The sequence below is a fragment of the Anolis carolinensis genome, unplaced genomic scaffold (genome assembly GCF_035594765.1).
Source record: "Anolis carolinensis isolate JA03-04 unplaced genomic scaffold, rAnoCar3.1.pri scaffold_49, whole genome shotgun sequence".
NCBI classification, from domain to species: domain Eukaryota; kingdom Metazoa; phylum Chordata; class Lepidosauria; order Squamata; family Dactyloidae; genus Anolis; species Anolis carolinensis.
The window spans coordinates 1-72,089 of NW_026943858.1; the positions used below are offsets into that span (position 1 = coordinate 1).

General features: G+C 40.7%; 2 protein-coding genes across 5 annotated transcripts in view; both read right to left on the reverse strand.

Moving 5' to 3' along the window:
- Positions 1 to 1,667: 1,667 nt before the first annotated feature.
- On the reverse strand, positions 1,668 to 20,175 carry LOC103280584 (butyrophilin subfamily 1 member A1). Of its 2 annotated transcripts, XM_016997185.2 has the most exons (5): positions 19,745 to 20,175; positions 13,664 to 13,893; positions 13,348 to 13,446; positions 12,806 to 12,943; positions 6,800 to 7,878 (listed from the first exon to the last, which is right to left on the reverse strand). In XM_016997185.2, the coding sequence occupies exons 2-5, from the start codon at positions 13,779 to 13,781 to the stop codon at positions 7,358 to 7,360; spliced, it is 876 nt and encodes a 291-aa protein (XP_016852674.1). In that variant the 5' UTR covers positions 13,782 to 13,893; positions 19,745 to 20,175; the 3' UTR covers positions 6,800 to 7,357. The 2 variants fall into 2 exon arrangements, with proteins under 2 accessions (XP_008118304.1, XP_016852674.1); XM_008120097.3 differs by lacking the exon at positions 13,664 to 13,893 and having other exon boundaries at positions 1,668 to 7,878; positions 19,745 to 20,173.
- Positions 20,176 to 47,587: 27,412 nt separating this feature from the next.
- The window catches only part of LOC107983458 (vomeronasal type-2 receptor 26-like), a 24,925-nt gene continuing 423 nt past the window's right edge, over positions 47,588 to 72,089 (reverse strand). Inside the window, exons 1-9 of one of the 3 annotated variants that reach the window (XM_062966941.1) lie at positions 71,514 to 72,089; positions 68,891 to 69,182; positions 66,918 to 67,748; positions 65,630 to 65,857; positions 65,329 to 65,455; positions 58,886 to 59,041; positions 54,390 to 54,488; positions 52,199 to 52,297; positions 47,588 to 48,248 (exon numbers count right to left, since the gene is read on the reverse strand). The exon at positions 71,514 to 72,089 is cut by the window's right edge and continues 423 nt beyond it. In XM_062966941.1, coding sequence (XP_062823011.1) covers positions 47,728 to 48,248; positions 52,199 to 52,297; positions 54,390 to 54,488; positions 58,886 to 59,041; positions 65,329 to 65,455; positions 65,630 to 65,857; positions 66,918 to 67,748; positions 68,891 to 69,182; positions 71,514 to 71,713 — 2,553 coding nt within the window. In that variant the 5' untranslated portion in view covers positions 71,714 to 72,089 and the 3' untranslated portion in view covers positions 47,588 to 47,727. Of the gene's footprint in view, positions 48,249 to 52,198; positions 52,298 to 54,389; positions 54,489 to 58,885; positions 59,042 to 63,107; positions 64,442 to 65,328; positions 65,456 to 65,629; positions 65,858 to 66,917; positions 67,749 to 68,890; positions 69,183 to 71,513 lie in introns of those variants that run through there. The other 2 variants (XM_062966942.1, XM_062966940.1) reach the window with 2 other exon arrangements.

Consider the following 72,089-nt stretch of genomic DNA (forward strand, 5'->3'; position numbering starts at 1 on the left):
AAAGAGAAACTCCACCTTCTGATCTCTGCTTAAGCAATTGTTTGAGAGGTATGGAACCATAGTCTCTAGCAGTCCCAGTTTTTCAGGGGAAGTTCCAGTTAGTCCTCTGCCAGCCCATTTTTAGCTGCATTAAAATGTCCCATTCCCCTCTTCCCCCTTTTTGTCTCAGTTAACTACTCATAGTTTGGGTGATCTTCTCCGTTAATAACATTTGCCATTTCCCCATGCTCTGTTGTTGCTTGGCCAGACTTGTCTTTGTTTTCATCTGTGAAAGGTTGAAGGCTCTTCGTTGCAGATTCTTGGGTAGCACTGGAATTACACAGCACCAAGATGGTGTCTGGCTCCTTACTTTTGTGTATGCTTTGCTTTTGGGCTCTACTGAGAATGCTACTATGGCTTATGACTCGTATAAAACTGGAAGAGTAATTGATAAAATGAAATCGTAAATTTAATTAAGGGCTCTGGATTGTGACTGGGCTACCTACTCCACTAATATTTTATTTATTATTTTTTTATTTATTTTATTACATCATTTCTACCCCGCCCTTCTCACCCATCAGGGGACTCAGGGCGGCTTACAATATACATCGGAAACACAGTTAAAAATCATCCAAGATTAAAAATTACAATAAAAATTAAAATATAAATTAAAAACCAGCATAATTATACATCTAAATATACATTTCAGGCGCATTTTTCATGTCCAGGTGGGGGTCTGTCAATGAGTCATATATTCATATTGCAATTCTGCTGTTACTCATGCTCAAATGCCTGCTCCCATAACCACGTTTTTGTTCTTTTTCGGAAGGACAGGAGGGAGGGAGCTTCCCTAATTTCGTTTGGGAGGGCTTCCATAGGCGGGGGGCCACCACTGAAATAGTGATGGTTAAGTAGCCCCAACATATGGGGCTGGGCTGTGGTGCAGGCTGTTGAGCAGCCTGCTGCAATAAATCACTCTGACCATGAGGTCATGAGTTCGAGGCCAGCCCGTGGCGGGGTGAGCACCCGTCAATAAAAAATAATAAATAAATAAATAATAGCCCCTGCTCGTTGCTGACCTAGCAACCCGAAAGATAATTGCATCTATAAAGTAGGAAATAAGGTACCACTTATAAAAGTGGGGAGACAAGTGTAACTAATTTACGACCTGGAATGAGGAAGTGCCGTCAGAGTGGATGATGAAGCAGCTGCTCCCCTCTGTGGCCAGAATCGAACATCCCCTCAGGAGAAGGTTAAATTGCCTCTGCGTCTGTTTGTCTCTGTCTTGGTTTGATGTGTTTATGGGCATTGAATGTTTGCCCTATGTGTGTATAATGTGATCCGCCCTGAGTCCCCTTCGGGGTGAGAAGGGCGGAATATAAATACTGTAAATAAATAAATAAATAATACTGTATTATACATATTACACAAGCCTTCATATTGCTTGGACACTTTAATTCTTTGACCCATTAGCCATACAGACATCATTGTCTCCATCCAATAGGATCGTAAGAATAATGTAACATGAACACTTCTGGATCAGGCCTCGAGTTTAATATTCTTTATCCCATTACTCTGGAAAGTCCTCAAAAAGGGTAATAAGTACATTCATCTAGGGATGGGTAATGTTTCTGGTCTGTAGAGTGAAGTTTAATAGGGCTATGAATTGAAAGCACACAACAACAACATCAATAAAATTATTTATTGATAGATTGAATGATCCAGTTTTTCCATTCTAAAAATGAGAATTTTACCAACACAGTTATCAGTAAGTTCTTTTTTCCCAAAAGCCACTACATGCAACAGCTCTGATGGCAACATAAAAAAACCACAATTCATCATTCCAATAACATCAATGCTCAAAAATATGCTTTATAGCTCTGATATGATCACAGTAAAAAGACAATGTTAAAAAGTAAGCTGGGGAGAAAGCTGAAAGCAGGATGGTAAAACTCTGGTGTTTTAAAAACTTCTGAAAAAGTGGGAACAGAGTATTTCAGTCTGAATTGTGAAACTGCAAACTGTTCAGCTCTGTTGTTCTCACAGATGCAACGTCTTTAGCCTTCTCTGTCAAAGAGTATTGGTGCTTTGTCAAACTGCAAATCCCAGGATTTCATAGCATTGAACCATACACATTAAAGTAGGGGTCAAATTACATTAATTCCACACAGTAGATACACTGTAGATATGGTGTTAATTTTCTTGTTTACTTGCAGCTTGTATTTGCTTGAACCGTAATTCCTTAGCATACATATTTCCCTGTCATAATTATGACTGCAGTCTAGGTAATGAGTATAATTAATCAATTTAAAGCCCCGAGCTGGAAATTCTACTTGTGGCAATCACTAACACTTATGGTGAAACTCAGGATAATTAATAGTGGTATGAAGAGCAAAGGAAAACCCCTTATCTATGCAAATCCACAAGTTAATGTCCCGAATTACTGGCAATTGGATTATCCATTGAGTAAGGTGTGGAGTGCAGGCAGGAAAAATGCCTTGGTTTATTCAAAATATGACATTACAGTATATCCTGTTTCCCGAAAATAAGACATCCCCAGAAAATAAGACCTAGTAGAGATTTTGCTGAATTGCTAAATATAAGACCTCCCCCGAAAGTAAGACCTAGCAAAGTTTTTGTTCGTCAGCATGCCTGCTGAACAGAACACCTGAGCATGCAGGATTGGTAAATGTATGTACCATAGATTGTTGTACATAGAAATAATGGTAGTAACAAGAAAGTCTTGATAGGATTCACAGTTTGTCTAGTTATGCTGGTTTATGATGACAACTACTGTACAGTATATAATAAATGTGAATTCTTCTTCATGGAAAAATAAGACATCCCCTAAAAATAAGACCTAGCACATCTTTGGGAGCAAAAATTAATATAAGACACTGTCTTATTTTCAGGGAAACACGGTAGTACCAGCGTTATAATATCTGTAGGACTGATTTAATTTACTTAGTAAAGGTAAAGGTGCAGATTCTGCAGCACCCTGAGAGTTAACCATTAGCAGAGTTTGTAGCCAGCTCAGCAAAGTCTTTGCTGCTGAAAGCTTGCAAAGTGCCCTTTTGTTCTGGAGACCGCCCCTTTTTCCTGGGGATGAAATCTCTATTTTGAGAAGCCTTTTGCCTTCTAGACAGAAGAGAAAAGAGCTCAGATGTGCTTGTGTGGTCAAGCCAGGCCAGCTCAGACAAGCCATTGTAAGCACTGACCTCTTGCCTATAAAACTGGTGCTGAGTTCAGATAGGGGAAGACCTGCTCTTTCCAAGATAGTAACTCAGCACTGGGGCAAAGAATATCCCAGGATTTCTTTGCCATTGGAAGAAGTTCTAATTACTTCGTCTCCAAGTTAGCTTTTAGCTTAGATAGTGAAAGACCTGCTCTTTTTATATAGCAGCTCAGGACTAGGGTAGAGAGGATCTCAGGATCTCTTCACCTTTGGAGGAAGTTAACCCAGCAACTAAGGGGAAAGACAAGAAAGGAACGTCTGCAAGGTTTTATAAGTTGACTATTTGTACAGTAGAGTCTCACTTATCCAACATAAACGGGCAGGCAGAACGTTGGATAAGCGAATATGTTGGATAACAAGGAGAGGTTAAGGAGAAGCCTATTAACACGAAATTAAGTTATGATTTTACAAATTAAGCACCAAAATCATGTTATACAACAAATTTGACAGAAAAAGTAGTTCAATATGCAGTAATGCTATGTAGTAATTACTGTATTTATGAATTTAGCACCAAAATATCATGATGTATTGAAAACATTGACTACAAAAATGCGTTGGATAATCCAGAATGTTGGATAAGCGAATGTTGGATAAGTGAGACTCTACTGTATTTGTAACCTCAACAATTTGTGCCAAGTCTGCCAAGGACTTTGAGAAAATAAAATCTTGTTTGATTGTTCAACTTGAAGTGACGCTGGTTACTGGGATTCCTGAGCTTCAAAGTAAGGCCCCCGCAGTTCACCCGGGCAAAGAAAGAAGCACATCTTAAAGCTCTAAAAGGGGCCTGGGTGTGACAGCATAGTGCTCATCTCCATTTCATAGACACCTCCAAGGTCATGTGGCCGGCATGACTGCATGGAGCGCCGTTACCTTCCTGCCGGAGCGGTACCTATTGATCTACTCACATTTGCATGTTTTCGAACTGCTAGGTTGGCAGGAGCTGGGACTAACAGCGGGCGTTCATTCCGTTCCCGGGATTTGAACCTGGGACCTTTTGGTCTGCAAGTTCAACAGCTCAGCGCTTTAACACACTGTGCCACCATCTGATAAAATACATCTGATAAAATATATCCCCTAGGAATCTCCTAGGTCCTTCAGGTAATTTTATGTATATTTCTGCTAAAACATATCATGGAGTTGTCTTTCGGGATCTAGAAAATTCCTAGGATATTTTTCTAGGAATTTTCTAGGTCCTTTCAATAGGGTTCACTGTTACCCATTATTTCCATACGTAATCTCTATCTCATTCGTGGATTTTAACTTGGATTTTAACTCTGTGTATCTTGTTGTATGTCTTTTAATAGTGTTATATCTCTTGTTTAAATGAAGTTGTATCCCTCCTCGAGCTGCAGGGAGAGGTGGGTATTATTATTATTATTATTATTATTATTATTATTATTATTGACACAAAGACAAAAAGACCAAACGAGATATATATGCTGGAATTTGCATCACAAAATCACAAGTCAAACACTTCCTAAGTGTTTAGGACTGTGTGATGTATATTATTATTATTATTATTAGTAGTAGTAGTAGTAGTAGTTCTGGGATGTATCCCCTGTAAACATGGGAGTCGTACAGTATTCGTAGGATGCAAATGTGTGTGAGAGAGTACATTCTGCACAGAGTGTGGTCAAAAAGGTGTGGAAGGGAACAAGTGGGTAACTGCAAGATTATGCAAAACTGTTATTTTAAGTAGAGGAACCCCTGAATTTATGTGTTGAGTTTAGAAACTCTAAAAGGTGATGGTGGCAGCTGGGGGAGGGGGGGGGGATGAAATGAGACTTCCTGGAAGGTCATCACCATTGGCTTCATTGACTGCCTGCAAGTTATTCATTTATTTACTTATTGACAGTATTTATATTCCGCCCTTCTCACCCTGAAGGGGACTCAGGGAGGATCACATTGCAGACTTATAAGGCAAACATTCAATGCCATAACATAGAAGAGAGACGCAGGCACAGGCTGGCCTCGAACTCATAACCTCTTGGTCAGAGTGATTTGTTGCAGCTGGCTGCTAACCAGCCTGCGCCACAGCCCGGCCTGTTACTTTTGCATTCTGAATACAGTATGCTGCAATTTAAGTAAAATAAAATTGAAGGTGGAAAGGACAAAAGAGAGAAGTTGAGACACTTTGAATGTGGGGTTGTTGTAGCTCTGTGCCTTCAGTTAAAAAGCTAGCAGTAGTGCAATTTCAAAAGTCAAGATTATGATGAAGGACAGGAAAAACAAAGTGGTGATATCTTCAGATTTTAGTATTTCTAATGATTAAATTAATTTTTACAAATTACCATGCCAAACTCATGAAGTAGGATTTTTGGAGGGAAATGTCAGTGCTTGCTAGGACACTCTCCATAGGAACTCCCATTACTTCATGTCACTGAAGCAATTCAACACAGGCAAAGTAACTGATCCCATCCCACATGTTTTTCCTTGCTTTCTTCCATTTCCACTCGAATAATGAATTTAGAAGATTATTGTTGTCTGCTTTAGTGTGATGAAGTCCATAGATATTCACATTCATCACTTTATAGGAAATGCTTATCTTATATGTCAATTCAAAATAACTCTTTTATGCAAATTTTATATTCATTGAAACATTGGTTTCAACTGTATATTAGATCTCATAAATGACAAAACAGAGGAAAAAGCAAAAATAAAAAACTAATACAGTAGAGTCTTACTTATCCAACATAAACGGGCTGGCAGAATGTTGGATAAGCGAATATGTTGGATAATAAGGAGGCATTAAGGAAAAGCCTATTAAACATCAAATTAGGTTATGATTTTACAAATGCAGCACCAAAACATCATGTTAGACAACAAATTTGGCAGAAAAAGTAGTTCTATACGCAGTAATGCTATGTAGTAATTACTGTATTTATGAATTTAGCACCAAAATATCACGATATATTGAAAACATTGACTCCAAAAATATGTTGGATAATCCAGAATGTTGGATAAGCGAGTGTTGGATAAGCGAGACCCTATTGTAACTTGTATAGAGCAATAAAGATAACACAAGGATCTTAATAAGCCTATGCATTGTGAAAGGACACAAATTGTTTGCGGTTCCTATTGTATTGCGCAACAGAATGACATCAACCTTTATGTCTAAACCATTAATGAGATATCCAAGTATGAATCTACTGAAGCAGGAGATAATATTCCACATCCTGGATAGCTCCTCTTAATTTCAGATTAAAACCCACCATGGATTCCTCTGGTATAGAAGGCACCAGTCCACACGGGGAAGGAGTTTGAAGTCTACAGCTCACATTGTCATTATGCAAGAAGACCATCAGATAGGTAATTCATATGTAACATCAGCAATGGTTATTATAAGAACTACATGAGAAAGAATAGCAGAATTTATCTCATTCTTAGATCAACAGTGGGCCTTTCTGAAGACCAAATATGCATTTCTTCATTTAAGTGGATTAGTACTCCAGATTAGAAGGAACATGTCAATTGAAGACATGTCTGGATAGTCATCTCCATTACAGCATCTTTAAGAATGGCAAGAATCACTCCAGTATAGTGTCATATTATGAAGAAGTGTGTGAGTTTTCCAAAGTCTTGGTATCAGTTTTCAGTCCTTTAATGTAAAACACAAGCAAATAAGAACTCAATTTATGTATGATTTTTTTCCCCAGCAATCCAAACATGAAATACATATCCTGCAAATTTTGAAGGAAGGAAGTTAGGACAACTCTTGGTCCTTGATAGACTTAGAAACATCTGGGGGGAATGAGTGGGGAGAATTTATGGGGAGATTTAGGAAAAGATGGCAGATGACTAATGAATATAGGCTATATTCAAAGGAAGGAGCTGACAAAACCATCCCAGAGTCTTCCTTGTCTAAGATAACCCAATGATCCACAAGATTGTCCTAAGTTAGGTTATTTGAAATCACATATATACAAATATTGGGTGTTTATTGAAGCCATGTTACACTTCCAACATTTCCTGCATATCCTTGCTCCATAAAGTCATCCTCTGACATTAACCAGTTGAAGCTGGGACTTGAAGGATATTCATACCGAAATGTTAACCTGTGTCTAGGACTCCTCATGAGTAGAGAACTGGATTTGGCCTCCTAGATAAACAGGCTGCTGAAAACAGTGGTGTGTATCTTTACTCTCATGGATGAATCATGAGCTCCCCATTCCATTTATGGATCAGGAACCAAGGAAAGATCTTTTCTCCAGAGAATGTTGTTTTTGGAAAAATGAAGAGCTCAGCATGTGTATCCCCATCAAAAAATGCTACCTGCCCCATCAAATAGTCCAGAGAAATTCTGATCCTCTTTGGTTGATGACATAAAGACAAATTTGTCCTTGGTTCCGTGTTTGCTTCATACTTCCCATCTATACGTTGTACCGCCCAATACCCCCCACTAGGATCAAATACAATGGGGCCATTTCTGTTTGCTGACTCCCTAACCACTCCCACACCCCACCATTGCCCTCCTTCCACAATCTCAACTTCCCAGCAAATTTTCCCTGAGGTAAAGCCCTGCTGGGTTAAGACACTGGCCATGACATCGTATCTCTTAAGACCAGGAGCAACATTTTGCTTCATATCTTTCCATTTCACACTTTTTTTGTCTTCAGATATGAAGAGCTTGGGGAAAGCTGTGTCAGGATCCAGAGTCAGGTTTGCTGTGCAGAGGAGAGAAAGAAAAAAAATCATTGTGCTATCAAGATGCATTAGGCTCTTAAGACAAATGCAAGAACTCATTATTGTTGTTGTAACTAGCTGCCAGCCTGCAACTCTCAGACCTCAGAAAAAAGAAGAGGTGAGTTGTGGTCCTTCACTTTTTCTGGAGTGCAATTCCTAGCATTCTTTACCATTTGCTTTTTGCAGCTGAGAGCAATGGAACATGCAGTTCATCAAAATCTAGAGCAGAGCTTTTCAGATGTTGGTGACACATTTTTAGATCTGCATCATTTTGCAACAAGGCAAAAGCAGCGTACAGGTAGCATGCAACTCCCCTGTTATGACAGCTCCACTGGCTACCAGTCGGCTAGTGAGCAGAATTCAAAGTGTTGGCTTAGCCTATAAATCCCTAAACAGTTCCAGCCCAGATTACCTGTCTGAATGTATCTCTCCCTATGAATCATCTCAGAGATTAAGATTGTCCGGGGAGGCCCTGCTCTCAGTCCCACCTTCTTCGCAAGCATGACTGGTGGGAATAAGAGACAAGGCCTTCTCAGTGGTGGCCCCTCGGCTATGGAACTCCCTCCATAGCAACATTAGGTCAGCTCCCTCCCTCCTAGCCTTTAGAAGGAAGGTAAAACCTTGGCTATGGGATAAGGCTTTTAGATGGTTTGGGCAGTGCAATAACAAATCTGGAAAATACTTCCCATTCCTTCCTGTTACTCTTTCAGAGAGAAAACCATAGGACTGATAAGAGAATGGCCTCTGAAAATGTAGTAATTGGGGGGTGGGGGTTCACCAACAGTGCAGTAGGCCTTCCACTTTCATAGCTTAAGGGTGGAGAACTCTCATGCAAGCTGAAAAAAATTGAAAAGTTGCTATTTTTTCCAGCAAGAAAAAAAATGTATCACTAGTCTTCCAGTGTGACTAAATGGCCAACCTCTGTTGGAAGACCTGCAGATGCCTAGAGAAATGCTCCCTCAAGATGTCTTTTGGTCCTTCAGAATGACTGGAAGTTGACCATAGATTCCTATAGAGAACACAATAATAAAATCTGGGTATAATGAAATCTACAAAAGTTAAATTCACAAATGTGGAGGTCCCAACTGTAATGTCTCAATATCCTTCTTGCCACAAAACCAACTAGTTGCAGGTAACCTCCAAGTTCTGGCTAGGGCAGCCCCCCCCCCCAATCCCTGAAATCTCTAAAATCAAATCATAAGTGGATATCAATTCACTTCAAATTTTGATTTCCTCCATATTTTCTCTGTTTCTCATTGCTGGCAATGAAAATATGTCTTCCCGACCTGGCAAACCCCCCCCCCCCCCCCGAAATATATCTGGCTGTAGTCGAGCATGCCTCCCCCCATTAAAAATAGTTTATAATTAGGGAACTCATAGTTTTGCCACCAGGCAGGAATGATATAAAAGGAGTTAAGTCTTAGCCAACTCGCAAAAGGACTAACAACAACAAGGACCACTTTCCATTTTAGATCTGTGTACATTTAATCAAGGTTTTATATATATTTATAGCAGAAATTGACAGGTAACAAATATGCTGGAATCCATGTTTACAAAAAGCAGTGATCTTTGCTTGGCCTAAGCCAACAGCTAAACAACCCTGCTATTGTGTCGTACCCCAATTAATGACTCACAAAGGGATCCCAATGCTTTTTGTCTATCTAGGGTGAGGGACATTTCCATTTCCATGTGTTAGCCTGGGAAAGCTAAAAGGTTAGCAAAGGAAAAGCCAAAAAAAATATTTTATAATTTTGCACTTATTTCTCAAATCTAAAATGTATCCTTTATGCCTATACTTGCTCTCTGTGTCATCTTTGACTCACTTTTGCTGTTTCCTTGCTGCTGTGACTGGATTCTACTAAAACATATATAACTATGTATATAAACCATCATCCACAGCTCTTTCTCTCCTTACTCCCTCCCTTCTTTCACCTCCAAATGTATCCTCCTTTCTCCCCAACTAACTCAGAGTCCCCAATCTCCCCACAGATGCCCAGACTTCCTTTCGTTGGGTCCCCCTCAGTATCCACGGACCCTCATGGCTCTGTATGTTTCATATGGTATATTTCATGTCTTAATATAAAACTTTGGAGGATGAAGCCACCCAGCAAGACCTTGGTGACTTTTCGCCACCGCCTCATGGCCCAGGAACTCTCCTCCAGCTATTTTCCCGGGCATCATCTCAATTATAAAGGATTCAATCACCCCATCACCTTTGGGCCAGTCCATCTCTACCTGCCCCATAAACTCCATCTGTGCCAAGGACAACAGAATCCAGAGTACAAGCCGCCTGTTCTTTGTGCAGCTACTTGGACACACAAAGACACTCATCACCTGGTATGACTACTAGTACTCCAGGAGGTCATGTTTTATTTTCCAACAATGACATTTCTCCTTTCCCAGAAACTGACCACCAATGGTTGGCCCTTCGTCAACCATTAGAGGGCGGGAATCTGCACTGGGAGCAGGGAATGCTCTCCCATTGGCTGGTGAATGCCGCAGTCCTTCCTCTGCAGGGAATCCTCCCTGATGTCAACTGAGCCTAGCCAATCACAGCAAAGCCTGGTCCAGCTGGGGTGGGAGTGGAAATTTCAAAGGACTGTACTGTATAAAAATGTCTGTTTTGCAATTTTATGGTATCTCAGCTTCCTTTGGTGGATGACTGCGAGATGGCTTAATAAAATACCTCGGCGGTTTCTTCTTCAACTTGGTGAGATTTTTTTGGGAACATTGGATTAGCTTCTTCACAGGCCTGTAGCGAGGGGGGGGGGGTTAGGGGTTCACCCCCCCCCCCGAAATGTTTCAAGTTATTAAAAAAAATCTCGTTTACTCATGAATTTTAACTGGTTAACCAAATCCCCATGCTAAGTCTATGAGATGCAAAACATTAAGAGTCCCTCCAGGCACTATCTCAAGCAGATATTGACAGGTTTGTAGCAGGGAGGGGTATGTGCTAGGGGTTCAACCCCCCCCCCCCCCGAAATTTTCAAAACCCCTCCCGAAATTTTTTTCTGGCTATGGCCCTGCTTCTTCATCTTGCCAGGTGCATGCGGATTCACAGGTGTCCCACTGCTGGTACAGTATCTGCTTAACGGGACTCGATATCCGTGCTTCAGGTTCTGCTATCCACAGCCTGGGTATCACTATCCATGGCTGGTTTAAATTGCTCTATTTCATGGCTACAAGGGTTGCCAGGTCAAAGGTCTGAAATCTCAGGGACAAAACCTGAGATCTTAGGGCAAGCTCTCATGTTATCATGGGGCTGACACTGGTGATGTTATTAATCATGATATTTCGAGCATTGGCTATAGTTGGAGGGGCGATTCGCAGCGCTCTCTGGACCATCCTCCAAAAAATCGGGTGCCCTGACAAATTTGTGAACATCCTGCGGCTCCTCCATGATGACATGATGGCAACAGTCTTGGACAGCAACGGCTCCCAAAGTGACCCATTTAAGGTGGAATCAGGTGTCAAGCAGGGATGTGTTATTGCCCCTGTCTTATTTTCCATCTTCATCGCTATGATACTTCACCTTGTTGATGGGAAGCTTCCGACCGGAGTGGAAATCATCTATCGGACAGATGGCAAACTATTTAATCTCAGCAGACTGAGAGCCAATACCAAGGTCACCACAACATCTGTTCTAGAACTCCAATATGCTGATGACAATGTAGTCTGTGCGCATTCAGAAGAAGACCTACAAGCCACTCTCAACACCTTCGCAGAAGCATACGAGAAGCTCGGCCTCTCACTGAACATCGAGAAAACCAAAGTGCTCTTCCAACAGGCACCAGCTAATCCCTCTGCAAAGCCAGGAATACAGCTTAACGGTGTAACATTAGAAAACGTTGACCATTTCCGCTACCTTGGCAGCCACCTCTCCACAAAAGTCAACATCGACACCGAAATACAACACCACCTGAGCTCTGCGAGTGCAGCATTTTTCCGTATGAAGCAGAGAGTGTTTGATGACCGGGACATCCGTAGAGATACCAAGGTCCTTGTTTATAAAGCCATTGTCCTCCCAACCCTGCTCTACGCCTGCGAAACGTGGACTGTGTATAGACGTCACACCAAACTCCTGGAGCATTTCCATCAGCATTGCCTCAGGAAAATCCTGCAAATCTCTTGGGAAGACAGGAGGACAAATGTCAGCGTGCTTGAGGAAGCAAAGACTACCAGCATTGAAGCGATGCTCCTACGCCATCAACTCCGCTGGACTGGCCACGTTGTCCGAATGCCCGATCACCGGCTCTCAAAGCAGTTACTCTACTCCAAACTCAAGAATGGGAAACAGAATGTTGGTGGGCAGGAAAAGAGATTTAAAGATGGGCTCAGAGCCAACCTTAAAAACTGTGGCATAGACACTGAGAACTGGGAAGCCCTGGCCCTTGAGCGCTCTAATTGGAGGTCAGCTGCAACCAGCAGTGCTGCGGAGTTCGAAGAGGCACGAATGGAGGGCTTAAGGGAGAAACGTGCCAAGAGGAAGGAGCGTCAAGCTAACCCCGACCGGGACCGCCTTCCACCTGGAAACCGATGTCCTCACTGCGGGAGAATATGCTGGTCAAGAATCGGTCTCTTCAACCACCTAAGAACACACACCAAAGATGGAAGACAATCGTCCTCGAGCTACGAGGGATCTGTCCCACTTCAACAGGATCGCCTAAGTAAGTAAGTAATAGTTGGAGGGAAAAAACATGCACATGCACACACTTTCTAGGATAGCAGTCTTTCCCTGAGATTCTTCTTCCTTGCCCTGAGGACTGATGAAGAAGCTCAGGATAGAGAGATCTGGCAACCTGGAGATCTGGCATCCAAACTATTGCTTTGTCAGTTCAAAGTCTGAAATCATAACCATAAAGGTACAAATATTTTTATTAGCAGCAAAAAAAAAAAAGATGAAGTTACCTGTTATACTGTCTTTAGCAGTTCTGCAAGGGATGCAGTTCTGTAGGCAACTCTGTATCAGGTTGTGAGGAGGCTTGTTGTAAAAAGTATCTTCAGCCTGGTTTGTGTGAGGGTTTCCATAAGAATAATCCTGCAAAGCTTAGAACATAGTTTGATTTCACAATGAGATCACTATCTATTTAACAATATTTACGGAAAAATTGAATCTTATTTAGACTAGTCATTCTGGTTGAAGTTTCTTTATTGACCTTTTTATGGACAATAGAGGTTCCTTATTTACCTTTCGACTAAGTTATTTTGTATTATAAAAACAAAATACCCACAGAAAACAACTTTCAACAGAATATTTGCCTAGAATTGAAAACCCTGGTTTGTGGTGAATTAATTTGTTAGTGGGTTTATTCCGTGTCTTCTTGGAAGGCACAGGATAAACCCACTACTTCCACTGTCTGGACTGCTCCCTCAAAAGTTCTGGGCTTTTGAAGGTGAATGTTCCTGGATCCTCATCCACATAGAAAGAACACAGCACATATATTACTTACCTGGGAGATTGAGAAGGATAAGAACCAAGATCAAAGCAACATTTCCTGCCACTGAGATGCCAAGACCAATTTTCCACCAGAGAAGATTGGAGAAACAACCTGTGGAATAGGAAGTCAACTGATGAAATTGAGCATTAGTTCCATGCTTTGCCTTCACACACTTACTAAATGAATGTGCATCTTTGACTAAGGACAGTATGACATGAGGCTTGAGGCTTTCCTTTACATGAAGGTTTGAGCACATGTGATTGCACTACTTATCACAAAATCTTGTTGCATTGTGGTTTATCAAGTTACCGCTGTAGTTTGACTATACCTTGTATCTTACAGGAGAAGCCCATGAATGGTATCCTAAAAGTGTGTTGTTCCAGTGCTGAAGTGGAACTAGTACTGCTGCAGTGATATTGGGTGAATCCACATGGCCTTGTAAGCATATTGTGGGCATAATTTTTCTCTACTTCTCTTTTCCCACGTTGTGGCCATACAATCTTCAGTTAGTGTTTGGAGAAGACCTCTGTCTGCACTGCCATCACTTTATCCTTTGCCCTAGAAGTGAATTTTTAAATAACATCAATTTTGCCGTTTTCTTTCTGGTCACTATCAGGTTTCCTACTAGTTGTACAGTCTTTTCCTTCATAATGCAGATATACTTTTGGAAAAGGTACTGCTTGATGTGTCTAGCTACATTTATGAACATGGTTACAGTGTTGTTAACACATGCTGCCTTTTGAATGTGGGTCCACATCTTTAATTACAATGTGCTACACTGGATTCAAATGAACAAATGTTGTCAGAGTTCTGATGTTTTGGCCTTGACATCCCAAAACCAGGTTAGGCACTGATAATTACACCAACACCCCATGGCAACATAAACTAATTTGTAAAAGGTAGGGATTCATAGTTATCATCCTCTTTAATTAGCAATGCCTGCCTACGTATTATGATGGGAGGCGTGGAAAGATAAATGTCTTCATCCCAATTCAAGGTGCAGACCATCATTTATAAAGCCCTAAACGGTTTGGGACCCGCCTACCTTCGTGACCGCATCTCCTACTATAAACCTGCCCGAGCCCTTCGTTCATCTGGGGAGGCCCTCCTGTCTCCACTGCCTTTATCACAGGCCCGCCTTGTGGGAACAAGGGAGAGGGCCTTTTCTGCTGTGGCCCCCCGTTTGTGGAACTCACTGCCCATTGAGATCAGGCTAGCCCCCACTCTTTTAGCCTTTAGGAAAGTTTTAAAAACATGGCTCTTCCGGTGTGCTTTCAGAGAGTAATTGTATATACCTCCTGTGTTTCTCTCCCCAACATGTATTCTGTAGACCCTGTTCCCATGGTTTTATTCTTATCTCTTCTTACCCCGAGTTTTTAACCTTGTGTCCATGCGGCCCGCCCTTGTTATGTTATGCTACGTTCTGCTTTTTTGTTCTGTATTGTGTAGTGTTATTGTTGCATTGTTTAATTGCATTCTGATATGTTGTTTTTATATTTTGTCTATTGTATTGTCTTGGGCATGGCCCCATGTGAGCCGCCCCGAGTCCCCGTTGGGGAGATGGTGGCGGGGTATAAATAAAGTTTTATTATTATTATATTATTATTCATGGGAACACGGAAAACTGTAACTGTGTTATTGTGAAGTGGCACAGTAACAAAAACACATGCTGAGTTTGTGATAAGGAACCAAATCTCAAAATTGTTTAGTTCTTCCAATATATAAAAAAACAACAAGTAGGTTTCAGACCAGGGAAAAACTATACATGTCAAATTCTTAATCTGACTGAGCATATTGAGGAAAGCTATGGGAAAGGCTGCATTATGGGAGCAGTTTTTGTAGACCCTACAGCAGCCTATAGCACGGTGCAACATAGGAAAATGCTTTATAAAGTATATCATATTACCCAGGACTATGATTTTACAAAAACTGTCCAGACCCTCCTGGAAAACCGCTGCTTCTATGTGAAGTTTCAGAGCAAGTAAAATAGATGGAGGAGGCAATACAATGCTTTAGCCCAAGGCAGCATTCTTGCACCGACCTTGTTTAACATCTTTACTAATGATAAGCCACAACCACCACCAAAAGCTTTATATATGCTGATGACCTTGGACTAACAATACAAGCAAAAGATTTTGAAACAGTTGAAAAGAAACTCACTAATGCCCTGAAAGCTCTCTCCAGCTACTACACCTGAAGTCTAACCCTGCCAAGACATAAGTGTGTGCTTTCCACCTACATAACTGTGAAGCCAACAGGGAAGTGAAAGTTACTTGGGAAGGCCAAGAGCTCGAACACTGGTTTGTTGTATGTTTTCCCAGCTGTATGGCCATGTTCTAGAAGTATTCTCTCCTGATGTTTTGCCCACATCTATGGCAGGCATCTCAAGGGGAACTGCAGATGGATGTTGTCTGGCACATAAGTACAGGCAATTGTTAAATTTCATTGTGGTGAAGTCTGAAGTTGTTAATGATGGATAACATATGTGACAAAATGCATTAACTCTATCATACACTCATTACAATCCCTGTCTAATTAAGAATGATATATATTGGGCTCAAAAGATCATTTGGGCTCAACCCAATATAAATAAAGTCTTTCTCAATCTTTAAAAGTTCTCTATCAGTTAAAAGGAAATAGTAATGTTATGCTCAGCAGCCTCTGAATCCAATAATTGTGACAATGTATATTTGCATATTGCAAGGGACCTTTCAGTGGAGATCTCTATCTTTTTAATTTGTTGTCCAGACAAACTTGCCACGGGATCAAATAAGAGGTTGGAATAATATATTTTCAGTAATTCACATTTTTGCCCCTTCAAAAACTCAATTTGCTTATACCTCAACTAACCAGACTTTCAAATTAGAGCAATGTTTAGCTTCCAGTGAGCAATCAGAAATCAAAACATGTTGGGATGCAAGATGTGAATATGCGAAAGATCACATATTAGTATATAAGCATGTCTGTTACTACTTAAGGGAGTGCACTTATCAATACAGGCAGTCCCCGAATTACAAACATCCGACTTACAAACAACTTAGTTAAGAATGGGGGTGAGACATCAGGGAGTGAGAGAAATCTTCCCCTAGGAAGCAAAATTCACTCCTGGAAGAGTTTTCATGGGGAAAATGTGTCACCACTGAATGTGTTTCCACAACAAGCCACATTTTTCAAAATCCTATTATCAAAGGGACAGAAAGGAAAGTTAAATCTTCTGAACAGGGTCACAGAGAGCAAAACAAACACCACAGGGGTGTTAACTCATTGCTATACTAGCCAAAGCTTACTCCTCTCTCTCTTTCTCTGTCTCTGTCTCTGTCTCTGTCTCTCTCTCTCTCTCTCTTTCTTGTTTTTGTAACTTGGGGACTGCCAACCATCTATATGCCATAGTTTAACTTGCAGTTGCAGAACATGGAACATCATCCAAATACCACTGATAGTTTTTAAATGCCATAAGAGGAAAATTTAAAATATTATGTTACATCTAGAATTTTTAACCATCATCCCACAATCAGGGAATATCAGACCACCTTATATGGATCTATGGCCCCATCTATTGAACGTTGCATAGTAAATTTATATAGAAATACTTGCTTGAAAGTCCTTGGTTTTATTTTATTTTTTATTTTAGTTGTAGTGAAGATATTTCAGTGACTGTTTCCAGAAAGGGGGTTGCCCATTTTCTTCTAAAGATAATGTTTGCTTCTTTTTAGAGCTGTGTTGAAAAATCATCTAAGAAGATCTCCTTTAAAATATGGCTTTTCTAGGATACATTCTATGATAGAGTTAATATCAAAGCAACTCTGCATTGCTTTGCTGATATTGGCAGTCAAATGTTTGTACTGACGTTCAGGAATTCATCAGATCAACCAGACATGAACAAGTAAAAACATGTCTGACCTTGTACTGCATGAGAAGAGTAAACCACACATGTAGGTGGTATGTAATTCTTTGTCAAGGTTGTCCTTGAAGGAAGAATTAAGAACTGTTAGCAATTTTCTTTCTGCTGTGAGAAAGTACTTAAAACAGTGCACTTTTCAAGGCCTAATAATACTTTGAGACTTATTCTAGGCAAAATTAGCAAGTGGGTTTTTCGATATAAACAAACAAACAAGCATTTTCTGCACTGTAAATGTTTGCGCTTCCACCAAATAAAATGTCAGTTTTCTGTGCAAAAAAGTGAAACTTTTGCACAGAACAGATCCTCAGCTGCAAAGACCAATCCAGAACGTTTCCTCACCAAATTTTTCTGACACTTGAGAAACATGGTCTTCTATAATTTTCTGATTTTTTAAAAATATATATTCTTTCCAACCCTAAGGTGTTTAGAGTTAGAGAGCACTGGTACTTTTTCACAATGAAGTCATTGGTTGCAGAAACCTCTTTTGGTGATTTCCTGCAATTGGATATTTTCCTCAGTGTTTTGTCAGGAAAAAAGTATTTCTCCATTCACTCTAACAGCTAAACAAAAGTTTTTGTTGTCTAATGTTTATATGATTGCAAATCAACTGGAGTTATTTCTGTCAGTGATTAAAGTTGAAGAAGCCCTAATATGAGAGCCATTAGTGCTATTTAATTTGTGCAGTGAATAGACTGGGAACAAGATGCGAGAGGGAGAGAACAGCAAGAAGTTAAAAGAGTGTCATTTCTCCCTGATGCTTGCAAAATACTACATCTATTTATAATGCAAAATGAAATAGAATAAATGACTGCATGTGAATATCTAATGCAACTCTAATAAACCCCAAGTAATTTGTTATTGTTAATCGTCAAACCAACTTATGGTGGTGATCGTATGTATGAGAAACGCCTTGAATCCCCTTGAGTGAGAAAGGCGGGGTAAAAATGTTGTAAATAAATAAATAAATAAATGGCTATTCTCTCCACCATAGTGTTGCTTCTCCTTTTTTGAATGCCAGGACATGAAAATAGGAGCAGCCAGCATTCCCCTTTCCATAGTGTGACCTTTGACTTATCCATGGGTCATTTCAAAATCCATCGTTTTGCCTGCCTCCCAAACCTGCTTTTGATGTATGAGGTCAACTTTTACATGAATGTATGTATATATATATATACATACACACACACACACACACACATATATATAACATCTAATGTGGTCTTCCTCTTTTCTTACTGCCTTCCTTTTTACTGAGAACTCACATAATTTCTAATAAATCATGCTGGTATGATGACATATTAAAAGTGAAACAGCCTTGGTTTAGGACTTTTGGCTTCTTTGGGAAGTGCAGAATTAATTTGCTCTACAAAACCTTTATTTGGATTTTTGACAGTCCACTTTTTCCAACACCATATATCAATATTTTGACATAATTCTTCCCCATGAGCACATTTCAAATGAGTCAAATCTCTGAATTGTTCTAAAGCCACCTATCTCCTCATCTTTCTCCTCTGGCACAGACCGATGTTCTTAGCACAGAAAGGGGTGAATTCAGAAGAAGATTTTTTTTAAAAAAAAAACACACAGCAGGGCTTGGAAAAGTTGCTGGGGGAGGGGGGGGACTACCAGTCTCCTGGATATGGGATTCGCTGAGTTATATTCTAAACAAGGAACTTGCCCAAGCTTTGAAATTTCGTCTGTTTGGCATCCATTACTGATGACATAAAGGCTACATTCAAAATGAAGAGGTTGCTTTTGAGCTTGTGTCCTGCTGGTGGGCATCCCATGGGTCACTGAGCATACAGAACAGCAGAAAAGAATAAGCCAGTGATGGAACCCATCACAACTTTCCAGCCATTAAAATATGTTATAAATCCTGTTGAAACAGTGTTGCTTACAACTTGTTCAAATATCACTGCATTCAATATGCAAGACTGTCACAGTGCTGGTCTTGGTGCTGGAAAACAGTAACAATCCTTTGGTCAGTCATTCTCAACCTGTGGCTCCCCAGATTTTTTGCCTTTAACTCCCAGAAATCCTAACCGTTGGTAAACTGGCTGGGGTTTCTGGGAGTTGTAGGCCAAAAACACTTGGGGACCCCAGGTTGAGAACCACTGCCCTAGGTGAAAAGTCACTATTTGGACTTCAAAGATCTTGCTCTCTCTTTTCTCACTTGCTTTCTCTCACACACTCTCCTTTACACACAAACACCTGCAAAGCAAAGCACTTTCCGCTTTCCATGTTGTCAATAAGGAGGGAAAAAACAAAGTTTATAAAAAGCCAAGCTCTTATTAGATCAAGAGTGGGAACTGTGTAGCCTTCCAGATGTTGGCCAGCAACCTCCAGCTTTCTTCACTGGCAGGGACTGCTAGAAATTAATTTAACAGCATCTAGAAGGTTCAGCATTCTCACCCATGTTACAACTCACAACTATGATACATTTTTAAAATCTTCCCTTCATGTTACTTCAGTTGTGGGGTGGGAAGAGATAAAATTTTAAATCAGTACCTTTGCTTCCAGTAGAAGGTTTTGTTGCACAGAAGTTCCTTAATTTTGGGTCTATACTCATATATCCCTCTTCATCTTCCATCCTCCCGAGTTCCTTTGAAGTCTTGGTTGCAAGTAAGAGAGTCTTTGGAAGAGGAAGTGGCAGATCCTTGAAATTATTAAAATGGGAAGCCTGTTGCAATTATGTAAATGGACTTGGAAAACCAGCCTGCTGAGTTTCACTCTGTTGGAATCTACGAGTAGATTATCCCACGCATAATATTTGTAACAGACATCCAATGGCCTCTAAGCCAAACCTTGAAGAAGATGGCCTTTTGTTAATTGATGAAGGAAGTATGGGCTTCATATCCTCTCCCACTCACACACAAGCGTTGGAATGAATGCCACATTCACTTCACTTCCACTTCCCAATCTGTTGAAGTAAGCAAGACTCCAGTCCTCCACACCACAACTGTTGCAGGAGAAATCACATGACTAGATTGTGAAAGAAAAGGGAGGTAACCCACTTAGCTATTGTATTAAATGTACAGAGCTAAAGTCATGCACAACACTATGTTTTCATCCTCTCATTAGCTACTGTGCATGCCCCAGACATTGGAACAATTACTTTGATGGACAATTCTCAGAATCCTCAGCCAACTTGGCTGAAAGTCCTAATAAAGTTGTCCTAAAAAGTAACTTTTCCAAGGTTGAAATATTCTCCTTTGCTTCACTTCATCTTCCTCACAGTTTACAGATCCTTCCCAGAGTTACTGAGAATATTAGCCAGAGTAAAAGTATTCCATGATTGTATTACCATATATTCTTGCATATTAAGCATGTGTAGTTTCCTCAGAATTATCGGATGTTTAGAAGTAATTTGGATTTCTGACTCACATTAGCCCGTTGGAAGTAACCTATAGTTTTGAAGTGTCTGGAGACAGTCCTTTGGATGGCTCAAAATTAGCCTTGGAATAATGACTTTGTTTTGTTTTGTTTTTTTGCAACTAAGCCTGCTGGGAAGCATCATCATCATCATCATCATCATCATCATCATCATCATCATTTAATTACTTATTAATCGCCCTCCATCCACGATGCTCTAGGCGATTTACAAGATAAAATTGTAAAGGATAAAAATACATACATACAAATATTGATTAAAAAATTAAAATAGATTAAAAGCTCTAGTAAAGAGCCATGTCTTGAGTGCTAGGGTAAAAGGCCCTAACTCACGCATGGCTCTCATATAGGGCGGCAAGGCATTCCATAAGGCAGGGGCAGAAACAGAAAAAGCTCTGCGCCTGGTCCTCTCCAAGTGCACTTCTCTAGGACCCGGTACATAGAGTAAGTCTCGTTGGGATGGTCGTTGTGACCTCCGATGATGGGAAAAGGAGAGACGGTACCTAAGATACGATGGGCCCTGGCCGTAAAGAGTTTTAAAAAGCCTAACATGGGCTTTCAAATCAGGGCTTATGTTTTCATAAAGGGAGGGGTTATCGTCTGGCAGCCACTGCTGCTTAAAAGCCCAGCCACATGGCTTGTAGGCTCATTCCACCCGGGAAGGGACGAGGGTGGTTGTGTTTCTGCTTCTGCTTCTGCTGGCTGGATGGGAGGCGAGGAGGTTTCGGGAAGAGAAGGGAGAAGGAAGAGAGAGAGAGGGGAGAGAGAGAGAGAGAGAGAGAGAGAGAGAGAGAGAGAGAGAGAGAGAGAGAGAGAGAGAGAGAGAGAGTGTTTGGGAGAGAGAGAGAAAGAGAGAGAAATACAAGGGGTTGAAACAAAGAAAGAGAGAACACATGGAGAGAGAAAAAAGGAGAAAGTGTTTGGGAGAGAAGAATAAGTGCTGGGATTTGTGAAACTGTTTGGTCCCTTTTTAAAACAATACATCTCATAACTGCTGAAGTTCTTTTTTTCTAGGTTGAATCCTGGCTGCCTGGCACAAGAAGTGCCTTGTGCATAGTTCAAGTGCTACATTTCCCATCATTCCCTAACAGCTCTCTGGATAGAGAGACCGGTCTGCTCCCTTCCGTTTGGCAAACAGGCCAGTTCAACTGCTGAAATTTGACCCTCTTGCACCCGGGAGCAATAATCCATTCTGGCTAATACCACAAACCTACCACTGGTAGGTCATGACAATGTCTTGGAACTTGAGGAGGGGGGCAACATAGAAGTAGCTTCCCTCTCCCCACCCATTTCTCCCTCAGCTGCCAGTGAGCAGGAGGAAGGCCCTTCCCAAGAAGGTCCTTCAGAGGAGGCTCCACCAACACCTGCCCAGGAGTCTCGGAGAAGGAGACTGTCAGCCTCTGAGAAAAGGTTGGCCTTTACTCTAAAGCAGCTTAGTTCATGGAAAGTGTCATGTTTTAAGTTGTCTTGCTTTCTTTGCCTGTCTGTCAGCCTCCACCTGTGCTCATTCATTTAGCACTATGACACTGCATTTCTGGGGCAGTTTGGCAGGGTTAAGGTCTTAAACGTCTTGCAGTTCACCGAACAATGGCAAAGTTGTTGAGTGGCCTGTCTGGGGCCAAGTGGAACACCATAGTAAAAGGTTTTATGTCAACTGCTTTTGCTTTCCTAAGCTGTCTCAGCAATTAGAACTGGTCAGTGGTCACATTGTAGCTGAAGGCTAACGTAAAAAGGCATCCTCTGCATGCCAGGCTGTATTTTTGGTGGATGATCTCCTCAAGGGGGCAGTGGCACTGTGTTACCTCCGGTGACAAGTGAGCGTAAAAGTGTGGTTCTTTGTGTGTGGGGGGTGTGTGTGAGCGGGGCGACCCCTCAGTGGGCCCACCATTGCCTCCCTCCCAGGGGATAGGATAGCAGCAGCAGCAACTCCCAATTTCCTTACCCTGAAGGATTCAGGATCACGTGAACAGTCTGCCCCAGACCCCCAGTTGGCCTTGCCGGGGGGTTCCCTCCTTCCGTCTCCTCTATCCCCTTTCCTTCTGTTGGGGCTTGTCCGACTCGTGGAGGGGCGAGGTGGAAGGCTGGCCTCCAATGGCCAGCCAAAAAGGCACCCTGCCCTAGACACCCAGCCTGCCTGCTGAGGGTCCCCTCCTTCTGTCTCCTCACTCCCCTTTCCTTCTGCAGGGGTGAGATGCCCTCCTGGAGGGGCTGTGTTGTCAGCGAGTGGTCTCCCCTTGTTGCCCCTTGCCCTTCATTTTGATTTGGCTGACAAGCATGGGCTTGTCAGTCAAGACTAAATCATATTGCTTTCTTTATACAGTCATGGGCACCCAGGATCTGAATCTTGTTCTTGCTGAAGGCTACCATCCACCATGCGAGGCTGTGTTGTCAGAGGGTGGTCTTCCCTAGTAGCCACATGGCAGGCTCCTTTGCGACGCTGACAGGACAGCTCCTTCCACCCCGCCCCAAACCAGGTCTTATTCTACTCTTCATTTTCTTATGGATTATTTTTTTCATGTCAGGAGCAACCGGAGTTGCTTCTGGAGTGAGAGAATTGGCCGTCTGCAAGGACGTTGCCCAGGGGACGCCCGGATGTTTTGATGTTTTACCATCCTTGTGGGAGGCTTCTCTCATGTCCCCGCATGGAGCTGGAGCTGATAGAGGGAGCTCATCCCCGGGTGGGATTCGAACCTGGCAGCTTTCAGGTCAGCAACCCAACCTTCAAGTCATGAGGCTTTTATCCCCTAGGCCACCGGAGGCTCCTTCTTATGGATCAAATGCGTGGATTAAATTAGGCCAGACAAGACTTGATCATGTTGCTGCAATCTTCATAAGAGATAGATAGAGTATACCATGACCATCGTTTTTCCGCAATGAATCATGCAATCCATGGCCAATTGGCCACCTGTCAGTTTAGTAGTGATGGTGCCCCCCTCTGCCAGGAAGAAGGGGGTTGGTCTTTATGGCCCTTGGGGATACCCCCCAACCTTTGAAATAATTGAAAATGAGGAATTGGTTGATATTGGTTTCTTCTTTTGGTTAATATGAGATAAATCATTTTTTAAATAAAAAAGATGCTGTCAAAACTTCAAAAATTTACCATAAATTGGTAGCTATATGAATATGTCTGGAATGGTCCCCTATTACCTTGTGTCATTTTGTAGAAAATTCAAGGAGTTAGCTCTTTTATTTTAAAAATAAATGTATTACATATACTTTGTTAAAAATTCCCTAAAAATCAGTGGATCATCTAAACTTTCCGAAATTTGGTGAGCTAACAGTGGAGGATATGTTCTACCAATGTATGTATTTATTTATTTGCTATATTTATACCACGCTCTTCTCAACCCCAAAGGGGACTCAGAGTGGCTTATAGATTATGGCAAAATTCAATGCCGCATTATACAACAAATAATAAATATAACATATCAAATTATAAAACAATGAAAACATATAAATGCAATAAGACAGATAAAAACATAGTTTTAAAGGAGCAGATATTCCATCAAGGGAGGAATGAGACACAAAACTGGGGTCGCGGTGGCAGCGTTCACTTGAGAGGGCCCAGGTGAATCAAGGATCATGGCCGAAAGAAACAAATGCTGGTATCTCTGTGCTGACCCCAGGATGCCAAAACGGAGTCTGGCCAAGATGGAGTCTGGCAGCACCAAGCGGCCAGAGTGAGTCCCCAGGAACTGAGCCAGGGACAGCAAAGGAAACAAACACTGCCCCTTCCCTCAAAGCCCCTGGTGATGGTACCTTCACTTCTTGCTTTAGCAAATTTGATCAGGATAGTTCAAAAAATGAGGGCGGGAGAATCTCCTGAAGTTTCCCCCTGGCAGTGCCATTTTTCCCTACTGCGCATGCACGTCTGCCATTAATGAATTACTTACAAATATTCAGAAGTCTAGTAAAGTTCTGAATTTTTTTTTTGAAAAATTCAGAAGTTTCTTTAGAAATGAAACACTGGTACCCCCTACTTTTGAAGAGAGTTTAGAACCATTTTTTTGATCACACATGCCTATTGCTTATCACTTGGGGACAGATTTGGGGAGCATAATTGGACTCTAATATGACTGCCTGCAAGCTACTTTTGCATTTTGAACCCAGTGTGCTGTAATTTAAGTAAGATAAAGGTGAAGGCAGAAAGGATAAAAGAGAGCAATTGTGACACTTTAAATTTGGGGTTGTTGTAGCTCTGTGCCTTCAAGTCATTTCTGAGTTATACTGATATCATGTTGTTGTTTTTTTGTTGTTGTTGAAGGCTTTCATGGCCGGGATCACAGGGTTGTTGTATGTCTTTCGGGCTGTGTGGCCATGTTCCAGAAGTATTCTCTCCTGACGTTTTGCCCACATCTATGGCAGGCATCCTCAGAGGTTGTGAGGTTGTTTGTTTTTTATTTGCTTTTCTCTAGGCTCAGAGAGTGTGTCCTGCCCAAGATCACCCAGTGCCTCATCCCATGAGAGGCGAAAAGCATCATATTACTTTGACATTATGTCATGTTACATTAGAAAGCAAATAATATCATTTCTCAAATCCCATCATGTGTTAATCTTTCTTGTCTTTTCTCCTGAAATCATCCATTTTCAGATTTATCATATGACTGAGTGCAGTTTCCGCCCACTCCATTTTAAAAAAAACTTGGGAAATCTTTTTTTGGGAGACTTGACTTTCCCCTCCAGTCCCACTTCCTCTTGAGAAAACACAAGGCATTGTTCTTAAGGCAACCCCCCCCCCAATTCTCCAAGTTTCTCGCCTTTCCTCCCAATCTCATTATTCTCAATTGCAGAAATCTGAAACAAAGTTAAAAGGCTAGCCGTAGCGCAATTTTAAAAGCCAAGATTACTATAAAGGATAGGAAAAACAAAGTTGTGATATCTTCAGATTTCAGTATCGTATATATTCGAGTATAAGCCAAGTTTTTCAGCCCTTTTTGAGGCTGAAAAAGCCTCCCTCGGCTTATGCTCGGGTGAGGGTTCTGGTGTGAAGACATGGGGCTAAAAAACCAGGACCCTCCCTCTTTACATGCTACCCTTTTCCTCCTGCCTCATGCTCTCTCGTTGCCAAAGTCATAAGTCTCTTCACCATCTTTCTCTTCTTTTCTTTCTCCCTCCTCTTCTCTCCTGTGTTGTCCCTGCCATACTGAGCGTGAAGCAGGAGGGGAGGAGAGAGAGGGGGAGAAGAGTGAAAACCATGCTCGGTGGCGGCGTTTGCTCCCTCTTCCTCCTCCTCCTCCTCCTCCTCCTCCTCCTCCTCCCCCCCCCCCCCTTCATGCAGAAAAACCACAATAATGGCTCCAAAAATGGCAATCCGGCCTCAATGATGATGATGATGATGATGATGATGATGATGTAGGAAGAGGCCCTCCCAAAGGCCCTATAGTCCAACCCTCTCCTGCCTTCATGTAGTAAATCCACAATAAAAGCCCCAAAAGATGGCAATCCAACCTCAAGACTAATAATACTAATAATACGAATAAGTATGACTTCCCCTCACATCTGTATACATGGCCATCATGTCTCCTCTCAGCCTTCTCTTCTGCAGGCTAAACATGCTCAGCTCTTCAAGCCACTCTTCATAGGGCTTGTTCTCCAGACCCTTACTCATTTTAGTCACCCTCCTCCGGACACCTTCCAGCTTGTCAACATCTCCCTTTGATTGCGGTGCCCGGAATCCAGGTGAGATCTGACCAAGGCAAAATAGAGGGCTAGCATGACTTCCCTGGATTTAGGCACTAGACTCCTATTTATGCAGGCCAAAATCTCATTGGCTTTTTAGCTGCTGCATGACATGCTTATGTTCACCTTCCTACCCATGAGGACTCCAAGATCTTTTTCACACGTACTGCTGTCAAGCCAGGCATCCCCCATTCTGTATCTTTGCATTTTGTTTTTTCTGCCTAAGTGGAATATCTTGTGTTTGTTCCTGCTGAATTTCATTTTGTTAGTTTTGGCCAATCATACCTTCAACCTGTTAAGATCGTTTTGAATTCTGATCCTGCCTTCTGGAGTATTGGCTCTCCCTTCCCACTTGGTCTCATCTTCAAACTTGATGATCATGCCTTGTAACCCTTCATCTAAGTCATTAATAAAGATGTTGAACATAACAGGGCCCAGGATGGAGAAAGAGAAAGCAAAGCAAGCACATAGCAAGGAAGGCAGGAAGGCAGGAAAGAAAGAAAGAAAGAGGCAGAGACTATTTTTATTTTTCAAATTTACCTGTAGCTGCTGCATTTCCTTTTTTTTTCTTCAATAATATTTTTTTATTGTTATTATTGAGAAAATTACAATTATATAAACATATTCTATACATTTCCCCCTCTTTTATTTACATTCACCCCTGTGCTCCCCTTCCCCAGAGCCATCTCTTCTTCTGTAGTCCCACCAAAAGTTCAATTCTTCATTTGGAGGTAAATTCCCATCTTCTTTTTCCAGTAATTTTTCTAGAAATTTTCTCCAAATACTTTCAAAATCATTTTTTTCCATAATCCCTTCTTTACTTTTAAATTTGATGTTAGCTTGTCATTCAGTGCCATTCGCCAAACTTCTTTATACCATTCATTAATTTGTATTTTCATTTCTCCTTTCCAATATTTTGCAATTAGTAATCTAGCTGCTGTTAATAGCATGTCTATTAAATTTTTTTCCCTCTTATCTTTCTCATCCTCTTTTTTAATTAAAAGTAATATTTCCACTGGATTCCTTCTAATTTTTATATTCATAATATTTTCTATTTCCCTTATGACCAATTCCCAAAAATCTTTTACATGTTTACAATCCCACCACATATGCATGTAGGTTCCAATTTCCTGGCACCCTCGCCAACATTTTTCATTATTATTCTTATTCATAATATTTAACCTTCTTGGTGTTAAATACCACTTCCAAATTAGTTTGTAATAATTTTCTTTTATTCTAATTGACATGTTTTTAATTGTCTTGTTTTCCATATCTCCTCCCATTCTTTTTCCATTATCTTTGTTCCTAATTCCTCCTCCCATGATTCTCTTAATGTTAATCTTTTCTTTTTTTCTATGTCTTTAATTAATATTTTATATATTTTACTTGTTGTCCCTTTTAATGGCTCACTATTTTCTCTTTTTAGTGCTTTTATTATTAATTCCTCAAATTGCGTTATTTGTTTTCCAGTTTTATTTTGGGCCCACCAGTTTTCATTCTGCATTTCCTACCCTCAGCTTATACTCGAGTCAATAAGTTTTCCCAGTTTTTCATGGTAAAATAAGGCTCTTCAGCTTATATTCAGATCGGCTTATACTCAAGCATTTTGAATGATTAAATTAATTCTTAAAAATTACCATGCCAGACTCATGAAGCAGGTTTTTGGGAGGGCAATGTCAATGCTTGGTAGAACACTCCCCATAGAAACACCCATTACTCCATGTCACTGAAGCGATTCAACACAGGCAAATTAACAGATCCCATCCCATATGTTTTTCCTTGCTTTCACTCATTTCCACTCAAATCATGAGTTCAGAAGACTATTTTTGCCTGCTCTAGTGTGATGAAATCCATAGGTATTCATATTCAGCAGTTTATAGAAAATGCATCTCTTTTATGCAAGATGGCAAGCTATTTAACCTCAGCACTGATAGTCAAAACTAAGGTCCCAACAACATCAGCGTTGCCTCTTAAAAATCCTGGGAAGACAGGCGGACAAATGTCAGTGTTCTGGAAGAAGCAAAGACCACGAGCAATGAAGCAATGCTCCTATGCCATCAACTCTGCTGGACTGGCCACATTGTCAGAATGACTGATTATCCTCTCCCAAAGCAGTAACTATACTACCAACTCAAGAACAGAAAATGGAATGTTGGTGGACAGGAAAAGAGATTTAAAGATGGGCTTAAAGCTAACCTTAAAAATTATGGCCTAGGCACCTAGAACTGGGAAGCCCTGGCCCTTGAGCGCTCTAGCTGGAGGTCAGATGTGACGCTTTAGCTGGAGGTCAGCAGTGCTGTGGGATTTGAAAAGGCACAAATGGAGGGAGAAATGTGTCAAGAGGTAGGCATGTAAAGTCAATTTTGTCCAGGACCTCCTTCCATCTGGAAACTGATGTCCTCACTGTGGAAGAACATGTGGGTCAAGAATAGGGCTCCACACTTGAAGGGCCATCATACTCAGACAATGAGGGATCACCTACGTAAATAAGTAAGTAAGTAAGTACTATTTTATGCAAATTTTATATTTGTTGAAACGTTGGTTATATAATTTTACAACAGTACATCAGATCTTATAAATAAAAAATGAAAAAGCAAATATAAAAGTCTAGTAACTTCTACAGAGCAACAAAGATAACACAAGGTCCTTAATAACCTTGTTGGGCCCAGGCTGTGGCATTAACTGCAATTAACTGCCATGAATCACTCTGACCAGGAGGTCATGAGTTCGAGGCCGCTCGGAGCCTATGTTTGTTTGTCTTTGTTCTATGTTAAAAGGCATTGAATGTTTGCCTATATGTGTAATGTGATCCGCCCTGAGTCCCCTTCGGGGTGAGAAGGGCGGAATATAAATGCTGTAAATAAAATAAATAAATAAATAAATAAATAAATAAATAAATAAGCCTATGCATTGTGAAAGGACACAAATTGTTTGCGGTTCCTATTGTATTGCGGTACAGAATGCCATCAACTTTTTTGTCTAAAGCATTAATAAGATATCCAAATATGAATCTGATGAGGCAGGGGATAACATTCAACATCTTGGATAGCTCCTCTGGGTTTCAGATTAAAATCCACCATGGTTTCATCTGGTATTGAAGGCACCAGTCCACATGGGAAAGGAGTTTGAAGTCTGTGGCTCACACTGTCATTATGCAAAGAAGACCATTATATAGGTAATTTTTTCATATGTAAGATTAGCAATGGTTGTTATGAGAACTGAATGAGAAATGGTAGCAGAATTTATCTCATCCTTAGATCAACAGTGGGTCTTTCTGAGGACCAAACATGCATTTCTTCAATTAAGTAGATTAGTACTCCAGGTTATGAGGAACATGTCCATTGAGGGCATGTACCTGATGGTCATCTCCCTTAGAGCATCTTTGAGGATAGCAAGAATCACTCCAGTATAGTGTCATATTATGACAAAGTGGTCAAGTTCTCCAAAGTCCTTTAATGTAAACACAAGCAAATAAGAAATCAACTTATGGATGATTTTTCTCAATAATCCAAACATGAAATGCATATCCTCCAAATTTTGAAGGAAGGAAGCTAGGATAACTGTTGGTCCTTGATAGACTTGGGTGAAGAAACATTTGGGGGAAATGAGTGGGGAGAATTTATGGGGAGATTTTGGAGAGAGATGGGAGATTTTCAAGGAATACCAGGCAATGTAGGCTATATTCATAGGAAGGAGCCAGCAAAACAACCTCAGAGTTTTCCTTGCCTAAGCTAATCCAGTGATCCCTAGGATTGTCCTAAGATAGGTGATCTGAAAGCAAATACAGTAGAGTCTCACTTATTGAACATAAACGGGTCAGCAGAACGTTGGATAAGTGAAAATATTGGATAATAAGGAGGGATTGTATGGAGCCCTGGTGCGTATGGAGCCCCGGTGGCAAAGTGTGTTAAAGCACTGAGCTGGAGACCGAAAGGTCCCAGGTTCAAACTCCGGGAGCGGCGTGAGCGGCCCCTGTTAGTTCCAGCTCCTGCCAACCTAGCAGTTCGAAAACGTGCCAATGTGAGTAGATCAATAGGTACAGCTCCGGCGGAAAGGTAACGGCGCTCCATGCAGTCATGCCGGCCACATGACCTTGGAGGTATCTACGGACAACGCCGGCTCTTCAGCTTAGAAATGGAGATGAGCACCAACCCCAAGAGTCAGACATGACTGGACTTAACGTCAGGGGAAACCTTTACCTTTACCTAAGGAGGGATTAAGGAAAAGCCTATTGAATGTCAACTTACATTATGATTGTACAAATTAACCACCAAAACAACATGTTTAACAAGAAATTGGCAAAAAAAGCAGTTCAATACATGGTAACGTTATGTAGTAATTGCATTTAGCACCACAAAACATCACAATGTATTGAAAACATTTGCCTTCGACAAAGTCCCCCATGACCTTCTGGCAAACAAACTAGTAAAATGTGGGCTAGACAAAACTACGGTTAGGTGGATCTGTAATTGGCTAAGCGAACAAACCCAAAGGGTGCTCACCAATGCGTCGTCTTCATCTTGGAAAGAAGTCATGAGTGGAGTGCCGCAGGGTTCCGTCCTGGGCCCAGTTCTGTTCAACATCTTTATTAACGACTTAGACGAAGGGTTAGAAGGCACGATCATCAAGTTTGCAGACGACACCAAACTCGGAGGGATAGCTAACACTCCAGAAGACAGGAGCAGAATTCAAAACGATCTTGACAGACTAGAGAGATGGGCCGAAACTAACAAAATGAAGTTCAACAGGGACAAATGCAAGATACTTCACTTTGGCAGAAAAAATGGAAATCAAAGATACAGAATGGGGGACGCCTGGCTTGGCAGCAGTGTGTGCGAAAAAGACCTTGGAGTCCTCGTGGACAACAAGTTAAACATGAGCCAACAATGTGATGCAGCAGCTAAAAAAGCCAACGGGATTCTGGCCTGCATCAATAGGGGTATAGCGTCTAGATCCAGGGAAGTCATGCTCCCCCTCTATTCTGCCTTGGTCAGGATGGATGGATGGATGGATGGATGGAAGGAAGGAAGGAAGGAAGGAAGGAAGGAAGGAAGGAAGGAAGGAAGGAAGGAAGGAAGGAAGGAAGGAAGGAAGGATAGAAGGAAGGAAGGAAGGAAGGAAGGAAGGAAGGAAGGAAGGAAGGAAGGAAGGAAGGATTCCACCTGGAATACTTTGTCCAATTTTGGGCACCGCAGTTGAAGGGAGATGTTGACAAGCTGGAAAGCGTCCAGAGGAGGGCAACTAAAATGATTAAGGGTCTGGAGAACAAGCCCTATGAGGAGCGGCTTAAAGAGCTGGGCATGTTTAGCCTGTAGAAGAGAAGGCTGAGAAGAGACATGATAGCTATGTACAAATACGTGAAGGGAAGTCATAGGGATGATGTTTTCTGCTTCCCTGGAGACTAGGACACGGAACAATGGCTTCAAACTACAGGAAAGGAGATTCCACCTGAACATCAGGAAGAACTTCCTCACTGTGAGGGCTGTTCGGCAGTGGAACTCTCTCCCCCAGGCCGTGGTAGAGGCTCCTTCTTTGGAGGCTTTTAAGCAGAGGCTGGATGGCCATCTGTCGGGGGTGCTTTGAATGCGATTTCCTGCTTCTTGGCAGGGGGTTGGACTAGATGGCCCATGAGGTCTCTTCCAACTCTACTATTCTATGATTCTATGATTCTATGATTCTATAAAAACATTGGCTACTAACAAATTGACTAAAATAGAGTTGCATAAAATGAACTTGCAGTAACAACATTGTCAGAAGTTAAATCCATAAAAAGTTCAGTCCTTGCTGCCTAAAGAAACAACTGTGGATTTGGGTGGGAGGCAGACTGCATTGGATAATCCAGAATGTTGGATAAGCGAAGGTTGGATAACTGAGACTATATTGTATATACAAATATTGAGTGTTTTTTTAAAGCCTCATTGCATTTTCAATGTTTTCTGCATGTCCTTGAACCATAAAGTCCTCATCTGACATTAACCAGTTGAAGCTGGGACTTGAGGATATTCATACCAAAATGTTAAACCTGTCTCTAGAACTCCTCAAAAGTAGAGAACTGGATTTGGCCTCCTAGAAAAACGAGCTGCTGAAAACAGTGGCATGTATTCTTTATGTCATGGATGAATCATGAGCTCCCCATTCCATCCATGGATCAGGAACCAAGGAAAGATCTTTTCTCCAGAGTATTTTTCTTTTGGAAAAGTGAAGAGCTCAGCATGTGTATCCCCATCAAAAAATGCTACCTGCCCCATTGAATAGTCCAGAGAAATTCTGATCCTCTTTGGTTGATGACATAAAGGCAAATTTGTCCTTGGTTCTGTGTTTGCTTCATACTTCCCATCTATACGTTGGATCGCCCAATACCCCCCACTAGGATCAAATAAAATTTGATCGTTTCTGTTTGCTGACTCCCTAACCACGCCCACACCCCACCACTGCCCTCCTTCCACAATTTCAACTTCCCAGCAAATTTTCCCGGAGGTAAAGCCCTCCTGGGTTAAAACACTGCCCATGAGGTTGTATCTTTTAAGACCAAGAGCAACACTTTGCTTCATTCCTTTCCATTTCAAACTTTTTTTGTCTTCAGATATGTAGAGCTGGGGGAAAGCTGTGTCAGGATCCAGAGTCAGGTTTGCTGCACAAAGGAGAGAAAGAAAAAAAATCATTGTGCTATCAAGATTCATTAGGCTCTTAAGACGATTGCAAGAAGTCATTATTGTTGTTGTAACTAGCTGGCAGCCTGCAATTCTCAGACCTCAGAAAAAAAAGAGGAGGCAAGTTGTGGCCCTTCACTTTTTGCTGGAGAGCAATTCCTAGCATTTCTTACCATCTCCTTTTTTTCAGCTGAGAATAATAGAACATGCAGTTTATGATCATCTAGAGCCCGGAGTGTGGTGGAGGCTCCTTCTTTGGAGGCTTTAAGCAGAGGCTGGATGGTCATCTGTCGGGGGTGCTTTAAATGAAATTTTCCTGCTTCTTGGCAGGGGGATTGGACTGGATCGCCCACAAGGTCTCTTCCAACTCTATGATTCTATGACCCTACAGTGTTTAAAAAGTGGCCTGTTGTCATTCTTTGTGGCAGGAATTAGAGAAAACCCCCCAAAAAACTGATAGGAGAATGAACTCTGAAAAGGTAGTGCTTTAAGCAAGCCAAAAAACCACAGATTGAAAAGTTGCTAATTTTTTTCCAGCAAGGACCCCTGTGTATCACTAGTCTTTCAGTGTGACTAAATGGCAAACCTCTGCTGGAAGACCTGAAAATGCCTAGAGAAATGTTCCTCCAGGGAGTCTTTTAAGTCCTCCAGCATGACTGGAAGTTGACCATAGGTTTCTAGAGAGAACACAATAATAAAATCTGGACATAATGAAATACACAAAAGTTAAATCCACAAATGTCCAACTGTAATATTTCAGTATCCTTGCCACAAAACCAACTAGTTACAGGTAACCTCCAAGTTCTAGCTAGGAAAGCCCTCCCCCCCCCCCCCGCCAAATCTTCAAAATCCAAATCAGAAATGGTTATCAATTCACTTCAAATCTTGTTTTCCTCCATATTTTCTCTGTTCCTCACTGCTGGAGGTGAAAATATGCCTTCCTGACCTGACAAAGAATATCTATCTCTCTCTCTCTCTCTCTCTCTCTCTCTCCATATATATATATATATATATATATATATATATATGTATGTATGTATGTATGTATGTATGTATGTATATGTATATGTATGTATGTATGTCTACAAGGGTTGCCAAATCAAAGGCCTGAAGTTTCAGGGCCAAAACCTGAGATCTTAGGGCAAGCTCTCATATTATCATGGGGCCGACACTGGTGATGCCATTAATCATGATGTTTCGAACATTGGCTATATTTAGAGGAAAAAACATGCACATGCACACACTTTCTAGGATAGCACTCTTCTCCTGATATTTTTTTCTTTGCCCTGAGGTCTGATGGAGAAGCTCCATATAGAGAGATTTGACAACCTGGAGATCTGGCATCCAAACTATTGCTTTGTCAGTTCAAAGTCTGAAATCATAACCATAGGGGAACAGATATCTTGATTAGCAGTGAAAGGAGAGGAAGTTACCTGTTACGCTGTCCTTAGCAGATCTGCAAGGGATGCAGTTTTGTAGGCAACTCTGGATCTGGTATTGAGGAGGCTTGGTGTAAGAAGTATTTTGAGCCTGGTTTGTGTGAGGGTTTCCATAAGAATAATTCTGCAAAGCTTAGAACATAGTTTGATTTTACAATGGGATCACCATCTATTCAATAATATTTACAGAGAAAATTGATCCTATTTAGATTAGCTATTCTGGTTCAAGTTTCTTTATTGACCTTTTTTATGGACAACAGAGGTTCCTTATTTACCATTTGACTGTAAGTTATTTTTTCCAAAAAAACCCCCCAAAAATATCTACAGAAAACAACCTTCAACAGAATATTTGCCTCGAATTGAATTGCTTCAACTCCACACAGCTTGGAAAAGTTACTTGTTTGGAATACAACTCCCAAGGTCTCTGAGCCAGCAGGTCCAATGAAACCAAGGAGAGTAATAAAAAAGTAACTTTTCCAATCTCTGAATAGCCAATATAGCTTACTGCAAACAACATAGCTGAGGCCAAATAGAAGTGCAAATCAACCTCATGTATAAGTAGAAGCCAGTTTTTGGAGTAAATGTATAGATTTTTATATGGTCTGTGGATAAGTCAAGGGTCATTCCTTGAAGAGTGGAAGGTACAAATGCTGCCTCAAGGGTTAGCTGCTCCAGGCTACTGCTGCCATCAAGGGCGGTTCACCCGTTAGGCCAACTAGACACCATGCTCTGGGGGGCGCAGTTGAGGCACCTCTTGAGGTGCCGCCAAGTTAAGCAGCTTCTTGTCTTTTTTTTTTCTTTTTTCCCCTCCCCGCTGGGAGAGGCACGCTCTCCTGCATGCATGCATGTGCATGCGCGCACCCTGCCTCCTCCTCCCAGACTCACTACCAGAGGCAGGCAGGCGAGGAGGGAGGCACGCCCTGAGGGACAACAAGAGAGACCTTCACCGGCACGGACAATGGCAAGGTAGGGATGCCTCCGGCACAAGGAGGAGAGGGGGTGGGGCAGGCTGAGAGTGGGCAGTGCCAGGCCCCTAGGCTCTCACGCTGTGGTGTCCCTACATTGCCATTGCCCGCACCGGTGAAGGTCTCTCTTATTGTCCCTCAAGGCAAGCCTCCTCCTCACCTGCCTACCTCCAGCAGTGACTCTGGGAGGAGGAGGCGAGGCTGCATGCGCATGCATGCATGCATGTGTGCATACGGGAGGGTGTGTCAACTCCCAGCCGGCCCCACCCCCTCCTCCTTCTCACACCGCGGCGTCCCTACCTTGCCATTGTCCATGCCGGGCTCCAGAGGAGGGGGGGAGGAGGGGGAGGGGGCGGGGCCAGCTGGGGGGCACCAAAATTCTGTTCGTTTACACATGAAAATTACCTAGGGTCAGCCCTGGCTGCCATCCCCCCACTCAAGGCCTTGAAAAAGATAGTAGGATGGAGAGAGTAGAAGTGATTGGTGCCTCATTCCATTCTCCTGTGATGAAGTAAGCTGTTGCCTTATGCCATTCTATTCAGAGAATGGAATGTTTCCTTCTTAGAGAAGGTACAGTACTCAAACAGAGCTATATAGGGTACATAAATGTACTGTGGAAAATGAGAGATTGTGTGGGAGATTCTGCATTGTTTCACAGGATCCTTGAAAGTCTGGGAAACATGATAGTATAGTAAAATAAGAAATAGCCAAACAAAAATACTCTGTATATATTATAGCAATATACATCCTGCCTTAGTATTTGGATGAATCCAATTTTTGCTAGAAACAAAACAAGATCCAGCATAAGTATTCTGCTGATTTGTACTGTAGTGTACTGTTAGTTATTTGCTTTGCTTGTGGTTTTTTTTCTTGGCAATTTGGTTGGTTTTGGGAACTAATATCTCTTGACTTATGAGGGTGTGAAGTCCTATGTCCTGCTTTTCTATTCAGCAACTTAATTGCATCCAGAAATTATTTCATGGGGCTGTAATGTCTTAAAGGCACCAGATTCTGTCTGATTTTGGACACTAAGCAAGATCAGCACTTATTAGAATTTGGATGGGAGACCACCAACAAATAAAATCATAGAATCATAGAGTTTGAAGAGACCACGTGGGCCATCTAATCCAACCCTCCTATGCAGGAAAATTACAATCCTTGGTTTAAAAGCTTTTAAGAAAGGACCTTCCATCAATACTGGACAATGTAGGCTATATTTGATAGAAAGGAACTGACAAAACCACCTTTGAATAATCATTGTCTAAGAAAACCTAAGAATTTCATGGGGTCACCATAACAGAGTACTTTAATTCATATACAAGAACATATATTATTTAATGAGAAAACTATGATTACAGTTGGCCCTCATATCTATGGATTCTACAGCCATTAATTCAACCAGCCACAGCTTGAAAATATTCTTCTCACCTCAAAAAATTTCCAAAAAATGATATTGATTTTGCCATTGTACATAAGGGACACAATTTCCTATATAATAGGACTTGAAAATCTATGGATCTGGTACCCATGGAGGGTTTTGGAACTATATTGCAGACAATACCAAGGGCCCAACTGTATATGGGAGACTTTTTATCAGATAGTATAAAAAAGAAAACACTGCCAGTATAGTGCAGCAATTTGAGTTTAGGCAAGTTCAGATCCTCACTCAGACATCTCACTGGATGGCCTTGGGTGAATCACACTCTCTCAGTCGAAGAGGGAGGCAGTGATTTTCCCTATGAATTGAGCTTCCAAGAAAATCTCCATGACAGATTAGTCTGAGAGTGACTGAAAATTGGTAACAACTTGGAGGACACACAGAAAAAACACAGCAGATATTTCTTACCTGGGAGATTGAGAAGGATAAGAGCCAAGATCACAGCAATATTTCCTACTACTGAGATGCCAAGACCAATTTTCCACCAGAGAAGATTGGAGCAACAACCTGTCAGGATTGCTGAATCAGCCTGGGACTGGCTGCTTAGCTTCCCTGAGTTGGCAAACCATGACTCGGAGGGGAAGACCCCTGAGAAATGGAGAGAGAAAATTGCAGCAGCTTAACCAATTAAACAAGCTACTCTGGCATCCAAAAAGTTTGCAGAAAAAAAGAGGGCCAGGCAACTTGACTACAGGGTGGGAGATTTGGTATGCCTGTCAACAAAATATTTGAAATCCACATAGCCCTCCCGGAAGTTAGCCCCTTGTTTTGTTGGTCCATTTCCGAAGTCGGTGGCTGTTCACTTGGATTTATCACATACTTGGTGAAAGGTCCATCCTGTGTTTCATGATCAAATGGGCTTACGTGGCTTCCCACTGGAGTAAAGCTGACTCTGAATCTATCCTCCTCATGGTGAGGGCTTATACCCATTTTTAAATTAAGACTATTTTAGACTCTAAACCAGTGGTTCTCAACCTGGTGTCCCCAGATGTTTTTGGCCTTCAACTCCCAGAAATCCTAACAGCTGGTAAACTGGCTGGGATTTCTGAAAGTTGTAGGCCAAAAACATCTGGGGACCCCAGGTTGAGAATCACTGCTCTAAACGTTCTCGGGGACATTTAAATTGTTTAGTACAATGGAAGTCACAGACTTTACATCCTGAATGGATGGCTGCTAAACATATGTGGGCCACCTGGTTAAAGAAACTGTTTCATCAAACCCATCCCCTTAAGCCTGGATAAGACCATCTGTTTGCTGGGGAAAATTGAAACTGCAGTCAACAGACTGTGGGCACAGTCTTTGTAGGGGGTGGGATGGGAATCAGGGTCTGATAAATACAGGAGATTTGAGCAGGAAAACTTTACAACTGTCTTCTCAGGATTGTGGAAAAACAGAATAAAAAACTTGTTTCCAGCGATTTATTGTTGTGAGCTTGATTTTAACTCCAAGATATTCCAGAGTCTGACACAACCTGTGGAACTGGAAGTCAGTTGGTGAAATTGAGCACAAGTTCCATGCTTTGCCTTCACACACTTGCTAGATGAATGTGTGTCTCTGACTAAGGACAGTATCACATGAGGGTTGAGGCTTTCCTTTACATTAAGATTTGAGCACATGTGATTGCACTACTTATCACAAAATGCTGTCACATTGTAGTTTATCACGTAACCCCCGTAGTTTAGGATACCCATGAATGGTACCTTAAAAGTGTGTTGTTCCAGTGCTGAAGTGGAACTAGTACTACTGCAGTGATATTGGGTGAATCCACATGGCCTTGTAAGCATGTTGTGGTCATAACGTTTCTCCACTTCTCTTTTCCCACGCTGTGGCCATACAACCTTCAGTTAGTAGATGGAGAAGACCTCTGTCTACACTGCCATTACTTTACCCTTTGCCCTTGATAGGGACTTTTAAATAACATTAATTTTGCTGTTTTTTTCTGGGCACTATCTGGTTTCTTACTAGTTGTACAGGCTTTTCATTCACAATGCAGATATACTTTTGGAAAAGGTACTTCTTGATGTGTCCAGCTACATTTATGCACATGGTTGCAGTGTTGTTAACACATATTTTGAATGTGGATCCACATCTTTAATTACAATGTGCTACACTGGATTCAAATGATCAAATGTTGTCAGAGTTCTGATGTATTGTATCTGAGGTTAGACACTGATGATTACACCAACATCTCATGGCAACATAAACTAATTTGTAGATGGTTGGGATTCGTAGTTGTCGTCTGCTTGAGTTAGCAATGCATGCCTACATATTATGATGAGAGGCATGGAAAGATAAATGCCTTCATGGGAACATGGAAAACTGTAACTGGGCCCCTGTGAAGTGGCAAAGTACCAAAAACACAAAATGCTAGGAGCTTGTGATAATGACTCAAATCTCAAAATTGTGTAGTTCTTCCAATATAAAAAAGTGAAAACTTGAACATGGACTAGGAAATCAAAGTGTAATTTGGGAGGAATGGTCTCTGAGGTGGCGTAGTAAGGAGATAACATGATCCTTGTTAGTATAGCATTATTAAAGGAAAAACCATGCCACCATGTTCGAGGCTTCTACAAGTACAGGGTTGTGATGTTTAAGCACATTAATAGACTATGCTGCAAAAATGTTGTAGTTCTGGTGCTAAGAATACAGGCCAAGGACAAGCCCAGCGGCTCAAATTCAGTGTGAGTGACTTAAATCCCATTTTGGACAGGAAGAACTGCAGATGGATGTTGTCTGACATTTGCTAACACATAAGTATGGGCAATGGTTAAACTTCATTGTGGTCAAGTATGAAGTTGTTAATGCATGTGACATGATTAAAGGATTAACTCTATGATACACCCATTACAATCCCAGTCCAATTAAGAATGATATATTTTGGCTTCAAAAGATTATTTGGGCTTAAAAGGAAATAGGAATGTTAAAATCAGCAGCCCCTGAATCCAATAATTGTAACAATGTATATGGGCATTGCAGGTTACCTTTCAGTGGAGATCTCTACCATTTTAATTTGTCATACCTCACAACCTCTGAGGATACCTGCCATAGATGTGGGCGAAACGCCAGGAGAGAATACTTCTAGAACATGGCCATACAGCCTGGAAAACACACAACTGGTGAGGTTGTGGGGTGGGGATTCATTTTGTTATTTGAGAGTTGTAGTTGCTGGGATTTATAGTTAACCTACAATCAAAGAGCATGCTGAACTCCACCAACAATGGAATTGAACCAAACTTGACACAAAGAACTCCCATAACCAACAGAAAACACTGGAAGGGTTTGGTGGGCATTGAACTTGAGTTTTGGAGTTGTAGTTCACCTACATCCTGAGAGTACTGTGGACTCAAACAATGATGGATCTGGACCAAACTTGGCAAGGATACTCAATATGCCTAAATGTGAACACTGGTGGAGTTTGGGGAAAATAGATCTTGACATTTGGGAGCTGTAGTTGCTGGGATTTATAGTTCACCTACAATCAAAGAGCATTCTGAACCCCACCAATGATAGAATTGGGTCAGACTTCCAAAACAGAACCCCCATGGCCAACAGAAAATACTGGAGGTCTTTGAGAGGAATTGACAGTGATTTACGGGAGATGTAATTCACCTACATCTGGAGAGCACTGTGAACCCAAACAACGATGGATCTGGATCAAAATTGGCACAAATACCTGATACGCTGAAATCTGAATATTGGTGGGGTGAGGGTGGGATTGAATTTGTCATTTGGGAGTTGTAGTTGCTGGGATTTATAGTTAACCTACAATCAAAGAGCACTCTGAACCCAGCCCACAGTGGATCTGCACCAAACTTGGCACACTGCCCACATGGCCAATGTTGCATACTGGTGGGGTTAGGAAGGACTGTTTTTGAATTCTGGGAGTAGTAGTTCACCAACACTCAGAGAGCACTCTGTACCAAACTGGCGATGGAACTAGTAAACTTGCCACACATACCCAACATGAACTTTGAACACTGGTGGGGTTTTGAGGGGACTGACCTCAGAGGTTGGAAGTTATAGTTTACCCACATCGACAGAGCAAGGTGCACTCAACTGAAGGAAATGGATCACACTTGGCACAAATACCTAATATATGACCAACTTTGACTACTGGTAGAGTTTTTTTTGTGGGGGGGGGGGATTGACCCAACTTGATGATAATTGTAGTTTTCCCTGCATCCAGAGTACCCTGTAACTTCCAATGATAATGGATCTGAACCAAACCAGGTACACACAGACTCAACGTGGCCAATGTGAATACAGGCTGGGTTTGGGTGTGATTGACCATGGCATATGGGAGTTGTAATTCATCCACATCCAAAGAGCACTGAACCCAGCTGACAACAGATCTGGATCAGACTTGGCACATAGACCCAGCATGGCCAACTGTGAATACTGGTGGGATTTGGGGAGGATTGACTCACGATTTTGGGAGTTGTAGTTCACCCACATCCTTATACATTTTCTAATGGGAGCATTAATAAAAAAAAGGAAAGACTGACTTTTTAAAAATAAATTGCATTACAAATTACCTAGGCTGCTTCTGCTCCTCCTTCTCCTCCTCCTGATGCTGCTGGGCCACTCTCAGCCGCACATCACACGGGCAGTTTCCCATCTGCCTTGAAGGCACTCAAGGCTGGTGCAAGCCTCCCTCCAGCTTCGCACACTCTCCCTCGCTCATGCATGTGCATCACGCTGCCATGCGCCAAGCACGCCTGCTCTCCTTGCTTGGAGTCTCAGAAACAGCCCTACACTTGTCTGAGATGCCAGCTGAGAGGTCGGCCAATCAAAACAGAAGAAGGGCTTTTGGTGGGAGGATTTGTTGTCTGCTTCCAAAATGGAAGAGAAGGACGGGTGGGGCGATCTTCAGCCTTCTCTGCCAAGGGGGTTCCTATGACCATCAGAAATATGTATTTTCTGGTCGTCTTTGGTGACCCTCTTCCTCCTTTCTCGTGAGCCCGCCCGGGGGTCCCGACCCCCAGATTGAGAAAGGGTGGTATAAATAAATAAAAACAACAAAAAAATTAAACTGAACAAAGACTAAAGCAATACCTTTTTTCTCAATGTCGGGATGGGGTTTTGTGTATGTTTCTCGTCTTCTTGGGTCTATGTTTGTATAACCATCTTCATCCTCCATTTTTTCAGAGCAACTGTTCTGCCCTTGTAGCAAGTGGTAAGAATTTCAAGTTCCTTGAAGTAGTTCCTTAAAACTGAAAGCCGAATGCAATATGTGAATCGGTTTACCACTTGGTGAAGTCAGAATTCATTTGGCTGGTTAAAACTAGAACAGAGGGTCAGATTTGGTCTGCAGATAGTCACTAACTCATTATTGGGTGAAACAATTCTGTCAACCTTTCGTAGGCTTAGATATTGCACCTCTGGGCAATGGAATTTATCTTATCTTATCCCTTTCACATATCTATTTTTTCCTGTCCAACCTGCTGTAGTGAACAGGACTGCTCAATTACTATTAGAGATGAGTTCAGATGACTGGATTGGGAAACAAAAGAGAAACTCCACCTTCTGATCTCTGCTTAAGCAAATGTTTGAGAGGTATGGAACCATAGCACCCAGTTGCCCCAGTTTTGCAGGGGAAGTTCCAGTTAATCCTCTGCCAGCCCATTTTTAGCTGCATTAAAATGTCCCATTCCTCTCTTCCTCCTTTTGTCCCAGTTAACTACTCATAGTTTGGGTGATCTTCTCCATTAATAACATTTGCCATTTTCCCCATGCTCTGATATTGCTTGGCCAGACTTGTCCTTGTTTTCATCTGTGAAAGGTTGAAGGTTCAGTGTTGCAGATTCTTGGGTAGCACTGGAATTACACAGCACCAAGATGGTGTCTGGCTCCTTACTTTTGTGTATGCTTTGCTTTTGGGCTCTACTGAGAATGCTACTATGGGTTATGACTCGTATAAAACTAGAAGAATAATTGATAAAATGAAACTGTAAATTTAATTAAGGGCCCTGGATTGTGACTGGGCTATCTACTCCACTGATAGTGATAGCTAAGCAGCCCCAACATAGGTGCTGTATTATACATATTATACAAGCATTCATAACGGTTAGACACTTCCACTCTTTGACCCATTAGCCATACAGACATCATTGTGTCCATCCACTAGGATCAGAAGAATAATATATCATGAACTCTTCTGGATCAGGTCTCGAGTTTAATGTTCTTTACCCCATTATCTGGAAAGTCCTCAACAAGGGATAATAAGCACATTCATCTAGAGATGGGTAATGTTTCTGGCCTGTAGAGTGAAGTATATTAGGGCTATGACTGGAAAGCACACAACAAAAACAGCAATAAAATTAGTTTATTGATAGGTTAAATTATCCAGTTTTTCCATTCTGAAAATGAGATTTTTAACAACACCATTATCAGTAAGTTCTTTATTTCTAAAAGTCACTACATGCGACAGCTCTAATGGCAACATAGAAAACCACAATTCATCATTCCAATAACAACAAGGCTCAAAAACATGCTTTATAAGTCTGATATGATCACAGTAAAAAGAGCAATGTTAAAAAGTAAGCTGGAGAGAAAGCGGACAGCAGGATAGCAAAACTCTGACATTTTAAAAACTGCTGAAAAAGTGGGAACAGAAATTATTTCAGTCTGAATTGTGAAACTGCAAACTGTTCAGATCTGTTGTTCTCACAGATGCAACGTCTTTAGCCTTCTCTGTCAAAGAGTATTGGTGCTTTGTCAAACTGCAAATCCCAAGATTTCATAGTATTGAACTATACACATTAAAGTGGGGGTCAAAATGCATTAATTCTACACTGCTATACACCCTTAAACTGTAGATATGGAGTTTATTTTATTGTTTACTTGCAGCTTGTATTTGCTGTAACTCCTTAGCATACCTGTCATAATTATGACTGCAGTCTAGGTAATGAGTATAATTAATTAATTTAAAGCCTTGAGCTGGGAAATCTACTTGTAACAATCTCTAACATCTATGGGAAAACTCAGGATAATTAACAGTGGTGTGAAGAGTAAAGGAAAATTCCCTATCTATGCAAATCCACAAGTTAATATACTGAATTACTGGCACTTGGATTCCTCATTGAGTAAGGAGAGTAGGCAGGAAAAATGCTTTGGTTTATTCAAAACACCACATTACAGCATAGTACCTGCATTTTCTACAGGGCTGATTTAATCTACTCATATATCCTCTAGGAATTTCCTAGGTCCTCCAGTTAATTTTATGTATATTTCTGCTAAAACATACCATGGAGTCGTCTTTCAGGATCTAGAAAATTCCTAGAGGATATCTTTCTAGGAATTTTCTGGGTCCTCCAGAAGGATTTTATGATACCTAATGGCAGAAATAAAACATTTCAACAGGGTTCACTGTTATGCACTTTTTCCATACATCATCTGTATTTCATTAGTGGATTTTAACTTGTATTTTAACTCTGTGTATCTTGTTGTATGTCTTTTAATGGTGTTGTATCTCTTGTTTTAATGAATTTGTATCCCTCCTCGAGCTGCAGGAAGAGGCGGGTATTATTATTATTATTGACACAAAGAAAGAGTATGACACACGAAACGAGATATATATCCTGGAGTTCGTATCACAAAACCACAAGTCAAACACTTCCTAAGTGTTTAGGACTGTGTGATGTATATGATGATGATGATTATTATTATTATTTCAGGGATGTATCCCCTGTAAATGTGGGAGCCGTATTGTATTGGAAGGATGCAAATGTGTGTGAGAAAGTACATTCTGCACAGAGTGTGGTCAAAAAGATGGGGAAGGGAACAAGTGGGTAACTGCAAGATTATGCAAAACTGTTATTTTAAGTAGAGGAACCCCTGAATTGTGTTGAGTTTAGAAAACTCTAAACAGCGGCAGCAGGGGGGCGGGGGAGCCACGAAATGAGACTTCCTGGAAGGTCAACACCATTGGCTTTGTTGACTGCCTGCAAGCTACTTTTGCATTCTGAACCCAGTGTGCTGCAATTTAAGTAAAATAAAGGTGAAGGTGGAAAGGACAAAAGAGAGAAATTGAGACACTTTAAATGTGGGGTTGTTTTAACGCTGTGCCTTCAGGTCATTTCTGAGTTATGCTGATATCATGTTGTTTTTTAGGGGGTGGTTTTCCCCTTGCTTTTCTCTCAGTTCAGAGAGTGTGACTTGTCCAAGATCACCCAGTGGGTTTCTATAGTTGAGTGGGGATTCAAACTATGGTCTCCAGAGTATCCATGTTCGCTAAGTACCGCATCTCATGAGAGGGGGAAACCATCATATTACCATGGCATTATGTCCTGTTGCATTAGAAACCAAGTCATATTGTATCTCAGATCCCATCACATGTTATTCTTTCTTGCCTTTTCTCCTGAAATCATCCATTTTCAGATTTATCACATGAGTGAGTGCAGTTCCTGCCCACTCCATTAAATAAAACTTTGAAAATAAACTTTTGAGATACTTGACTTTCCCTTCTACTCCTGCTACTATCGAAGGGACGGAAGAAATCGTTCTTAAGGCAAATCCCCATTCTTTGGTCTCCTCTCCTTTCCACCCAATCTCATTATTCTCTATCGCAGAAATCTGAAACAAAGTTTAAAAAGTTGACAAAGGCTTTCGTGGCTGGAATCACTAGGTTGCTGTGAGTTTTCTGGGCTGTATGGAACATGGCCATACAGTCTGGAAAACTCACAGCAACCCAAAGTTAAAAAGCTAGCAGTTTCAAAAGATAAGATTACAATGGAGACTTCCAGTGGGCAGAGATGACGGCAGGCAGGACTTGCTAGGGGCTCCTAGCAAGCCATCTCCATTTGTTGGATGGGTAGAGCCTTCAGCTCCCCTCTCCCTGCTGATTGAGACAGGGAGAGATGCAAACATCCGGTGTGACCACCATCAATCCTAGGCTCCCGTAGAAGACGGGGGGCCAGCCAGATTCAGGGAGGTCGAGGAGGATGCAGTCCACAAGGAGAGAAGCAGAGTGCAAACTCTGCAATTACCGCTAGCCGAGCCCATTTTAAAAAGAAAAAGGACAAGAATCTACAAACAAAGATCTTTAAAGAAAAGTAAGTTTTCTTTACCTGATGCGGCTATTTGGTCTTGCAGTCAAAACTTCTTCCTTTTTAATGGCGGGGCTCATTTAATGAGTTGAAGAGGCCAAAAGGGTGAACTAAATATCGAAGTATAATCCCTTCGGAGGGGAAATCTGTGGAGCTCACTTCTTGTTATTGAAAAAGAATTATCTCCTGAGCCTATTAAAGCCTCCCAACATGGTAGAAAATGCCCCCAAATTTTACCCACTCCACTATAAAAATAAACAGAAGTCGGGAAGGTTAGAAAACAAGGATTTATTAGAACAAAATAAAAAATGAGGAGATGCAGAGTAGTCTTTCCACAAAGGCTGCAAGTCCCACCACATAACGATATATTATATTCTTTGCCTTCTTACAAGTTGACATTATTTCAAAAGATTTCCTTATAAGGGTACTTTTTCTTATTGATAAATTGCCCCCTCTGTCTCTCCAGCCAGTGATCAACACATGCTTTCTCATATGATGCTTAACTCAAATGGTGGTGGGCAAATTCCCCAAATTCCTGGCCCTTCAGTACAAAAGACATGCAATCAGAATTCCCCTCCTTTTACAAGGCTAGAAATACAGCTTAATGGTGTAACGTTAGAAACTGTGGACCATTTCCACTTCCTTGGCAGCCACCTCTCCACAGAAGTCAACATTGACACTGAAATACATCACCGTCTGAGCACTGCGAGTGTAGCATTTTTCCAAATGAAGCATGAAAGGCACTGCAGACTAACTCAACCAGAGAAATCAGCCATAGCAGAGCACCTGATGAACCAACCTGGACACAGCATATTATTTGAGAACACAGAAATGCTGGACCACTCCAACAACTATCATGTCAGACTACACAGAGAAGCCATTGAAATTCACAAGCATGTGGATAACTTCAACGGAAAGGAGGAAACCATGAAAATGAACAAAATCTGACTACCAGTGTTAAACAAACTCAAAAATCAGAACAGTAAATAAAAACAACACTCTGAAAACAGAGGAGTTCCAGACAGGGGCAGCTAATGACTCTGAACAAAGGATGCCCCCAAGAAGGAGATGAACCTTTCCAATGCCAATTAAAATGATTAACTGCAACATTCATGCTGGCTTTCAACTGACAAACAGTTCTTCTCACACCTTGGACTCTCCACAGATATATATTAACCTTCCTTGCTTAGTTGCTCCATGCCTCACAATCTCTGAGGATGCCTGCCATAGATGTGGGCGAAACGTCAGGAGAGAATACTTCTGGAACATGGCCATACAGCCTGGAATACATACAACAACCCTGAAGCAAAGAGTGTTTGAGGATTGGGACATCTGTAGGTATATCAAGGTGTTTATTTATAAAGCTATTGTCCTCCCAACCCTGTTTTAGACGTGGACTGTCTACAGACATCACACTCAACTCCTACAGTGATTCCCTCAGTGTTGTCTCCGAAAAATCCTGCAAATCTCCTGCAAACAGGTAGGCAAATGTCAGCGTGCTGGAAGAAGCAAAGACCACCAGCAGTGAAGCAATGCTCCTATGCCATCAACAACTTTGCTGGACTGGCCACGTTGTCTGAATGCCCGATCATAGTCTTCCAAAGCACTTACTATACTCCCAACTCAAGAACGGAAAACATAATATTGACAAACAAATCAAACAAATTACATCAGGACAAACCATATTAAACAATATAAAAGCAACCTAATTCTAAACTTAACAGATAAAGTAGACGACCGTAAGAACTTAAATAACCATTTAATGGAAAGTTGACTTGTTGAAGGCTTTCATGGCCGGAATCAACCAAATGGACAGTTGTCAATTAACAAAAAAAGAAAAGTTAGATTATAAATCTCAGAAGCTCACAAGATATCCCATTGTTTCAAGGATGGAGCGTGAGCTTCGCATTTGACTTGTCGACCAAGAAGAATGCATAGATCTCTTCTTTAAATGTTGTTTGGGGGAAAGTGAAGATCTCAGCATCTGTATCACCATCAAAAAATGCTACTTGCCCTTCTGAATAGTCCAGGAGAACCTGGATTCTAGTGAGACGTTTGTGCAAGGTCAAAATTGTCCTCTTAGGATCAGTGATTGACTCATACTGCCCACCAATACGCTGGACAGCCCAATATCCTGCTTGAGGAGCAAAATAAATGCTCCCTTTTCTATTGACGGATTTATCAGCCACCCCCACAGCCCACCAATGCCCATCTTGTACCACCTCAACCTCCCAACAGATTTTCCCAGAAGTGAAGCTTTCCTGGCTTAGCACACTGGGTAAAACGTCATATCGTATTTTAGTGCTGGTCACATTCTGTGCCATATTTCTCCATTCCACACTCTTCAGATCCTCTGACACGAAAAGTTGTGGATGGGCAGTGTTTGGGTCCAGGGTCAGATTTGCTGCAACAAAGAGAGAAAGTGAGGACAAGCATCAGTATCTATTGCATAGCCTTCCTAATTTTTCTTAGAGATAAAAGTGAATTTACACCAGGCATGGGCAAACTTGGGCCCTGCAGGTGTTTTGGACATTAACTCCCACAATTCCTAACAGCCAATAGGCTGTTAGGAATTGTGGAAGTTGAAGTCCAAAACACCTGCAGGGCCCAAGTTTGCCCATGCCTGATCTACAATATGAAATTAATGCAGTTTGACACCACTTTAGTTTCTGATGATGCATCTACACTGTAAAATCAATGTAGTTTGATACCACTTTATTTGCCATGGCTCAATGCTGTGGAATCATGGGAGTTGTAGTTTTATGTGGTCTTATTTGCCAAAGAATCTTCATGTCCACCAAACTACAACGTTCATGATTCCATGGGATTGAGCCATTGCAAGTAAAGTGGTATCAAACTGCATTGATTTCACAGTTTAGATGCACCTTCAGAAAATATTGATATCATTGCCATTATACAATAACAATAATAATGCACTTTATTTCACTTTATCTCCCCGGAGGGACTCGGAGACGATTTTAGTATATACATCTAAGGGAAACATTCAGTGCCTTTTTCACAGTGAACAACGACATACAACACACAGACAAAGCTGAAGTCCTTCCCTTTTTCATCTCTGGTGTCTAGAGGCCATGTTCAACTCCAACCATGGGGAGGTGCTCTTGTTCCATTTTTCCATGCCAAGGAGCCTGATTGTCCATAGACCTCTTTGCCGGCATGTCTGCATATCTGCATGGGGTGCCCTCTTACCTTCCTGTTGAGGTGGTACCTATTGATCTACTCGCATTGCATGTTTTCAAACTGCTAGGTTGGCAGAAGCTAAGGCTGACAGCAGACACTCACCCTGACATGCAGCTTCAAATTGCCAGACCTCGGTTAGCAGATTTCCTGCAGCTAGAGGTTTAATGCGTTATGCGTTATTTATGTTTATACTTAATCTTCTGGAGTTTTGTAATACTGATTTGCTGATTTTCTGGAGAAAAGAGTACCAGAATCCACTAATCAAATCACAGGTGATATTTTAAAAAACCCCTTGAGGTGCCTTCAATTCATTTTCTGACTTACAATCAGAAGAGCAGAGCAGAAGAAGGAGTTAGATGTCGGTTTTTCACCTTTTTATGTGACCCTCCCTCCTTTCTCTTTCCTCCCTTGATTCTCTCCATTCTCGGCACTGAGATGGAGGAAAGAAGGCTGGGGATTTTGAGGACCCCCCAACCCCTCCTGGTGGTATTGTTTCTTATCTGTTTACCACCCTGCTCACTTACAGGACTCATTCCAGCTCCGTGTCCCACTTACGGGAAACAGAAGAACTGATAATTCGGTCTTATTCAACACCGGCACCAATCCTTGTGGTTGTGCAGCAACATAACTGGAGATAGACCAATGCATATCTACCTATTGAAAAGGGGGGAATAGCCTTCACAAAGTTATTTGATCTTTATTCCAAAGAGATACAGGCCTGACGTAGCATCAGAGAGCTGTGGTAAACCTGCTTCCCAAAAGATTTTACACATCTTGAACCACAGAAGCCAAAGTATGCTATTATGTCAGACTGATTAACACACACATCTTCTTGTTTGCAGAAGGTTAGGAAACCAATATAGTTACTTGGGTGTGTGGGTAGTGCTTGTAGAGGAAAGTCTGACCGCATGGTGGGGTTTTTCTTCATTCGGAGGGGGCTTGCCATTGCTTTCCTTAGAGAGTAGAATGTGTGACTTGTCCAGGGTCATCCAGTGGATTTCCACATCTGAGTGGTTTCCACTGTCCTAGGGCCCTCCCACAAAGCCATATAACCCAGAATATCAAGGCAGAAAATACCAATATCTGCTTTGAACTGGGTCATCTTCCCTTCCACACAGCTGAATAAAGTAAAGGATTTCCCCTGACATTAAGTCCAGTCATGTCCAACTCTGGAGGTTGGTGCTCATCTCCTTTTCTAAGTCAAAGAGCCGGCATTGTCCATAGACACCTCCAAGGTCATGTGGTCAGCATGACTGCAGAATAAAATCCCACGTTGAATTGGAATATGTGGCAGTGTGGACTCAGATATCCCAGTTCAAAGCAGATATTCTGGGATTTTCTGCCTTGATATTCTGGGTTATATGGCTGTGTGGAAGGACCCTGGGTCCACATGGCCATATATTCAAGTTCAAAACAGAAAATGTGGGATTTTATTCAGCTGTGTGGAAAGGGTCCTGGTCCAATACTCAAACCACCACACCCTACTCCCTCAATGAGATTACATTTCATAGAATCGTAGAGTTGGGAGAGACCTCACGGGCCATCCAGTCCAACCCCCTGCCAAGAAGCAGGAAAATGACATTCAAAGCACCTCTAATTTCATCTCCCAGGATTCTTGATCTGTGGCTAAACTGGCTGGAATTTCTGAGAGTTAAAATCCAAACACCTGGAGAACCAAAGTTTGGGAATCACTGGGTTAGAAGAATCCTCTGCAAATAAGTATTTTTTTTAAAAGTCAGACTTGTAGCATTTGTTGGAATCACTGGCTGCATAGGGACACTGATGAAGAAACACAACCTACAAACTATCCACAGACCTACTAAGAAAATCCAACAAATGCTACATTCAGCAAAGGACAAGAGGGATCCTCTTCACCTCTGCAGGAGTTTACTGTATACAATGCAGTTGTGGACAAGCCTACAGAGGGACCACCAAATGCAGCATTGTCCAAGGAACATGAAAGGCACTGCAGAATAGCTCAACCAGAGAAGTCAGCCATAGCAGAGCACTTGGTGAACCAACCTGGACATAGCATATTATTGGAGAACACAGAAATGCTGGACCACTCTGATAACCACCATGTCAGACTACAGAGAGAAGCCACAAGCATATGGACAGTTTCAACAGAAAGGATGAAAATGAACAAAATCTGGCTACCAGAAATAAAAAAACTCTAAAATCAGGACAGTAAATAAAGAACAACACTAAAAAACAGGGGAATTCCAGACAGGAAACAATCAGGGCCAGCTTACACCTCCTAACAAAGGATTCCCCCAGGCAGGAAGCAGCTAGACTTTGAAGCTGCAAAGCCATTCAATGCTAATCAAGGTGGCCAATTGCATCATTCACACTTGCCTCAGGCAGACAAGAGTTCTTTCTCCCACCCTGGACATTCCACAGATAATATAAACCCCATTTTCCAACAGACCTCACAACCTCTGAGGATGCCTGCCATAGATGTGGGAGAACCATCAGGACAGAATGCTTCTGGAACATGGCTATACAGCCCGGAAAACACACAACAACCCAGGGGATTGCTCTTTTTTATAGACTGAAGCTCTTTCATTTTCATCCCATAAAACATGTCTATAGCACCATACCGCTGTGGTAAACCTACTTGCCAAAGGATTTTACTCACTTTGAGCACAAAAGCCAAATTATGCTATCAAAAGGCTCACAAACAAACATATTTTCCTGTTTGCAGAAGGTCAGAAAATCATTGTGGTTATTTGGATGTGAGAGCACTACCCACAGAGGAGAGCCCATGAGGAACCAAAACCCTCCAACATCTGCATTGGAATTGAATGAGGGGAACTAAGAGAAAAGGTCACATGAAAGGCTGGCTGCTTATCCTTACAGTGTTCAATGTCACATTGTATAAAAAGTGGGTGGTTGGAATAAAAAAACTCAGATGGAAAGACCCAACATTGCATTTGCTGGCTTAAATCTAATAGTTTGTCTTAGAAAGGCACCATCCTACCAAGATGGGAGTCACCAGTTGCCACTTAAGAACCATTGGATTAGATATGATTAAAGCAATCTAGTTCATTGCAACAGTTGTATTCTGAGCAACAGTTCATTTCAACAGTTGTATTCTAAAACTATGGATTTCAGTCCAGTATAATGTTTAGTGACAATAAAAGCTAGAGTTACCTGTTGTGTAATTTTTAGCTGATCTACAAGGAATACATTTTTGCATGCAAGCCTGGATCTCTTTTGGTGCTTTGTTCTCCACAGGATGGACCTGGGAAGCTGAGAAAATAGCATGACATTAGGACAGGTAGCCACCCAGTCTACATACATTGAGAAATCTTTCCTCACCAACATTAAGCCTTGATATGGATAGGGTTGGTCCATGTGCTTCAGTTTCTATAGACTGCAGCCTTTCTCTTTAGATGGATGAAAAGATATCCTGAGTTAGTTGACTGATGCACACACATATTTGCTTCATATATCTCATAGGAGATTCTTGGCACTATTGTTCACAAAGTTAAAGTTTCCAAGGTCTATATTAATAATGTAAATAATATTTGCAAATTGTCTCAGCCTAGATGAGAAAGGATCCTTTAACTAGTTAAAACATCATTCTGGGGGGAAAAGAAATCAAGTTCTGCAACACTTTGTACCCCTGCATAAGAACTAAAATACTAGTCTTCCTCTGTTTTTTTCTTCAAACTTTTTTGGAATGAGGAATTTAAAAAGCATTGTGTATTTTGCATAAAATACAATAGATTTTATTTTTTTAAATAAAAAACTCTCACACAACCTTATTTACAGTTTTAGACAAAATGTGCAATGTAACAGAGATGTTTGTAATTTCACCCAGTCCAAAGAAAACTTTTGAAAGTTTTTATCTATATCAAGAATGCAATCAGTAATTCACATATCTTTTCTCTCATTCAATCTCTTTTTATTAAAAAATCAGCTACATTCCTCCTCCATTTGTATAATGTTTTTGAAACTGTGAGGCTTCAGGATCTGTCTTGTCTCTCCATAGATAGCATCCAACTAGTGGTATACAGAGACATAAGTACACCTTATGGCTTTTTATGACATTATTTGGTTATTGTGGTGCAACTCTTGGTTCTGGTATAAGTACACTGGTTCACTTTTAGACAAGGCTTAAAGTGTATAGTATTTAGGCCATCATCATCATCATCATCATCATCATCATCATCATCATCTCTGAGTCCCACCCATGGGAGAAAGGCAGGATAGAAATTAATAAAGAATAACTACAGTAGAGTCTCACTTATCCAAGCCTCGCTTATCCAACGTTCTGGATTATCCAACGCATTTTTGTAATCAATGTTTTAAATACATTGTGATATTTTGGTGCTAAATTTGTAAGTACAGTAATTACTACATAGCATTACTGCATATTGAACTACTTTTTCTGTCAAATTTGTTGTATAACATGATGTTCTGGTGCTTAATTTGTAAAATCATAACCTAATTTGATGTTTAATAGGCTTTTCCTTAATCTCTCCTTATTATCCAGCATATTTGCTTATCCAACGTTCTGCCGGCCCGTTTACGTTGGATAAGCGAGACTTTACTGTATTATGATTATGATTATAATTATAATTATGATTATAATTTGTATCCCGCTTTTCTCCCTAAACAGGACCCAAAGCAGCTCCCAACATCATATAAAAGCAATACAAGACAACATACATATGTAAAACAATAATTCATAAAACAAGTTTACATAAGAAATAAACATATTTAAAAACATCTATCAAATACAGTTATTGCAGGAAATTCAAATAGGCAGATGATAAACTTAGCACGACTCAATAAAAGTTAGCCTTCCTGTCATTACAGCTAAGTGTTTTCATTAAAGGCTTGGACGAACAGGAAGGTCTTTAGCTGCTTTTTAAAAGATGTCAGGGAGGGGGCTGTTTTAAGGTATCCCTTTTAGTCAGTTATAGACAAAAATGAAATTGCTACTAGCCCTCTAGAAATGACTTCCCTGTGTTGTCGAATACTTTCATGGCCAGAATCATAGGGTTGTTGTATGTTTTCCGGGCTGTATGGCCATGTCCCAGAAGTATTCTCTCCTGACATTTTGCCCACATCTATGGCAGGCATCCTCAGAGGTTGCCTCTGAGGATGCCTGCCATAGATGTGGGTGAAACGTCAGGAGAGAATACTTCTGGAACATGGCCATACAGCCTGGAAAACATACAACAACCCAATGACTACCCTGTTTTTTGGTATACTAACATCTCCCTGGCTGCAAGCTCATACTCAGCTGGATTGCAACATGGAGTAGTGGGCTGCCACTTTCTTTAATGCAACTTACTAGTTTCAGATTAGATGGTGAACATGAATAACCTACCTGAAAGAACCATGAAGACCACAATGCACTTCAGAGCAATGCTTGCCGTGAACGACATTCCAATAACAATTCTGAGCCACATAGGAGATGAAGGAGGACCTGGGAGAAAATGATACTTAAGAAATTCAAAATCTATGACATTGGAGCCAGTATGGTATACTGATTTGAGTACTGAAAAAAGATTCCAAGGAATTTGATTGCATAGATCACAGATTCATTAAATCAAGGAGCTGAAAAGGAGCACTTAGCTATTCAATCCAATGACTCCTTCAGCTGTGAAATAAGAAGGGAAAACAGAAACTCATGTTCTGTTGACTATTTGGCCACTGGCAGAACTCGATCATCTGTAGTGTCCTTCCAATCTGGTGTCCTCCACATGAGTTGAACTACGAAGCCCATCTTCCAATGGCTATGCTGACTCAAGTGAAGGCATCAGGATATGTAAGACTAATATATCAGCTTTTCACTGCATGTACTTTTACAAGAGATAGAAACATGGCATCCTGTTTTCCAGGAGTGTTTGGAAAGAGAAGAACCCAATGCAGGATATTAGTTCAGTACCTTTGAGCTGAGGAGGAGGAGGATCAGGAGGCAATACTCTGTTTGGAAGTCCTGTTTTGTATATATTTTCATTATCCATGTTCAACAACTTCTTTTCAATAAAATGCCTTCCAAAACAGGAACGGATGGTTCCTTAAAGCTGGAGGAACCGACAGGGGAAGTGCTGATGTAAACATGTAATTTTACTAGGCTAGCCATCCTGTGCTGTAACCTCCTAAAACTTCCTGTATTAAAGTTGGCCATTGAAGCCATAGATTTCAGGATGGACGCATCTCCTTTCAGAGTGAAACTACTGCCTCAGGCAGGGAACGGTACTGTCATGAAAGGGTAATAATTGTTAGATAATTATTTTGGTTACTATTGTATTTTAGAAAAAATACAATAGTAACCAAAATAATTATCTAACAATTATTACCCTTTCATGACAGTAGCGTTTCTATATCAGAGTATCTTGGTTGGCTATGTGTACCACACTATGTACACATTGATGAATAGAACAGGGAGCAAAATGTCTTGGGCAGTCTTTGGGTAGATAAAACTTTGGCAACCAACTGTGAAACATTTTCCTCATTCATTTGGCACAATTCTAATGATTTTTTTTCAGCGACAGCAAAAATGCCCCTGTTCATCTTGGCTTTCTGGTAGTATGTAGGACCATGTTACTTTGACCTCTGTGTTTTCCTATTTTGCAATTGCCTTGGTGACACTTTTATTACTCTTACTGTCTTGATGTATAGGAGTGCTGTTTATTACTTTAAGCATTGGTGGTCCTGTAATGAGATTTGGTTAGGAGGGCAGTCCTATACTACTAAGGGCTGCCCTTCCAGAGAAACATAGTATCTTGCAGTATACAACAAGAGATACACTCCCTCTGAGACACCTTCATATTCAGGGTCCCTACACCAAGTATTAAGTGAGGATTTTGGTTTATAAAGTTGACATCATGTACGTTCTGCATTTTAACCATAATAATAAGTATCCCTATTTTTGAGTAGAATAATGAAAGGCGAAAATGTAGCCCATCCAGAGCACTTGACTTCATCTTCTGTATCTAGCCTTTTAAAATGCCTGGGTGAGAGGATGAAGTTAATAGCAATGACTCTTGAGAATTTTCTCTTGAAATAATATTGAGGGGGTGGGTTGATTCTTTTTTTAGGTTCTTGGGGAATGGACTAAGCTTTTACTTTCCATTGCTCTTCTTAGAGAAGGGGATTCATATAGAAAGGCCCTAAAAACTAATACATTTATTTTGAAATGAATTTGTTGGTTTTGAAAAAAGCCACAGAGCTTTTTTGTGTTGCCGTTATGTTGGTATTGGGTTAGGCCAGGCATGGGCAAACTTGTGGGCTGTTAGGAATTGTGGGAGTTGAAGTCCAAAACACCTGGAGGGACGAAGTTTGCCCATGCCTGGGTTAGATCAAAGGCTTATCTTTCCCAGCATATTGTTTATTTAATGATCCACCGAATGCCAATGGGATCCCAAAAGCAAGACACAAAGTCAACAGCAATTATCAATGAAACCTACATGCATAATGACTGAATTCCTGAGCTAGGGCAATTCATTTTTGAACTGTAATTCCCAGAATCACACAACCAGGAAGTAGTATCAAAAAAGTAACGTTTCCCTGAAATTCACAGGGACTTCTTGTTTTTAAGTATTTTAAATTGTTTTAATGGGTTTAATGTTGTTAACTGTTTATTTTAAGTACTGTCAATATTTAACCCTATTTTATTGCTTGTATAGGTTAGGTTTTAATTCACATATTGTTAGCAACTTTGAGCATCCTTTCACAGAGAAAAGTAATAAAAAATAAAGTCAAGTGGCAACCTGAAGGCAGATCCACAGTGATGACTGCATTGAAGTGGGAGTGGCTCCACTTCCTTTAATTCTACAAAGTGTATCAGAATGATACTGTCAGATTGGGTCCAGTTTTTTTTTCTTCATGTCAAGAGCGGGGGGGGGGGGGGGGTCCAGTGTAATAACAGAACATTTGTGTTCTCTTTTTCTGTGATTCACTGCCTACAGATGGCAGCATACCATCATCTTTCTATTCTAAACCAATTTTACATAGGCTGTCTGTCTAATCGTTTAGATTTCTCAATGAAATAACATTCCTTTAAACAAAAACACTGACTCTTGTGATGAGGACAGGTGATGCAGGCGGCGGGAGTTCAACCTCTGTTTCCTACATCAAATCTTTAGTGTAAGTCCATGCCCATCTCCTAATGCTTTTAATTTCTATTAGCTATGGAAGGGAAATAAAACAAGCATTCTTATCACACAGTCTTTTCTACATTTCACTGGGATTACTGGGCATAGATATGTGGGGAGATTCTGCCCAGGTCTCCTTGCGCCATGTAGAGAAGCTGAAACTCTGTGATTCTATTTCAACCTTTCCATAGACCTAGGCAGATGATCTATGTGAATAACTATTTCATAGTGGGCTATTTAATATGGTGAGATAGGAGGATGAGAAGATGTGTCTGGTGTACATAGAAATGCTAGCAGTAGGACCAAAATATACAGGCCTAACACTAATTTGAGCTTCTTATGTTCTTCACAATGAATTAGTGTAGCATCAAAAGGATCATCTTAGGCAATGATTTGTTCATAATAATAATAATAATAATAATAATAATAATAATAATAATACATAATAATGAATAATAATAATCATAATAATGATTCATTGGAACTTATGCCTCAAGTACCACCTCCCAGCAGCAAAGAACTGGTGGGACCACAAACCTGTAAAAGTATTGGAAAATGAGCACGCAAAGATACTGTGGGACTTCCGAATCCAGACTGACAAAGTTCTGGAACACAACACACCAGACATCACAGTTGTGGAAAAGAAAAAGGTTTGGATCATTGATGTCGCCATTCCAGGTGACAGTCGCATTGACGAAATACAACAGGAAAAACTCAGCTGCTATCAGGACCTCAAGATTGAAATTCAAAGACTCTGGCAGAAACCAGTACTGGGTGCTGTGCGAAAAGATCTCAGCCAGCATTTGGAAACAATAGACATTGACAAAATTACGATCTGTCAACTGCAAAAGGCCACCCTACTGCACGCATCATCCGAAAATACATCATACAGTCCTAGACACTTGGGAAGTGTTCGACTTGTGATTTTGTGAAACAAAATCCAGCATATCTATCTTGTTTGCTGTGTCATACAATAAAATAATAATACTTTATTCCATGGCAGCAATGATGTTGTTACTTCATGTACAAATAATATCAGACTACAAAGGAACACATTAGAATTGTGTTGGCATGGGGTAATGCTGGGCATGGGGAAATTGAATCTGAGAGACGGGGTGAGCTCTTGTCTGTCAACTCTAGCTTAAAGGGATTAAAAAAAACTAGGCTGGTCACAGATCATACAGATCAGAGAAAGATAAGTCAATTGTCTGGCCCAACGTGACTTTTCCCCATTTTTTTAAAAAATGATTAATTCCCATTCATTTCAACCTCACTGCAGGTTATCATGATGCTGATGCTCGAATAAAGCAACAATCCCTAAGATGCAAAGACACCATGCTGACTTCATGTATCTCTCTCACTCACTGCCCTATCTCCCCAAAGGGACTCATACACAGAGGCCTGCAATGCAAGCCATTTTCTGCATTCCATATTGTTCTTGAGGGAAAGAAAAACAAGGATTGTTACAAGCTAAGCTCTTATTAGATCAGGAGTGGGAACTGTGTGACCTTCCAGATGTTGGCCATCAACCTCCAGCTTTCCTCACTGGTCATGCTGGTAACAGCTGCTAGGAATATACAGTATAGCAACATCAGGAGAGCCCAGCATTCTCACCCCTATTCTAACTCACATTTGTGATGCATTTTTAAAAAAAGGGTCTTTTATATTACTTCATTTGCCAAGCTTGTAGGGCTGGGAGAGAGAGAAAGATTCAGATCCATACCTTTGTCTCCAGTAGAAACTGTTGTTGTATATGAATCTCTTCCTCTTGCATCTATAGCCTTCTGGCCCTCTTCATTCTCTATCTTCCCGAGCTCTTTATTACTTCTGGTGCAAGTAAGAGAGACTTTGGAAAAGGAAGTAACAGCTCCTTGAATTCCTTAAAATAGAAATTCAGGTGCAATTATGTAAATGACCTTGTAAAACTACCCTGCTGATTGACAAACTCAGTTTCTCTGTGCAAGATTATTTCACATATAATATTTGTAGCAGATAGTCAGTGCCCTTTGGGCCAAATGTCACAGACGATGACCTCTGGTTAGTTGATGAGGGAAATTTGGAGACTCATTTTGGTTTAGAAATCTCTCTCACCCTTGTTTTCTGACACACAAGCAATCATATTTATTTCAAAATTACTTCCAGCATAATGCTTACGTTCTATCCTTTCCCCAAGGTTCCAGAACAGCCCTAAACTTTAGGGCAGTGTGAATAAATAGTTGGGCAGTTTTATGGCCTTCCCTCTTTCCCTGGTCTCTAGAGCTTGGTGTATCAGGAGGATAACATTTATCTTTGTTGTTTTGTTGCCATCGTGGAGTTCATTACCTTTGCCGACATATCTACTAATCTGTAATTGCTTTATATTTTATGGTCACTACGTAGTATGGATCATGACACAGATGGTAATGCCCACTTAACTTTTCAGGCATAATTTGCATGGAAAATAGGAGATCTATTCTGTTGGCCATTGGGCCACCAGTGAATGACATGTCCACCAATTTTGGGGAATTGGGCCAGGAGAGATTTATTTGTTAAGTATACAGAATAGATGAGCCCCTGGTGGCGCAGTGGATTAAACCAAAAGGTCAATGGTTCAAATCTGGGGAGCGGAGTAAGCTCCTGCTGTCAGCTCCAGCTTCTGCCAACCTAGCAGTTCAAAAACATGCAAATGCGAGTAGATCAATAGGTACCACTCCAGTGGGAAGGTAACGCTCCATGCAGTCGTGCAGCCACATGAACTTGGAGGTGTCTACGGACAACGCCGGCTCTTCAGTTTAGAAATGGAGATGAGCACCCACCCCCAGAGTCAGGCATGACTAGACTTAATGTCAGGGAAAAACTGTTACCTCTTATACAAAATAGATTCTGGTTGTTTTATTTAACCATTTTTAAAAATTATATTCATTGATTTTGGAAGCAAAGGAGGGACAGCCTGGCCAGTACTTTCAAGGGAGGCAACCAATAAAGACTTTGGGCCCTTCCAGACAGGCCCTATATCCCAGGATATAATCCCAATTTTTCTGCTTTAAATTGAATTATATGAGTGCACACTGCCAGATAATCTGGAATAAACAGAAAACAAGGGATCTGATCCTGGGATATGGGGCCTGTCTGGAAGGGCCTTAGGTGATATTGCCTATATTTCAAAGGAAATTACCTCTAAGTATTCCTTGCCTAAAGAAACCCTATGGAATTCATATGATCATTACAATTCAAGAAGAGACTTGAAGGCACTAACACAATTTTGGTTTTGATGTTAGGAAGGGTTTGATTTCATTTTAATATTAAATTTTTGGATGCTTCCACCATGTTGTTTGTCCATAAATGTGTACACCACCTTCAGGCTCTGGGGAAAGGGAGGGTGAAGAGAAGAACAGCAAATACTGACAGCATGAACTGTTGCTCAAGGATAATGGGAGCCGTTTCTCAAAAACATCTGAAGGGCAGAAAGTTGCCTCACTGTGCCTATTATGAATGAGGGCTGGTCGGAAGAAGTGCTTGGATTCCTTGATGCAATTTTTGGGAAGACTCAAATATACAGGTAAAGCTCAGCTGCCTTCTGGGAATTTATGTGTCTTTTCAAAACCAGCCAAACAGGTGTAAGCATGCGATGGGTTGCATTGATACTTTCTTCTCCCCCCCCCCCATTACATTTTTATTATGCATGTTTTTTTAAAAATCACACAAAGAAAAAAGGAGATCAGAAAAGGAGATGAGGGTTGTGGAGCTCAGATCGTTGTTGTTGTTGTTGTTGTTGTTGTTGTTGGTGTTGTTGTTATCCTTATTTATATCCCACCTTTCTCCCCATAGGGATTCAAGACGGCTAACATTTATCCACACTAAACAGTTTAAAAAGAGCAATACAAAAGTTAAAAACAATTAAATAATAACAGTGTGTTAAAATAGAATTAAAATACAGCAAATACATTAAATACATTAAAATGGCCTTTAAAATTTATATCCCCTCTCATGCTCTGAAAAGGCCCTCTCCCGTGTTCCCACCAAGCATGCTTGAGCAGGTGGTGGGACTGAGGGAAGGCCCTCCCCAGTAGATCATAGATGTCTCCCAGGTTCATAGAAAGAGATGCAGTCCCTCAGATAACCTGTACCGGAGCCATGTAGGACTTTGTAGGTCAAAACCAGCAGTTTGACTATGTGCTTAGAAATGTGTTGCCAGACAGTGGAGCTGTCGCAACAGAGGAGTTGAATGCTCCCTGTAGTTAGCTCCATTTAGCAGTTTGGCTGCTGTTCTTTGGACCAACTAAAATTTCTGAGCACTTTTCAAAAGCAGCCCCATGTAGAGTGCATTACAGTAGTCCAACCGATATGTAATCGAGGCATGTACTACCATGGCCAGATCTGACTTCTCCAGGAATGGGTGCAGTTGGCACAGTAGTTTTAACTGTGTAAAAAGTTCTCCTAGTCACAGCCAATAGGTTTAGAGCTGAGTCCAAGAGTAATCCCACACTCTGAGCCTGCATTTTCAGGGAGAGTATAACTCCATCTAACACAGGCTGACTCCCTATTCCCAGATCTGTCTTATGACTAACTAGGGACACCTCTGTCTTGTCTGGTTTAAGCTTCAATTTGTTTGCCCTCATCCAGTCCATTACAGCTGCCAGTCACCAGTTTAGCACGGGAACCGCTTCCTTGGAATTAGGTGAAAAGGAATGATAGAGTTGGGTGTCATCTGCGTATAGGTGGCATCGCACTCCAAAACTCTGGATGACCTCTCCCAGCGGTTTCATGTATATGTGGAAGAGCATGGGGGACAGCACAGAGCCCTGAGGGACCCCACAGGCCAATGGCCAAGGAGTCGAACAGAAGTCCCCCAGCACTACCTTCTGGGAATGTCCCCCCAGGAATGAATGGAGACATGTTCCTAGTAGGCTAGGACTATATAAATGTATACCATATACTTTCTTAATATGATTTCCTGGTAAGGAACTGAATTCAAATGGAGATGTTCTTGGCAGAAAACCAGGGTTGAGAATGGGATCCAGACAGGGATTTTATATTTTCATGTTGGCTTTTGCCAACCTGGGAATTCCAAGGTAGAAGAAATCTTTCATTGCTTTGTGTGTGTACCAATCAGCAATTAAATTTGCAAGAATAGGATTGGTTTTTGAAATGCTTAAGTTATTAGATTTTCCCATGTGGTAATCACTACTAAGATATAGTTGACTCATATAAATTATTATGATTCCATTTTGGAAATTCAACATTTGGACATCTAATAGTCACTTATGTTCGCGTATACTCATATATTCAAAGATTAAATTAGTTTGGAAAATGAAGGGAATGTCCCTATCTGTATAAGGAAATATAGGAATATAGGACGCAAACAGGAAATGCAGCTGCTCATTCCATAGATTTGAAATTACAAGAACACAAATTTGTAAATAAAAGCAGCAGCAAAGAGAATAAGAAATAACGGAGAATGTCCTAAATAGTTTTGGGGCTCATCCAAAAGGCGGGAAAAGTCTGTGGAGCTATTGAGAATATCATGGGCTTTACTTTTGTTTAGCTTTTACCATCATTTCCCCAGGTTTGCATCCTTCTTGAAATATCCCAAGCATCTCTCATTCCCATTCCCTTGTGTTTTAATCCTCTCCTTGTGTGTCACATCTAGACTCATGCACCATTACAGAAACTGATTTTCACCATTTCCACTGAAGCTCCAACTACATCACATGGTCAATGTAGACCTATTCAATGCAGTTTAGATGCACTGAACTGCATTACATGGTTCTACACTGACCATGTAATACTGTTTCAAACTGCATTATATGACAGTGTTGATCCAGCCTGAGTGTAGACAGAGTCTTAATTTATATTATTCAAGAGATGTAGTTGAAGTGATAACTTTAACAATATCATACTGATTAACAGTGACATACATTGCCCTGGGTTGTGGTACAGTCTCCTTCTCTGGAGGCTTTTAAACAGGCTGGATAGATACCATCTTTTGGAAATGCTTTGATTGTGGATTTCTGAATGGCAGAATGGCATTGGACTGGAGGGCCTTGATGCTCTATTCCAACTACAATCCTATCATTCAGTTTCAGCCTTCTCCACATTGTGCAAAGAGACCGGGATAGATTGTCTATGTGGCTGTATTTCACATTTGGCTACTCAATATAGTGAGATCAAGTAATAAGAAGATGGAATCTGTTGTAAACAGGGATACTGCAGATGGGATCACTACACACAATCCATTTCTAATTTGAGTTTCTTTGGTTCTCCACAATGTATGAAGATTGCATCAAAAGAGTCATCATGAGCCTGAATTGTGACCCTGGCAACAGTGGTGATGTTAAACCTTCAAATACACTATACAGATAATATCAGTGAAAGGAAGATGTGTAGAATCAGCCAAATTTATTTCTCTTTGCCATTAGTTGCTCCTTTGTATTTAAATGAGGCTTCAATACAATGATGTAACATTTGGGAAGGAAGATGAAACCCAACAACCCAGTGTTGGAAGCCAAGATGGAGAAAATCTGCACAGCTACCATGTATTTACCTTTGGTGCTCAGATAGGTGGGCACAAAGGAAATCCAAACACTACAAACAATCAGCATACTGAAGGTGATAAATTTTGCTTCATTGAACCCTCCAGGCAGCTTCCTGGCCAAGAAAGCTACAATAAAAGAAGTGGTGGTCAGAATGCCCATGAAACCAAGGGCAGAGTAGAACATGATGGCAGAGCCTTCATTGCACTGTAGGATGATTTGTCTAACATGGGAATTCATGACAAGTTCTGGGTAGGGAGGAGATGTACCCATCCAGACAATACAGATACCAAACTGAATAATGGAGCCAAAAAAGACAATGGCATTTGCAAGATTCTGCCCCATCCATTTCTGCATTCTGTGCCCTGGCTGTGTGGCCATGAATACCAGTATCACAGTGATAGTTTTTGCCAGAACAGAAGAGATAGCAATAGAGAAGATGACGCTAAAAGTGGTTTGGCGAAGAAGACAGGTCACCTTTTCTGGCTGGCCAATAAATAGAAATGAGGACAAACAGGCAAGCAGGATGGAGACAAGAAGGATATAGGTGAGGTTACGGTTGTTGGCCTTGACTATTGGAGTGTTGCGGTGTCTCAGAAAGATTACTAAAATTAAAACTGTAGCTACACACAGGAACAAGGAAAAGAAGACTAACACAATCCCCAGAACTTCTCCAAAAGACAGGAAGTCAATGATCTTGGAGATGCATTGATCTCTGTTTTTATTTGAATATTGATCTTCAGAACACTCTTGACATTGATCTGCATCTGTGAAATAACCAAATATGTAAGTTGCTCACATTGTTTCTTATATTAATATTTTGCTTACCAAAACATATTTATTCATTTACCACATTTATATCTTATTTTTCCTAATACTATGCTTCAGATTTATTTTAGTTCATAAGAAACATAGCTAGGGAATCAGCAACACAGTGGAAATAGTTACTCATTGGAAGAAATATTTATTTATTTATTTATTTATTTATTTATTTATTTATTTATTTATTTATTTATTTATTTACAGTATTTATATTCCGCCCTTCTCACCCCGAAGGGGACTCAGGGCAGATCACATTACACATATAAGGCAAACATTCAATGCCTTGACATAGAACAAAGACAGAAGACAAACGCAGGCTCCGAGCTGGCCTCGAACTCATGACCTCTTGGTCAGAGCGATTGGTCTCAGCTGGCTGCAGCTGGATGCTCACCAGCTTGCGCCACAGCCCGGGCTCAATTCATTAGAGAATGAATTGCTCTTGATCTGAAAAAAGCCATGATATATGGTAAAGCAGCCACATCTAAATTAGAGATTAGACAACTTGAAGGACCAAACTCAAAATCAATGCTTCATCAAAGTGCCCTGAAGACTTATGGGTATGAGTATAGTAACCTAACATATAACTTGATGGTAACCGTTTACAGACAGATACTCAAAGAAACAATCCAAACCATATCTAGGATTATTCCACATCCACAAGAATGAAATATTATATATTAAAGGTACATGATGAAGGAAAAATCTTCACTGAGATGTTAGATTCTAGATCTGAATTTAACAAAGCTGAGTCTCCTTCATGCTGAATGTCACAATGATTGTTGCTATCTACTTTTCATTCCTCTGTGTCTGCCATTCCTTGGGAGCCACCTACCTGGGTTGACAGAAATGGTTCCTTCCAGGCATGGGATACAAACATAGCAGCAAATTGGTTGTCCTTCAGGGACCATCTTCCTTTCGCCTGGTTGGCAGCTTGGATTACAGACAGAACGAGGTGTTACCTAAAAGACATCAAGGAATGAAATCATAATTGAGAACATCCTTTTTCTATAGAAACACATTATTTCAGCAGCAGGGATGAGGAACCATTAATGTGAATTGGAGACTTCCAGGATCATTGCTGACAGACAATTCCCACATTATACCTGTTCGTAGAATATGAATAGTTTTCCCACCTGGTCAAATGAGTTGGGCCACACAATGGCCTCTTCGTCAATGATCATCTTCACATTTGAGGAAGTCTCTCTCTGGAGTTTTCCAACTTTCACTCTTCTAGCAGACTCATTAGGAAATGTAATCAGGTTGACAAGATCATAGTCAGCCACCAGCTCTCCATCATTGTCAAAATATACTTCATCCATAGTGGTACTGTTAAAGTGGACATTTCTTAGAAAAGAATGAACCTGGGAAGAAGTGGAAGTGCCATCATTGGCAAAATGGAAAGAAGAATTAGAATCCTGTCACCAGACTTTCCCAATGCAATAAGTGTCCTTGCCACCTTTCAAAGGCATTGATGTAATAAGGCATTCCTGCTTCAAAAGCTCTCACCTCTGAAGACTATTAAGTTCAGTATTAAACATCATTTAACAGCAACACTAGATATTTTTGCTGAATCTGATTGAACCAAACCTTTGCACTATTGGAGAAATATGGGAGAATTACTAACTCCTAGTGAAGAATGCATTGTTGGATGTGCAGAAAGATAGCAGGGAACCATCTCTGTGTTGGAGTAGTTTTGATTGAATTGAAAAAAAACTTTCAATACTTAGTTTTCTCATAGCAAACCGACAATTTGTTTCACAGTATTCTTGTATCTTCACACAGCAAAATGTGAACACAGATTTGAATAGGTACACATAACTAAATTTAACAGATTTGTTAAACAGATTTAATCAAATTAAAAATGTAGCACTTAAGCAGATATAAGCAGGCAAAATATAATGGCTGAACATGGTTTAGGACTTAAGAAAGCCTCCATATGCCATGCCATAAGATTCACCTATCTAGTCCTGTTTCACATCCTTAACAAGAAAGGAAATCTTTAGATATCTCAATACAACACTAAAAATGCTATATTTTTATGATGATTTTTCACATTTGTGCTGTGCAAATTAAACCCTTGTACAAAACAAAGAATTCACCCACACTTTTCACTCCTGCATATGTGAGGTGTGGGTGGGGGGCAATAAGAAAATCTTTACATTTCTCTTCTCACATGATCCAGGGAAAGGATTCCCTTCACCATTATTACTATATGTGGGTTATTTTGACTGGGTACACCTGCCCCAAAGAGTCATCTTGGAGTCTTCATCATGAAATGCCTTTGCTCTGTCTACCACAGGCTTACTGTCTATCATACCTTGGATAGCTTATAGCTGTATTAAGGTCCTGAATGAAATCGAATGGAGGCTGAAATGCAACATCACTAGCTATAACGTCAGCTGTAATTGTTCATTTTCTTACCTGCCATGATTGTGTCATGGCTGTAAGATCCAGTATTTTTTCTTTTTTCATATTTTTGCTAGATAAGGGCATCATCATGGCATGGAAGGCATGGGCTACAACATAGACTGCATTGTAAATATTGTAGCTTTCAGCAGACATGCTTTTCTCAAGCCAAGCTTTGGAAAGAACTCCCAGATTTTCCTTCTCTCTACATCTTTTCCAGGTCTTTCTTGAAAATCTGTGGTCGGAATCATAGCAGTCAAACATATCTGACCAGACATGTTCAAAAGTATCTTTATCCTCATCCAGGAAAAGTTCTTGGGACTTTGATCTCCTATCTGTTTGGATGATGAAGGACAAGGCACCATGGAAATATTTAATATCCCAGTAAGAAAAAAAGGTGCTTAAAGTAAAGCCCCACAAGGCTGTGGAGACCCACACTTTCCCTGGAGGGTAATGTTTTTCCAGTATGGAAAGCATAACTGGCAACAAAATCATTGAATCTGAATCCCCGAAGTAAATGACTACATTGATTTTCTCTTCTAGGAGGTTTTCAAATAGGTTCAGTATTTCATTATCTAAAAGAGTAAAGCCATCAACAAATACAAGTGGGATCCTGTGAGAGAAGGCTATGCAAATACCGCTCTCGGAGAACAGTGTTTCCATGGTTCTGAGAAACTGATTTCCACCATCGGTTTTTGGGACAGCAATGCTGATCCACATCCACTTGAAATGAAGCAGCAACTTAACAATCCCCATGTACTGTGAGATTTCCTTGGGACTCATCCAGAAGGAGAAGGGGAACTGGGTTTTTTCATGTAGAATATGGTTGACAAAGCCATAAGTGAGCTACAAATGAAATAAACATATGAAGATATTGATCTTTAAACTAGTTTGTGCCAATAATCCAACCCCATTCCAAAAATTTTTTAAAAAAACAAACAATTTTGTGTAATAGACACTATTTTTACTACACTATTTTATAAAATGGAACTTGAGCATCCATGGATTATGGTATCCATGGGGGTCCTGGAATCAAACTACAGTGGATACCAAGGGCCCACTGTGTATTCTTTATTTCTTATTTGTACAACAGTATAGAGATATAATTGCAAAACCACATGATAAATATAAATATGTATTATGCTAGAAATAGAGATTGACAGTTTAAAGTTGTATCGTGATTATTTTATCTCTCTGTGTGTGTTTAGCTGGTATGGATATAAATTTTGGAGGTTGCTTTGATGCCTTTTATTTTAAAGGCATTTGCTTTTGTTACGTGATGTTAACTTATAATGTTATTGTAAAGTGTATTTATATTATTCTAGGTAAATAGGACTTTATGCAAAAACACTTGTCTGTAAAAAAAATCTGTAAAAAAAGAAACAACGCAAGAAAGAAAGAGGGCTTGATGCTTAGATAATAGCCTCAGAAAAATGAATTTAACATTCCAAAAATATGCAAAATGAAATTAATAGAATTTAGTGAAAAGTGGAGCTATAATATTCCCAAGAACCTCTATTTGTTTGATGTTGTTCTTAAAAAATAGTGGGCAACTATTTCTAATTTCATTTCACACATCTGTTATATCAATGTATATCTTCCTAGTGAGATGCACTAATATAGAAGGCTAACTCTGGGAATTCATATTTGGAGAAAAGGTGGCTTTCTTAAAGTACGCAACAATGGAAAATTCACAAGGAAAAGTGATATGTTTCATGCACTCTTCAGAACCACAGAAACTCCTTGATTCATATATCTGATTCATATTTTATTCTACACAGATGAATAAAATCCAGATTATCTACTTTGAACTTGATTATATGGCAGTGTAGACTCAGATCATCCAGTTCAAAGCAGATAATGTGGATTTTCTGCCTTGATATTCTAGATTATATGATAGTGTAGAAGGGCCACAAGGTGACTTTGAGTCCAGAGGCTCAGCATTAGATCAGACATTTGCTTGGATTGATCCTTATCACTGTCCTTACCTGAGGAACCTTATAGATCTCTAGGATGGTTGCCATTTGAAAATAGGTTTCAAAGTCCCCTCCTTGGATAACAGCCAGGAGCTTTTCTTCCTGTCCACACTTGAAATTAGGGACCATCGAATGCCCACTAGAAAGCATATCTATTGCGGCTTCGTAGACAACCCTTTTGCTGAAATAGTTTTCATAGAGATTGTAACCAAGGGTGATATTGGGTAAGAGCTCTGAATTTTTATTGATCTCACTAATTGCAAATAAGATGGCTAGGATATGCTGGTAGTTTCTCTTCATTAACCTGCATTGTAAATAAAATTCAAGATAAACCTCTTCCACAGACTCACGCATACACATACACACACACAAACTATGGCTGGGATTCTGTGCACCATTTATAAGAGCATAATTGTGACTTATGATTTTGCAACTGCTGGTGATTCGTTTTTATGGCCATAAGTGACTAAATATTCCCTCAAAAACTTACCTTTCTAGCTTGTCAGTGTCTGACAAAAATGTTCCTGAGGTGCCAGAGATAGGTTTTCTCCATACATTATGGAGTGTTCCAGGAATTGTCTCACAATGCTCTGATTTCTGTTGCCTCAGAAATATTTTTGCTAGTCTGCGTCTAGGCTGAAAGGGTAAAGTAGTTATATTGACAATGCAGGATCTTGGTCCATGTCTTGGTACTTAACTTGGTACTTTCACCTAAACTTATAAAAAATATCCCAGTGGTTTGACTACTTGGACAAACCACTATAAGAACTGTGCTTGTAAGTCTATTTTCCCATAGGCATGTAGGCACAAGAGTGTTGGACTAGTTCAGTTTTTTGGTCTGGATCCCAGCATTGGATCCTTTCACACCTTTCTGTTGTCATGTGTTCTGTACCTGAAATACATTTCTGGAGAAGCAGCATGGCAAAGGTACTGCTCCTCGTGAGCTCTCATTTGGGTACTCTCAAGGCTTGTCTATATCAGCTCCAAATTCTGAAGAGGAACCAAAGTTGCCCTGATCTTTAATGTGGAATAAATTGGGATGAAGCAATGTAGCCTTGAATTACAGTAGTGCTGCATTTTGGACAGAGTTAAAGTAGTTTGACATCACTTTAACTGCTATTTAACTGCATTGTTCTACAGTGTAGATGTACCCCGAGAACTCTGTTTTAGCTTCTGTAGCCGACTGCTATTGTTGGCCTATTAAGTTTTTTAAAAACCTTGACAGAGATGGTTTACTGTGAGATTTCCGAGCTGTATGGCCATTTCCCAAAAGCATTTTCTCCTGGAATTGTTTCGCCTGCATCTATGGCAGGCATCCTTAGAGGTTATGAGCTATGCCTCTGAGGATGCCTGCCATAGATTCAGGTGAAACATCAGGAAATAATGCTTCTGGAATGTGGCCGTACATCTTGGAAAACTCACAGCAACCCAGTGATTCTGGCCATGAAAGCCTTCGACAACACCTTGACAGAGATGTCTTACAAAAATGATATTTGTGAAGTCACAAAGTGACTTTATCCGCTGTATATCTTTTTCGTCAGTCTATAGTTTGTATGTCAAATGTAGAGACCACTGAATTAAACAATAGTATTTAGGCTTTCTACCCTGGTAATGGCATTTAAGGGCAGTTCTCTCCCTTTTTATTTTTTTTCCATGTTTTATCATTTCCCCACTTTGCTTTCAATGAGGTTAATTTAATTATATAACAGAGATTGGTTTTACTAGGATAAGTATACACACGTACTTGTCTATTAATATTGTACAAAATCTGTTTGCAACTAAAATTTAAATTTGTACAAAATTAGACAAGGACAATTATTTTGTTTTCCTTCCTGAATGCTTTCAAGGAACCTGCTGTGTATTGCATCTAGGGTAAGGGACAGAAGACCGAGGGGCTCATCAAATGCACAATCTCTGTTTTGGGATCAAGTCGAATTGCTGACTTCAATACCACAAAACCTCTAGCCCAGGCATGGACAAACTTTGGTCCTCCAGGTATTTTGGACTTCAACTCCCTCAATTCCTGGCCTCAAGCACCTTCCTTTGCCCCCTCAGCCGCTTAAGCTTAAGCCCATGCTGCTCTAGCCGAAACATTTATTTTGAATTCATATGTTTTTCTTCTTCTACAGAATGTTTTACCAACAGAAGTAATTAAGAGATATGTGTGAATTCACACTCAAAAACTAATTTGTATTCTAAAGAGAGCCTAATAATAGTCTTGTCTGCCTGTGGATTTGGGGCATATCTGCATCTTAGGGAAAAGTGTCTGTACAGTGGAAATAGTGTATGTATACTAGAAATGAACCAGATTTATTCTTCACTCAGAAACACAATTTCTTAGTACCTGAAAAAGGAAAATGGTAATGGAAAGATATAATAATAAATTCAAATGACCAGTTGTGGAAACAATATGCCTTCCAAAAATCCAAAAGATAGCCTGTTTGGAAATTATTTCATTAAAATCTTCAAATGAAACAGAATTTTTCCTTTTCCATTGCAAACAGGTTATCAGCAAGAATAGGAGTTCTAAGTCAGGAGCCTGTTGTCTTTTGAAAAGTAACTCCAAACACTGAGGAGACCGAAAAAACAGAACTGGCTGAGAAGAAGAAAAGCGTTAAGAGTAGGAAACACTTACGGTTGTAAGTCCTCCGCAGGGTTATACTGAAAGTCGTGATTTGGGAACATAGCTGTCCTCGTAGGTATAACTCCGGAAATGAGATAATCTCCTGATCTGTAATAATCATATGGTCGCCTCTGTCTTATACGTGAGAAATCTAGATTGCCTTCCATCACTACCCCAAAGGGCAAGCAAAAGTGCAGCAGTAGTGGGATCATTTGGGCAAGAGACAAAACAATTCATCAGTTTGTTGAACAGCAAAGGAATTAGGCAGAAAAAGAAGCCCAGATCCTTGGCAAGTCACATACTAGAGCTGACTGCATAGATGGGAATCCATGCCTGACTTCAACATTTTCAGACAGCCAGCTGATGGACTCTCCACAATCAAAATATTGATGTTTAGTTGTCCAGGAGCTGTACTCATATAAAACAATTCTCTTTCCCAGTTTGTGACAAGAAATTACTGTTGATCTTAAAAGTGACCCCTTGGGTAAAAAATATGCTATGAGACAGACAGAAAAAAACACAAACTGACTACAGTTATTGTGATAATTAATAGGGAAACGTAATTGTCACCTCAAAGCAGAGTATTCT

What these genes read in the sequence shown, in the direction of transcription:
- LOC103280584 (XM_016997185.2), bottom strand. Translation starts at nt 13,781, where the DNA reads ATGCTTACAAGGCCATGTGGATTCACCCAATATCACTGCAGCAGTACT. An exon ending in TATCCTTCTCAATCTCCCAG is followed by an intron (nt 12,944 to 13,347) that starts GTAAGTAATATA and finishes CTATGTTCTAAG; the next exon opens with CTTTGCAGGATTATTCTTAT. An exon ending in TGCTAAAGACAGTATAACAG is followed by an intron (nt 7,879 to 12,805) that starts GTAACTTCATCT and finishes TCCTCTGCACAG; the next exon opens with CAAACCTGACTCTGGATCCT.